The 72,089-nt window shown below is 40.8% G+C and overlaps 1 long non-coding RNA gene across 2 annotated transcripts; it reads right to left on the reverse strand.

Moving 5' to 3' along the window:
- Positions 1–14,522: 14,522 nt before the first annotated feature.
- Positions 14,523–46,658, reverse strand: LOC108943393 (uncharacterized). 2 transcript variants are annotated; one of them, XR_011414954.1, is made up of 3 exons: positions 46,453–46,658; positions 36,006–36,141; positions 14,523–14,692 (listed from the first exon to the last, which is right to left on the reverse strand). It is a non-coding gene; the product is annotated as an uncharacterized lncRNA (long non-coding RNA). The 2 variants fall into 2 exon arrangements; XR_001967303.3 differs by lacking the exon at positions 14,523–14,692 and adding an exon at positions 35,113–35,188 and having other exon boundaries at positions 46,453–46,657.
- Between the last annotated feature and the right edge of the window lie 25,431 nt (positions 46,659–72,089).

The raw sequence follows: 72,089 nt of genomic DNA on the forward strand, positions 1-72,089 counted from the left end.
CAATATACTCAATATAAATCGTAGGAATTAATTCCATATGAATTTACTAATTTTTCAGATTAAAGTCCGAAATTCATCTCAAAAATCATCAGTGGGGTCCACATCTTGAATCTCGAAAAAAATTACGAAATCCGAACACCCGTTCCGAGACGAGTCCAACCGTACAACCCAATCTTATTGGTTTCTATCCGTTGAAGATTTCTACCATTTTCAACCCAATCTTATTGGTTTCTACCCGTTGAACACCCGTTGAAGATTTCTACCATTTTCAACCCAATCTTTACCCATTTGAACTGTAAAAATCTTCCCACAAGTCTTATTGGTTTAAGCATATATAAATAATACTCTTACACAAAAGAATCATACTCCTGATCAACCATCTTCTCCCCAAATCCGAAATTGAAAAACTAGGGTATGAAATCTTACCTCTTAGATGAAGAACTTGAGATATTTTTTGTTGGATTTCAAGGCTTCAGCAAGATTTGATGAACAAGACACTTGAGATTATTCCTCTCTCTAGAACACTCTCACTTCTCTCTAAAAATATCAGATTTTAGCTAAAAGATGACTTAACCCCTCTCCCTACCCGGCCTTGGGGGTATTAAATGAGCTCCTATGTGTGCGGCCGTGCACCTGGGCAAGTGGCCGTGCATCCAGCCACGCACCTGGGCAAGTGGCTGCGCATCTGAGGCAGAAAGTCTCAAATATGCGCGGCCGCACATATTACACAAGTCCAGTAAAATGGGCATAATGTCTGTATACATATCCGAATGACAAACTGTTTGAAGCATTGGAAACTAGACTTGAAGATCTTTCATTAGATAGGTTTTCCATCACATAACTCCTTATATATATGTAGATATGATCGTCCATAGTGTGGTATTGTGATTACTCATTTGCAACTTTTAGTCTATTATGAAATTTTCCAACTTGGCATAGACTTAGGACTTTCCTTAGACTCCATATCACTTATAATATGCCTCGTACACTTATTATCATATCCAATAGGTGTCCATCATGTTAATAGTCCTCGAAATAGAAGTAGAGTCCGCCCCCAAACACATAACATAACTTATCTCTTCTTTCGCACATTTTAATTTCCCGAATTTTACTAACTCCCAAAATTTCCAAAAGTTTTGCCAAAGTTTCCTTTGTAACTGGGCCTATCCACCTGCCAGAAAATCCCATAAACCAATCCTAACAACACATACATAATCCAATCAACGTAACATAACATGAAAACAATACTAACAGTGGCTTCATAAGCAATATATTTCTAGAAAATAAACGACATTAACATCAACTATTCTGGTGATACGTAACTCATGGCAGGTAAGCTCCCAACATCTGCATAAAATACAAAAATTAATGTTTAAATTAAAGATGACATTTTTGGGTCATCATAACCCATCACAATTCACACTCCACATAGATATGAAATTGACAAATCGTCTAAAATAACTAACAAATTGTAAACTAAACTAAGAAAATTGAAGAATCCTAGAAATGATTTGAACATACCAGTGATGAAGTGGTGTTGAGGAGTGATCACAGATGCTCAATTAAGTGGCAGATGATTCAATTAGTTATGTGCAAGATTTTAGCCTTTGTTTTAATTTCTCAGAGATTGGAAAGTTTCAACAGTAGCATTAGGGCTACTGTTTATACTAAACGGGTTTTGCTAAGGGTTCAAGAGACGAGTGTGGCCGCAGAATTCCTTATGCGGTCCGCACTCTGTTACCTGTTGTTCAAATTCCCTTCGTTGATCTGTGGTCCGCATAATTAGCTCTGTGACCGCAGATGTTGGTGCGGTCTGCAGATTTTCTTATGCGGCCGCACTTTGGCCATTTCTCTGACAAAAAAATTTCAGAGAGTTTGCATTTTCCCATCTCAAATTGTGCGGTCGCAGTTGACTTCTGCTATAGCATTCAAAATTGTGCGGTCCGCACTTTTTCCACACTTAGCCAATTTTTCTCAGCACAGTTCTTGATAGAACACTCATTCCTACAACACACTTCAAAACCAGTTATCACAAAATAAGACCTATCTAAAGAAAAAGAAAAAAAAAGAGAAAGGAAAAGAAACATGGGTTGCCTCCCAAGAAGCGCTTGATTTAATGTCAAGGTACGACGCAAATTACTATTATTTGAAATGAATTACCGCCATGACATGGCCATCACCAATTTTTCCCAGATAATGCTTCACCCGGTAACCATTGACTCTAAATACCTCATCATTTTTATTCTTCAAGTCCAAAGCACCAAAGGGTGTCACACCCACAACCAAAAATGGGCCACTCCATTTAGACTTTAACTTTCCGGGAAACATCCGTAACTGCAAATTGAACAACAACACAAGATCACCCTATTTAAACTCTTTATTCCAAATGCACTTTTCATGAATATATTTCATCTTCTATTTGTATAAGGATGAAGTTGTGTATGCATAATACCAGAACTCATCCAACTTGTTCAAATGTGCCACCCTTAAGTTGGCGGCAACATCCCACTCAAGATTCAACTTCTTTAAAGCCCACATGGCTTTGTGCGCAAGTTGCACCGGAAGATGACAAGCATTTCCGAACACCAACCGGTATGGAGACATTCCGATAGGTGTTTTGTAAGCCGTCCTATAGGCGCATAAAGCATCATCAAGTTTCTTGGACCAATCCGTTCGGTTAACATACACTGTTTTGGACAAAATACTCTTTCTCTCCCGGTTGGAGACTTCCACTTGACCGCTTGCTTGTGGATGATAGGGTGTCGTGACTTTATGAGTGACACCATACTTGTTGAGTAAGGAGTCGAAAGCTTTGTTGCATAAATGTGATCCCCCATCACTTATGATAGCCCTTGGAGTACCAAATCTTGTGAAAATATTTTTCTTCAAAAACGCCACCACACTTCTCGCTTCATTGTTGGGTAGAGCAACGGCCTCAACCCATTTGGACACATAATCACCCGCGATCAAGATGTAGGTGTTTCCACAAGAACTCACAAAAGAACCCATGAAGTCAATACCCCACACATCGAAAATATCAATCTCCAAAATGGTGGTAAGGGGCATTTCACTTTTCTTTGAGATTCCACCAGCCCTTTGACATTCATCACAACGCTTGACTAGATCACTTGCATCCTTGTAAAGGGTGAGCCAATAGAAACCGCAACTTAGCACTTTGGCCACCGTTCTTGCTCCACCACCGTGACCACCATATGGCAAAGAATGACAAGCCACAAGAATTTCAAGTTGTTCCTCCTCCGGTACACATCTTCTAATCACTATATCCATACAAATCCAGAAAAGGTATGGTTCATCCTAATATTAGTCTTGACAATCCCGTTTGAACTTCTTCCTTTGGTTTGAAGAGAACTCATTCGGGATGATACCACTTATAAGGAAATTTTCTAGATCCGCGAACCATGGCACCTCTTTCATTGAAATAGCCAAGAGTTTCTCATCGGGGAAGGAGTCATTGATTTCAAGGCCATCATGTGGCCTCCCCTCCTTCTCCAAACGAGACAAGTGGTCTGCCACTTGGTTTTCACTTCCTTTACGATCTTGGATGTCAATATCAAACTCTTGCAATAAAAGCACCCATATCATAAACCGGGCTTTGGAATATTTCTTGCTCATAAGATAGCGAAGTGTCGCATGATCCGTGTGGACAATGACTTTTGCACCCATCAAGTACGGGCGGAACTTCTCCATACCAAAGACAATGGCAAGGCGATCTTTCTCCAGAATGGTGTAGCTGACATGGGCACTATTCATGGTTTTACAAGCATAGTAGACCAGATAAAAAATCTTGTTGATGCGTTGCCCCAAAATAGCCCCTACTGCTACATAACTTGCATCGCACATGAGCTCAAAATGAACACTCCAATTTGGAGCGGTAATAATGGGAGTAGTAGTCAACTTGAACTTTAGCAATTCATAGGCTTTCATGCAATCATCATTAAAGTGGAACTTAGCATCTTTCTCCAAAGGCTTGCACAAAGAGTTCATAACTTTAGAGAAATCCTTGATGAAACGCCAGTAAAATCCCGCGTGACCTAAAAAACTCCGCACGCCTTTCACTGAAGTTTGAGGTGGAAGTTTAAAAATCACCTCAATCATTGCCTTGCCGACTTCAATGCCATTCTTTGAGATCTTGTGGCCAAGGACAATTCCTTCCTCGACCATGAAATGACATTTCTCCCAATTGAGCACCAAGTTTGTTTCTTCATATCTTGCTAACACTTTATCCAAGTTTGCGAGACAATCATCAAAAGAATTCCTGACCATCGAAAATTCATCCATGTAGACTTCAAGGTAATCCTCCACCATGTCTTGAAGATCGCCATCATACACCTTTGAAAAGTCACTGGTGCATTGCACAACCGAAATGGCATCCGCTTGAAGGCAAAAGTACCATAAGGACATGTAAAAGTAGTCTTCTCTTGATCCTCCAGAGCAATAAGAATTTGGTTGTACCTGGAATACCCATCAAGAAAACAATAGAAAGCACGACCGGCCAATCTATCAAGAATTTGATCTAGGAAGGAAAGTGGAAAATAGTCCTTCCTTATGACTTTGTTGAGCTTACGATATTCCATACACACTCTCCACCCGGTTACCGTTCTTGTAGGAATCAACTCATTCTTATCATTGTTGACCACCGTCATGCCCCCCTTCTTTAGGACACATTGAACCGGAGAAATCCACGAACTATCGGAAATGAGATAGACAACCCCAACATCCAACCACTTGATGATCTCCTTTTTGACAACTTCTTGCATGGCTTCGTTGAGTCTCCTTTGATGTTCAATAGATGGTTTGGCACCTTCCTCCAAGTTAATATTGTGCATGCAAAATGCCGGGCTTATCCCCCGAATATCCGCCAATGTCCATCCAATAGCCTTCTTCCTCTTTTGTAGCACCGCCTATGTAGAGTCTACATGCACACTAGTCAAACAAGAGGAAAGAATAACTAGTAAAGTAGTAGAAGGGCCAATAAATTCATACCGAAGATTTTGAGGAAATTGCTTCAACTCCAAGATAGGAGGCTCCTAGATCGAGGGCTTTGTTGGAGGAGTTGTCCTATTTTCAATATCCAAGGACATTTTACGGGACTCAAAAGTGTACGACCCCATTCCTTGCAACGAGATTACACATTCCATGAAGCCATCCATTTCGTCATCACCAAAGTTGAGCAAGACAACCTCAAATGTATCATCAACATTCATCACATCACTTGTTTCATATACAATCACATCGGTCAACAAGTCTACGAACTAACACACCTCTTTGCTATTGGGTTGCCCCATGGACTTACACACATGGAAAACCATTTTTTCATCACCAACCTGGAAGGTAAGTTCTTCGGCTTCAACATCAACTAGAGCTTTCCCCGTAGCAAGGAAAGGTCTACCAATAATAATCGGCACCTCATAATCAACCTCACAATCAAGAATGAAAAAATTTGCTAGAAGAATGAATTTATCAACACGAACCAATACATCTTCAATCACTCCCAATGGTATCTTCATGGTACGATCGGCCATTTGTAATCTCATAGATGTGGGTCTTGGTTGCTCAATTCTCAAAGTCTTAAAAAACGAATAGGGCATCAAATTAATACTAGCCCCAAGATCACAAAGAGCTTTTGCAAACTCGGCACTCCCAATGGTACAAGGAATCATGAAAGCGTCGGGATCCTACAACTTGGGAGCCATTGAATGCACAATTGCACTCACTTGATAAGTCATTTTTATAGTTTCAAAATTCATCGATTGCTTCCTTGTCACTAAATCCTTCATAAACTTTGCATAATCGGGCATTTTCTCCAAGGCTTCAACCAATGGCACATCGATAGATGGGCTCTTCATCATGTCAATAAACCTTTTGAATTGATTCTTGCCATTGTTCTTGGCAAGCCTTTGAGGATATGGAGGAGGAGGCCTAGGCATTGGTGCCCTAGCCTTTTGCACTACCTGTTCCAGTATGTCAACAATGTGATCCCTAGATGGGTTCACTTCCTCTTGAGCTTCCTCCACATTGTCATTAATATCAATCTGCACTTCCACATTTGCTTTCACCACATTGTCCGGAATCTCATCTTCTTGAACCACTTGCTCATCATCCACAAGTTTCCGTTGATTCAAGGTGGGTGCATCCCACATTTTCCACTCCTTGTAGTAACGTCCATGGCATGTCCCATGTTGTTTCCACCCTTAGGGTTCACCACCGTGTCACTTGGTAGTGCCCCCTTAGGACGAGTATTTAGGGCTTGAGAGATTTGCCCTATTTGGACTTCCAAGTTTCGGATAGATGTATTGTGAGAGGCAAGTTGGGCATCAGAGTCGATACTTTTCTCCATCATTTGCTTAAACATGTTCACAATTCGTCCCATCTCATTGTTGGAAGAATTTGGACCATGCGAAGGATAATGAGGCAGGTTTCTCGGTTGTTAATACATCGGGGGCCTTTGAATACCCGACCCCCGATTGACTTGATTATTGTTCCATACCCCTTGGTTGTTGCCTCCCCAATATCCTTGAATATTGCCACTCCAATTGTCTTGGTTATTACCAGCACTCTAATTTCCTTGATTATTGTTACTATTCTAATTCCCTTGATTATTGCCACCATTCCAATTATAGTTGTTAGAATTCCAATTCCCTCGATTATCTTGAGGTTGCCATTGTTGTTGATTCGGGCTTTGAGAGTTGTTTCTTTGCCCTTGAAAGTTGTTTACATATTGCACTTCCTCATCTTGATCAAACCCACTATCTTTTTGCACATAATTATCCACTTGGTCTTGCACTTGTGGACTTTTGGGCCTTCTCTTGTTCACCATCATACTAACTCCCTCAATGGTATTGACTTGCTTAGGATTTTGAACTTGTTGAAGTTGAGCTTTGGCTAATTGATTCATTGTGGTGGTCAACTCGGCAATGACTTGCCCATGATCATGCAATTCTTTATGTAGTTGAATCACATTCGGATCACCTTGAGGAACATTTGCTCTACTTTTCCATGCCGAAGAAGTATCCGCCATTTCATCTAAAATCTCACAAGCTTCCGCATACGGCATTGTCATGAAATTTCCACCAGGAATTTGATTAACGACGCACTGATTGGTAGTGTTGATCCCCCGATAGAAAGTCTGTTGAATCATAGCCTCCGTTATGTCATTATTTGGGCACTCTTAGACCATAGTTCGGTACCTCTCCCATATTTCATGTAACGACTCATTGGGCTCTTGTTTGAATGCTATAATCTCTTCTCTAAGAGTATCCATATGCCCTAGAGAAAAGAACTTGAAAATAAATTTCTCCGCCAATTCATCCTATGTATGGATGGAGTGATTTGGCAATCTTTCTAGTCAATCCAAGGCTTTCACCCGTAGAGAGAGGAAATAGCCTCAACATTAAAGCATCCTCGGAGATGTTTGTCTATTTACTCCCCCAAAAAGTGTCCACAAACCCCTTCAAGTGTTTGTATGCATTTGACTCGGTGCCCCGGTGAAGAATCCCCGTTGCTATAACAATGTGAGCAATACATGCGTGATTTGAAAGTTGCCCACCCTAATGCGGGGATGGACAATGGAACTTGCATAACCTTAATTCGGCAACACCCGGTGTGGAGCCGCTCTTGGTGGAGGTGGAGGTGGAACTAGGACATTATCTTGAGTGGCCCGACCCCTTCTATTTGCTTGAGGTTCAAGAGGAACCTCTTCAACTTGGTCATCTTCAACGTCCACATCCCCCAAAGGCATGTTTCCGAGTTGATCGTTGTTGTTTGATATTATGGTACCTATAATTGATTCACACAAATCAGTAATAAGGAAGGAAAAGAAGACAATTCACACACAAAACCAAATATATAGCTAAATCCATTTTTAGCTCCCCTGGCAACGACGCCAAAAATTGATCTCGTCCAAGTTCACACCTCAATTAAAGGTTATGAAATTGTCGATTGCAATAGTAATACCAAACAAGGAGTCGGGGTCGAATTGCACAGGGAGCTATACGTGGGATTTAGGAGTGTAAATTGCAGTGTATGAGTGTGAACTATCACAAATTACACTTACACAAATTGATGCATGTTCTATGTCTATTCTAATTTAAGATTGCAAGATTAAGTAATGAAACTAAGAAATTGTTTTTGTTGTTGTAAAAGGCCTAGGGCTATGAACTTCACCTAGGTGTTTGCCTAACGGGTTGTAAACTTTAAAGCTTGTTTTATTGGTCGGGGTGTATTATAGCTATCAACACTTGAGTACCCACTCAATACCTCTCGGTCAGAGAGTGACTTTGCCCATTTTGGCTTTCTCAAGTCCAAATGGGTGTTGAACAAAACAGTTGATACAAAGCTCAAGTCAAGTTTTACTATCTCTAGATTCAACCCTTTAATTGGGACTATCAATCTCTTGATTCACCCCAATTTCTTGTTAGCCAAGTTTTCCTAGACTAAGTCTCTCTTTCTCAAGTAGAGACCAAGTCAAATAGGTATGAACTAATGTTTGCAACCATTAATTCTACAATTAAATGCAAGAACAAGGGTAAATAATAAACGCCCAACAATAAACAAAAAATAAATCAAACACCCATTAAGTTTACACTCTAGGGTTGGGTCACAACCCTAGTGAAAATCTAGATACTCATGCTTAAGAAAGAAAAAATAGAGGAAGAAATGATAATTAAAAAAAAGAAATCTATGTTCAAAAAACTCAAAATGGCAAAAACTACTAAATAGAGTAAAGAAAAACGGCTACTGTAGCCGCTGATGTCAAAAACTTAAATTAAAAAAGTGAAACTCTATACAGAGCTAGAATTTTCGGACAAAAATGCCCTTCCGGAGGTTCTACGGCCGCACAATTCCATGTGCGGTCCGCACTTTTTTTTTCAACCCGACAGGGTTGGAATCTTGCGGCCGCACAATTCTGAACCGCAGACGCATCTCTCTCTGTCTGCGGTCCGCATATTTTTGAGGGTGGCCGCACATGGATCTTTTGCGGACCGCACAAATGCAACTGCAGCCGCGTAGCTGATCTTCTGCGGTCCACACTTCCGTTGAACTTGATATGCAGGTTCTCTGAACTTTTACTCTTGCCTAGCTTCTGCGGCCACACATCTCAGGTGCGGACCACACTTCTCCCAGGTCTCTGATAAGTTCTTCTGCACAATCTGCGGCCGCAAATGATGTTCTGCGGTCCGTACTTTAAGATTTTGTGTATCTTTTTGTCCTTGAATTTAGATCACTCCTTTATGAGTTGGATTTCTTCTTGGAGTCTTATTTTCCAATATTCCTGCAATTAAGCATATTTTATCAGTTTTCGGGAACACAATTAAACGCTTTTGGACTAAAACCAAAGCTAAAAGGCGCTAATAAATAGTCAAAATCCCCACTTATCACCCTTCCGCCACAAAGTTTATACTGCGGTTTCATCTTAGCCGCCATAACAGTAGCTCAAAACCGCCGTAATATGCATTGTTTAATGTGGCCTTTTGTAAGATGTTAATTTTGGCGTTTACAAACCACCGTTATTGCTATCAAAATTTTAAGAGATTACAATTCATAGTATGGCCTTTTCATTGTTTATTGTGGTAGTTTTGAGCCGCTAATTTTGCAACCAAAAAGTACCATTTTTTTCTAATTTAATACTACGACACTTAAAACTCCATAATTGTAATATTTTAAATTATTCACGATTATGTAATTTCACATTTTGGTCCTTCCTATTGCACCCCTATGCAATTTAACACCCTTCATGATAATTGTAACACAAATTATAAAGAATTCAATAAGTATTTATCATATAAAATATATGTAACGATCAGGCTGGCTGTTTTGAGTATTATAGCCGCGTTCTCCCATTTACTACTTATTTTATACTCAATTGTCGTTATGTGACTTGTCGGGGTAGTTGGTTCAGTTCCGGGGATGTTTCAGAATGAGTTGAGACACTTAGTCTCGAGGTTTGAAGCTTAAGTTGAAAAGGTTGACCGGATGTTGACTTATGTGTAAATGGCTCCATAATGGAGTTTTGATGGTTCTGATACCTCCGTTGGGTGATTTTGGACTTAGAAGTGTGTTCGGATAGTGATTTGGAGGTTTATAGTTGATTTAGGCTTGAAATGGCGAAAGCTGGAAAATTATAAGTTTTGGAAATTGATAAGTTTGACCGAGAGTGGACTTTGTGGTTATCGGAATCGGATTTTCCAGGAGTTGAAATAGGTCTGTTGTGCCATTTATGACTTGTGTGCAAAATTTGAGGTCAATTGGACGTGATTTGATAGGTTTCGGCATCGATTGTAGAAGTTGGAATTTCTTAATTTTCATTAGGCTTGAATTGAGGTGTGATTCTTGTTTTTGATGTTGGTTGATGTGATTTGAGGCCTCACTAAGTTTGTATCGTGTTTTAGGACTTGTTGGTATGTTTGGTTGAGGTCACAGGGCCCTCCGGTGGAGTTTGGATGGTTAACGGATCGAAGTTTGGTATTGAAGGATTGCTGAAGTGCACTAGGTCTGGTGCGATCGTACCTGCGATGAATTTGGTTGTAGGTGCGCGACCGTAAAAGCGAAGGAGTCATCACAGGAGCGGATTTGGGTGAGTTGGGGAGTTGCGTAGGTGCAAAGGGAATTTTCGCACTTGTGAGTTCACAGATGCGGAAAGAGCATCGCAGAAGCGAAAGGAGGCCCGATGAGGCAGGTCCGTAGAAGCGGAAGTCTTCTCACAGAAGCGAGGCTGCAGGTGCGCAAGGCCAGTGTCTTGTGTAACTCCGCCAATGCGGAGATTTGAACGCAAAAGTGGAACTGCATGTGCGGTTAAATGATTCGCAGAAGCAAAAAGGGCTGGACAGTGTTTAAAACTCGAGGGTTTGTGATTTTAATCATTTTGGACATTTCAAGCTCAGATTAAGGCGATTTGTGAGAGGCTTTTCGAGGGGTTTCTTGAGTTAAGTCACTCTTTTATTAGATTCTGAGATATGAGCCCAGGAGATAACTTTTGAGTTGACTTTTTGACTTTGATTAAGAATCTAGCATTTTCATGTGGAATTGATTCCAATAGCTTGAGTTAATCAATAGCTTGACTTTGATTATGAATCTAGCTTTTCGAGAGGTTTCTTGACGTAAGTCACTCTTGATCATTTTTATTCAATAATATTGTTTCCCCATTGAATTTCCCACCTAGATTGTGTGTTTTTGAGGTGGAATTTTGGGAGTTCTAGGCTAGGGATTGGAGAGATAAATTAGGGGATTTGAGAGACAATTTGGTGTCGGAATTTGGTAAATTTGGTATGGTTGGATTCGTGAATGAATGAGCTTTCGGATTTTTTTAGCTTTTATTAGATTCTGAGATGTGGGCCCAGGAGATGACTTTTGAGTTGACTTTTTGACTTTGATTAAGAATCTTGCATTTTGATGTGGAATAGATTCCAATAGCTTGAGTTAATTGTATCGAATTGTTTGTGGCTAGATTCGAGGCAAGGGCTTGCTAGCGGAGTGATTCGATTAGCTTGAGGTAAGTATCGTATTTAAGCTCGATTAAGGCACCAGCTGCCTGAATTGTTGTGATAGCCATGTGCTTTTGGGTGCGCACATGCATGAGGATGAGCCCATGTGCTAGCACCGGGACTATATATTCATGTTTGGGTTGTGCCCGGGCTCTTATAAGCCTAGAAATGACTGTTAAGCTTTAAGCTTTGATATCTCACATGTTGTAATAGTTTATGTCATCTAATTGAGCCATGATGAGGCTACTTAGAGGTTTAAGCCTTGAATGAACTTGATAAATGTTTTTCATTGATGAAATTGTCAGTTTGAGCTACGATAGCACACTTTGCACATGCCTACACTTTAGCATGTCATTTACACCAGTTCAAAGACATGAGAATCTTATTTCATTCATCATATACATGTATACTTGCTTTATTGCTTCTGTATGATATGTTTGGACAAGGGCCTGCGGCTATGCCGGGAGGATTATGTTATTGGCACGTGAGTTGTCCGTGTGGATCCATGTATTTATATTATTGGCACGTGAGTTGTCCATGCAACACGTGAGTTGTCCGTTTGGATCCATATATTGATAATATTGACACGTGAGTTTTCCATGTCGCACGTTAGTTGTCCGTGCAGGTTCTTTTGTTAGCACATGAGTTGTCCATGCAGTGTGTGGAACTTGTATTTTCTTGAACATTTATCTCATTTACTTGTTTCCTTCCTCTACATGCCATAATACTGTTTGAGCAGGGTATTTGAGAAACAGTGTACATGCATACACGGATATTCTTCTCACAAAGCCTTATGAGTTAGTTTTAAATATTGTGTTGTGCTGGTCCAGAAAGGAAGAATTACACTGAAATAACTAGTATCCTCAATGATATAATCTTCTCTTATCTTGCCTAGTTTATTTGCTATACTTATTGAGTTGGTAGTAATCACACTACACCTTGCACCTCATGTGCAGATCCAGGTATTTCCGGGCACGGTGGTTGTTGATCGTGGAGTTTTACTTGTTTGAAGATTATCGAGGTAGCTGCGTTAGCGTCCGCAGACCTTGACTCTCCTCCCCTATCTCTGACTTTTTGATTTTTCTTTTCTATTTTGGTAGACAGTGTATTAGACTGTATTACTGTATAGATGCTCATGTACCCAGTGACACCCAGGTTTTGGGAAAAATTTTTGTATGAGTTTAGGCGTTTCCATCCACTTTTATGAGATTTTCACTTTGTTAAACCTGTTTTAGTATATTTGTAAATTGAAAGTATTGGTATGTGTGAGTTGTCGGCTTGCCTGGTATCATGATAGGCGCCATCACAGGCTTTGGCCTAGATATTAACTTTTTGCACTAGCTTTGCCCAGGTGGTTTCAGTTCCGGCTGCAGCAGCCACTTCTCAGGTCGAGGGATGTACTCAGACTCCCGTCGCTCGTACTCCAGAATAAGTAGTACAGAGACTTCAGACACTGGGGGTACTACCAGCCTAGTCGGTTGCAGTTGGTTAGTGCTCAGGCCCAGGGGGGTCCTGTTATGAGTGATAAGGAGCAGAAAAGACTAGAGAGGTTTGGGAGGCTCCAGCCTCCATCATTCAGTGGGGCTGAGCCAAAGGATGCTCAGGACTTCTTGGATAGATGCTAGCTGATTCTTCACATGACGGGTATTCTAGAGACCACTGAGGTCTCATTTACTACTTTTCAGTTGACTGGGGCAACTTTCAAATGGTGGGAGACCTATGAGAGGAGCAGGCCAGTCAGTGCGGCACCTCATTCATGGCATGCATTATCCGTTCTCTTATTGGAGAAGTTTGTGCCACAGAACCGCAAGGAGGAGCGACGCAGGCAGTTCGAGCAGCTATATCAGGAGGGCATGTCAGTGACCCCGTGTGAGTGAAGTTTTCAGAGTTGGCTCGTCACGCAGTTTGGTTGGTGTCACACCCCTTTTCTACCCCCAAAAAGATAATGTATGTTATGAACTATTGTGGGTTAAAGAGTTTTTCTAATTAAAGTGACAAACTTGAGTAGGGATTATTTTATTTATAGAGTCGCCACTTGGAATTGAATTTCTGGGTGTTCCAAGTCACCTTTTATTTGAATCCTAGTCAAAGGAAGGTTTGACTCTATAATTATTGGTCTGCGAAAATAAAGTCCGGGAAAGGAATTATGTAGACCGGGGAGAAGGTTAAGGCATTTCCCGAGTCCCGTGGTTCTAGCACGGTCGCTTTTATTGACTAAAATTGGCTTGAATTAATTTTTGGATAACTTGTGCTTTATTTGATTTTTCATGCGTTTCTTATGTCCACTACTATTTATTATAAACATTGAAGAAAAGATTTGAATAATATTAAATTTTTCTAACCGCACCACGCAAGCTAATGCGCGACCGAGACAAATTTTATTAATTTTATCATAATAGTGCAACGCAAGCGAATCCGCAGTCATGACAAGAATTATTACTATGTTATTATTGTTTTTGAAAAATTAATAGTGTATGTCTAAATGAAATGGCTTTGTGGTTATTGCGATTACTAATTTAAAAAATGAGACTAGTGCTAGAAAAATATTAACTTATGTTGCTTAAAACTAGTAAGATGTGGGCTTGTGATGACATTGAAATGAGGCAGCCCACTATTGGGCTGATGGAGCCAATAGGGTCATGTCCAAGACGAAATCCAAGAGGCCCATATGCTCTTGGACTTCAAATCTGCACATATGTCCTTTTAGAGCCACATTACATATCTGGCCCTATCTTGCTATTTGCAATCCATAGCCAACTATTTACAAAAATAAGTTTACAGAGAGTATCTTTCTATTCACAGCTTAACTACCTTACAAAAATAAACCTTTGCAAAAAATAAGCAAGATTATTGGGACTCTAAAAATAAAAAATAAAAATTAAAAACAAAGTTTATCTTGGCAACAACAAAGGGACAAACATAGCTACATGGGTTCAAAATTTAATATATACTCCTTTCATACAACCAAGCAACTGAGGTCCCAGTGAAATTATATCTAATGCTTTAGCAAAAAAATAAAAATAAAGATGCTTGACACAGTTTAATTATCTAACATATAGTCATAATATTACCAAACATTCAAGATCATATAAAAATGAATTACAATAGAAGGATGAAGCTACCAATATTTCCTAGCATCATTATCTTTCATTCCAACTCGATTTTAGGAGTTTACATGGTCCGAAAATTACCTTGACTAAAAAAAGAAGAACAAATACAGGAAAGTCAGCTCTTTCCAAAATCAAGAAGCGGATAGCAAAACAATTAAACGGGCAGCAACACAGCAAAAGACAATGACAACCAGCACATTTCAAACCCAAGCAAATGAACCAGAAATATCCAGCAAAATAGTTAAAACCAGCAATTATGTAACTCCAGAAGAAGCTTTCAAGACTACAATCTTTTTCTAAAAAAAATATTTTGCTCTTAAGAATCAACTCAACTCACAATATTTAGCTACTAAAGAATGCCTTAGCTGCTGGTTTTTCTCTCCCTTGTTTTTGTGTGTTCAGATCTCTACTGCTATGAAGATGTATATTTTATATATGAGAAACAACCAGCTATTTTATGATTAAAAATTAGTCTTTTTTGATAGATTTTTCAACAGAATCTGCATTTAAATTCAAAAGGCAAGACTTTTTTGTTCAATCTTGTCCAAAAGAGAGTATTTCAACTAAAATCTGCTCTTCACTATTCAAAGACAGACTTTTGTTCAAAAACTGTCCAAAAGTCCATATTTTCTTACCAAACAAATGACTTTTGAGTTTTGTACTCAAAACATCTCTGAAGAAGTAAATAAGCAACCAAACAAGTACCCTATATTGTCAAGTATTCCTTCACTAGCTCACTTTTATCAATACAAAACTATTATACTACTTCAACAAGTGCAAAAACATAAAATTTAGTATTTCAAACGTCAAAATCTAATGTTAAAATAATTAATAAGAGTCAAAATAAAATCTGAAAAAATAAAAAAAACAGCCATGAAAAAAAATCCTTTAGAGATTATACAAGCAAAAAGAAAATCCTTTAGAGATGCAAACTAAAATAAACAAATAAAAAGTAAAAATATTTTAGTACTTTTTAATTAAACTCACATAAAAAATGCGCAAATAAATTCAAAGAAAAATAACTAAAAATAGCTAAAATCATCCAAAAGTTATTATATATATATATATATATATATTGGAAAAAGCGTGCAAATATTAGGTATTCACAGCTGCCCCTCTTTGCTCAAGAACATGAAAAGTTTTCATGCAAAGATGGTGAATGCTATGATTAACTCTTGCTTGCCTATGACTCTAATGAGAGAATTTTGAAAAAGGTGACTGAACCTTGCATCCGAAGTTGCCTACATATCCTTGGCTATAAAGGAATTAGGTCTGTGTAGTTATGGGAAAATTTGGTAGCTGGGACTACCTGACACTAGAGTTAAGATTGTTGTTGCTGTTGTCATTGCTGCTACTGTTATTGTTATCGTTACTTGCCGCTTACATCAAAAGGAAAAGAGACGAGAACTACATATGTCTGCAAACTAAGATTACATAATTCCTATCTATGTGTCTTCTGGAGTCAAATCTTGAGCTTGACTTGCTTTCTTGTTTTGACCTTAGACTGGATCTTGATGCTCTTTGAAGAAATAATTATGACTCTATCTCAATTGCTTGCTTTCCTGATCCGAAATTGAGAAGATGAATCTTGAGACGCCGAGTTGCTAACATTTATCAAAGCTAAACTCAACTATCTTGTGATCGAAAGACTTATTTTTTCTGATGAGAAACTGAAACTATAAGCTTTAATCGTCACTTGTGCTATATGTCGGAGCCTACAAAGCCATCAAAGATGAACAAAATGAATAAAATTTTTCTGCCCCAGTCTGGCACTAGGGAAATTTTGTGAGTTATTAGAGAAATCTATAAACTATCTAACTTATTGAAAGGAAGACAAATACAAGAGTTTAACCTAGCTATGTGAGGATATGCAACCACGGGCTAGTACCCCGTGTACCAAAAGGAAATGTAACCAGGGTTTGGTACCCTGTATTACTGAAGGGAATGTAACCAGGGGTTGCTAAACTGTATTACTGAAAAGGAGCGCAGCCAGGGGTTGGCACACTGTATCACTAAGAAGGAACGTAACCAAGGGTTGGCACCCTATATCACTAGGAAGGAATGTAACCAGGGTTGGCACCCTGTATTACTGAGAAGGAATGTAACCAGGGATTGGTACCCTGTATTACTGGAAGGAAGTGGAACCAGGGGTTGGCGCCCTGTATTACTGGAAGGAAGTGGAACCAGGGGTTGGCACCCTGTATTATTGATAAAGTGTTGAATCCCTCTAGGTGAAAAGGTTCTACCTGAGTTAAGCTACGCAAAACATCCTAAGCGAAGAGTACTTTTACTCGGAACTATTAGTTGGATCCCCCTAGGCAAAATGGTTCTACCTGAGTTAAGCTACGTAAAACACCCTGAGCGAAGAGTACTTCTACCCAGAACTATGAGTTGGATCCCCCAAGGCGAAATGGTTCTACATGAGTTAAGCTACGTAAAATAACCTGAACAAAGAGTACTTCTACCCGGAACTATGAGCTGGATCCCCCAAGGCAGAATGGTTCTACCTTAGTTAAGCTACGTAAAACAACCTAAGCGAAGAGTGCTTCTACCCCAAACTATGAGCTGGATCCCCCTAGGCGAAATGGTTCTACCTGAGTTAAGTTGCATAAAACAACCTGAGTGAAGAGTACTTCTACCCGGAACTACAAGCTGGATCCCCCTAGGCAAAACGGTTCTACCTGAGTTAAGCTACGTAAAACACCCTGAGCGAAGAGTACTTCTACCCGGAACTATGAGTTGGATCCCCCTAGGTAAAGAGGTTCTACCTGGATTAAGCTACGTAAAACATCCTGAGCGAAGAGTACTTCTACCCGAAATTATGAGCTGGATCCACCTAGGCGAAAAGGTTCTACCTGGGTTAAGCTACGTAAAATAACCTGAGCGAAGAGTACTTCTACCAGTAAATATGAGATGGATCCCCCTAGGCGAAATGGTTCTACCTGGGTTAAGCTACGTAAAATATCCTGAGCGAAAAGTACTTCTACCCGAAAGTATGAGCTGGATCTCCCTAGGCGAAAAGGTTCTACTTGGGTTAAGCTACATAAAATATCCTGAGCGAAGAGTACTTCTACCCGAACTATGAGCTGGATCACCCTAGGTGAAAAGGTTCTACCTGGGTTAAGCTACTTAAAACATCCTGAGCAAAGAGTACTTCTACCCGGAACTATGAGTTGGATCCCCCTAGGTAAAAAGGTTCTACTTGGGTTAAGCTACGAAAATGATCTGTATGAATAATAGTGATGCATGCTGAAAATAAAAGAAAATGGAGATTTTGCGGAAACTTACCTTTGGTGACATTCGTCCTTTAAGAATCGTCATTCTACACTGCTTTTTTCCTGATTCAAAACAAAGAAAAATTATGAGTTTTAAAAGTGGTGGTCGGTTTGTGGCCTTGATGTCTTTTGAAGGTTGTCTTTGTGCCCATTCGACTTGCTTTTGACAAGGAGGCCAACAAGAGTATTTTTGGTAGGAACCTTTGTATTACACGAATCCTTAAGATATGTCGATTATAACAACTGAGTGCATGTTGCTCCCTGGACCGTGGTATCTTGAACATTCTAGCCAGAATTTGCTTTGTGCAACTGAAGCGCTGGTAGCAGATTTTGAAAATCCTTTCTTGCTTGTTTTGATGAGAACTGACTCAAAAGCAAAAAGACAAAGTTATGCACAAATAGAAGGACCAAATTTTTAACAAGAGACACAACTTTTATGGGAAAGGAAGGAAAGAAGGGGCTTATGTGAGTGTGGTAGCAAGCCTTAGTGATCATGACATGCATTTTGGACATAACGACCTGATCTTTCAAACCAATCTAACCTTTCCTCTTGTCATTCCTTCGAGCTTTGAAACCGAGCATCTTTGTGCCAATTATTTTGCATTAGACTCATGACTCACCTTCGGCTTATGGTGCCCCGAGGGGTTTTCACCAACAAGTCTATTTAATTTATTTATCTCTACTTACCGTCGCCTTAAAGTGCCCATGAAAGTTTTCACTAGTAAGGCTCTCTCTCTTCTTTTCTTTTTTCTTTTTTTTTCTTTTCTTTTTATTTTTTTTATTTTTGTGTGAGCAACTTGATAGTGTTCTATGTCGCGTGACAATTGTTGCTCATTGTATGCTTCTTTTGGCATTCTTGATGGTTTATCAGGAGGTCTTTATTTAGAAGGCTTTTGGATATGGTAAGGAAGAAAGGATGGTACGAAGGCTCAAAATAGACTTAATATGATGGGTTTGTAAACTTACAACTCTTGGAATAGACTCTTTTAACAAAAACTAAAACAAACTCATGCCCCAGTTTTAGATAATGGATTTATTTTTGGTTGGAGTGAACCTAGTATAGAGCTGCATACGTATCCTTTAAAGGAATCAAGTCAAACATAGTTTAAAATATCTGACCTAACTATTTCTTTTTTCATCTTTCTTTCTTTTTCTTTTTCTTTCTTTTTTTTTTTTTTTTGCAAAATGCGCCAGCTCTTATGTTCTAGGGGCATGGACTTTAGACTATTTGTTTTTTAGATTTTTGACTCTAGACTTGGTTCTAAGAGAGGGGGTCAAAGATTATAATATAGGCTCAAAAGGGGTAACAAGTGGTATAAAGTGTTTGGGTAGTAGAAAAAAGGGTCTCCTAGCCCCGAGAACACCAAACATATTATCTTTTCACAATCATGACATTGATAAACATGTTGTCTTCTGGGTCTTCTCTTGCGTAAAGCTGTATGAGCAATAATTTCCTCGCATGGAATGACCCTAGTCAATTTTGGTGACCTTTCTTTCTTTATATGGAAGTGTGCATTTCAATAGTGATTGATTCGTTTCAAATTATCTGTATTGCACTTTCTTTTGAAAAACACTTTCTATCTTTTAGTGCTAAACAGACTTCAACCCATCTGATCATCCTTAAGTCCGATCTTCACAACAATTCAAAGGTATAGATCCTTAACCTCCATTGGTATGACTGCTTTGGTTCCATGTATATTTGGCTTATGCTTATTCTCAAATTGTTTCAACTCTTTATTCATCTTCAAATGTGTCTCTTTCTTTTAGTTATCAAATTCAAGACTTGATCAATTTTCTAAAATCTGGCCAAAAATTCCGCATGCATATCATGTCACTAGAACTAGCAAGAAAAGAACTATTGTCACGACCCAAACTAACTCCTGTCATGATGGCACCTATCATGGAAGTAGGCAAGCCGACTCATTTCTAAAACAAACCGATGATTTCATTTCAAATACAATTTCAATGTTATTTAACATAAAAACCTTCGTAAAGGAGTTCAAATCAAAATAAAACTACGGATGGAAAAGCCCGACATCGGGGTGTCACTAGTCATGAGCATCTACTACAATCTGTCTAACAATATCAAGGCTAACTCAGCCTGAAAAATAGCTAAATACGACTAGAGGAAGATAAGAGGGAGAAAAGCAGGGGCTGCGATCGCCAAATAGCTACCTTGCTATCTCCAAGAAAATCTGCAACCAGAACAATCAATAACCGCTACCGTGTCCAGCTACACCTGAATCTGCACACAAAGTGCAGGGAGTAACTTGAGTACGCCAACTAAGTAAGTAACAACAATAAATAAAGACTGAGCAGTGGTGACGAGCAATAAAGCATACAACATTCATATCAGGAAAACTCAGTAAAATACCACATGCTTTTAAAATCAGGATTTGAATCAAAACATCTCGTTTAAACGCAGTTCGAGTAAAAATTATTTAACGATATTTTTCAACAATTTTCAAATAGAGGAAAAATGCAAAGGTGAGAAAAATGGAGAAATCATAAATAGCCCCTCGGGCAAAACATCCCTCATATACAGCCCCTCGGGCAAACCTCACAGTCACTCGTGCCACTCGGGCATACCTCACAATCACTCTTGACACTCGGGCATACCTCACAATCACTCTTGCCACCCGGGCATACCTCACAATCACTCTTGCCACCCGGGCATACCTCACAATCACTCATGCCTCCCAGTCACTTAGCACTCGGCACTCGCACTCAATAAGTACCTGCGCTCACTGGGGGTGTGTACAGACTCCGGAGGGGCTCCTTCAGCCCAAGCACTATAATCTGCACGGACAACTCACGTGCTATAATAATAAAGTATGCTGCAGGCAGGCAACCCCAATCCACACTCATCCTCACAAATCAGGCCCTCGGCCTCCCTCAGTCTTAAACCTCTCAAGCCACTCGGGCATTTCAGTAAAATAGGGCATTCGGCCCTAAACATTTATATGCATCAAAATAGAGTCATAAAACTGAGTTACACGGTAAACAAGTATAAACATGACCGAGTATGGATTTTCAATCGAAAACAATGAGAGGATTGTAAGAAAAAGCCCCTAAGGGTCAAAATAGCACTAGCGCAAGGCCCGTACATGCCATGCAACCCAATTTATAGAAACTCTTTCTAAAACATATAAGTATCATATAGTTTCAACAAACTATGCAACTTTACAGTTGCTACGAGATGGACCAAGTCACAATCCCCAATAGTGCACGCCCACACGCCCGTTACCTAGCATGTGCGTCACTAAAATTAGTGGAATGATAAAAAATTCGGGGTTTCGTACCCTCAGGACTAGATTTACAATTATTACTTACCTCAAACAGGTCAAATCTCTACCCCGCAATGCTCTTGCCTCTGGACTGGGCCTCCAAATGCTCCAAATCTATTTACAATCAGTACAATACCATCAATACGCGCTAATGGAATGAATTCCACAAGAAAAGCTACCAAATAGAACCAAAACCCGAAATTGGCTCAAACCCGGCCCCCGGTCCCATGTCTTGAAATCCGACAAAATTTACAAAACTAGAAAGATCATTCACTCACAAGTCTAACCATGTCAAATTCATTAAAATCCGACATCGTTTGGTCCTTCAAATCCTTAAATTACTCTCCAAAAGTTCCAAACCCTAACCCCTCATTTCCACTAATTACAATGATTAAACAACGGAAAATCACCATATATACAAGTATTTGGGCTCAAGTAACTTACCTCAACGAAATCCCCTTGATTCCCTCTTCAAATCTCTCCCAAAAGCTCCAAATACCGAATAGAAATGGTGAAGAATGCACCAAAATTCGCGAAGTGTGCAATAAGTACCCTCTGCCCAGGCTCCTCGCACCTACGGCCATTTTCTCGCACCCGTGCGACCGCACCTGCGGTCCAAGGAGTTGTACCTATGCAACTCACTTACGCACCTAGACTCCGCATCTGCGGCAAACCCATCTCACCTGCGCAACCGCACCTGCGGTCCAAGGAGATGCACCTACGCAACTCACTTATGCGCCTAGACTCTGCATCTGCGGCTAAGCCATTGCACCTGCGAAGGCGCACCTATGCGTTTTCTCCGCTTCTGCGAAGCCTGCCCAGCATTTCCCTTTTTCGCATCTGTGCCCCAGGTTTCGCACCTGCGGGCTTGCAGATGCGACCTCCAACTCGCACCTGCGCATATTGCCTAGCCCAGCGTTGCCCGCACCTGCGCACTCCCCACGCGCACCTGCGAGGCTTTCTTCCGCAGGTGCAAAAATAGCAGTAGCAGCAGCTCTAGCTGCATTTTCCAACTTTGACAAATTTGTTAACCACCCGGAATCACCCCGAGGCCCTCGAGACCTCACCCAAAAATGCCAACAAGTCATATATCAACATACCAACTTAGTCGAACCTTCGAATCACTCAAAACAACATCAAATCATCAAATTACCCTTGGATTCAAGCCTAAGAACTTTTAAATTTTCAAATTCGGCAACTGATGCCAAAACCAACAAAACCACATCCGAATGACCTCAAAATTTGCACACATATAACAAATGACACTACAAACCTACTCAAACTTCCGGAATTCCATTCTGAACCCGATATCAAATTTTCCACTGCCGACCGAAATCTCCAAATTTCCAATTTCGCCAATTCAAGCCTAATTCTACCACGGACCTCCAAATCACATTCCACACTCCTAAGTCCAAAATCACATAACGGAGATAACAAAACCATCAGAATTCAAATCCGAGATCGTTTACACATAGGTCAATATCCGATTGACTTTTCCAACTTAAGTTTCTACTTAAGACACTAAGTGTCTCAATTCACTCTGAAACCACTCCGGTCCCGAACCAACTAACCCGATATAACATAATATAGCTGAATAACTCAAAAAGAAGTAGAAATAGGGAAAACGGGGCTATAACTCTATAAATGACCGGCCGGGTCATTACATCCTCCCCCTCTTAAACATCCGTTCGTCCTTGAACGAGTCTAGAAACATACCTGGAGTCTCGAATAGGCGTGGATATCTTCTCCGCATCTCCCGCTTGGTCTCCCAGGTGGCCTCCTCCACAGGCTAACCTCTCCATTGCACCTTCACTGAAGCTATATCCTTTGACTTCAACCTTCAAACCTGCCGATCCAAAATAGCCACCGGCTCCACATCATAAGTCATATCACCCTCCAAATGAATCGTTCCGAAATCCAAAACATGGGACGGATCACCAATATACTTCCGGAGCATGGAAACATGAAACACTGGATGCACACTCGACAAGCTGGGTGGTAAGGCAAGCTTATAAGCCACCTCCCCTATCCTCTGAAGTACCTCAAAAGGCCCAATGAACCGGGGGCTCAACTTGCCCCTCTTCCCAAACCTCATAACACCCTTCAAGGGTGATACCTTCAGAAAAACCTTCTCCCCAACCATAAAAGAAACATCACGGACCTTCCTATCCGCGTAGCTTTTCTGCCTAAACTATGCCATGCGAAGCCGCTCCTGAATTAATTTCACCTTATCTAATGCGTCCTGGACCAAGTCTGTACCTAAGAGTCTAACCTCACCTGGCTCAAACCATCCAACCGGAGATCTACACCTCCTCCCATATAAAGCCTCATACGGAGCCATCTGAATACTTGACTGATAACTGTTGTTATATGCAAACTCTGTGAGTGGCAGAAACTGGTCCCATGAACCCCCAAAGTCAATGACATAAGAACGCAACATGTCCTCCAATATCTGAATAGTGCGCTCGGACTGCCCGTACATATGAGGGTGAAAAGCTATGCTTAACTCAACCTGAGTACCCAAATCTCGCTGCACGGCCCTCCAAAACTGCGATGTGGACTGAGTACCCCTATGTGAAATGATGGAAACTGGGACACCATGCAGGCGAACGATATCTTGGATGTAAATCTCAGCCAACCTCTCTGATGAGTAAGTAGTACCAACTGGAATGAAATGCGCGAACTTGGTCAGCCGATCCACAATAACCCAAATAGCATCGAACTTTCTCAAAGTCCGTGGGAGCCCAACTACAAAGTTCATGGTGATCCGCTCCCACTTCCACTGTGGGATCTCTAATCACTGAAGAAAGCCACCCGGTCTCTGATGCTCATACTTAACCTGCTGACAGTTGAGGCACCGAGCCACAAACCCAACTATATCCTTCTTCATCTGCCTCGACCAATAGTGCTGCCTCAAATCCTGGTACATCTTCGCGGCACCCGGATAGATGAAATACCGCGAGCTGTGGGCCTCCTCAGGAATCAACTCTCGAAGCGCATCTACATTAGGCACACATATCTGTCCCTACATTTTTAACATGTCGTCATCACCAATAGTCACATCCCTAGCATCACCTCTCCGAACCCTGTCCTGAAGAACGAGCAAGTGGGGGTCATCATACTGACGCTCCCTGATACAGTCATAAAGAGAAGACCTAGAGACCACACAAGCTAGTACCCGACTAGGCTCCAAAATATCCAATCTGACAAGCTGGCCCGCTAAGGCCTAAACATCCAAGGCCAAAGGTCTCTCTACTGCTGGAAGATATGCTAAACTCCCCAAACTCTCTGCCCGGCGACTCAAAGCATCGGCCACCACATTGGCCTTCCCCGGATGGTACAAAATAGTGATATCATAGTCCTTAAGAAGCTTCAACCATCTCCACTGATGCAAATTAAGATCCTTCTACTTTAACATATACTGCAGACTCCGGTGATCAGTATAGATCTCACAATGAACCCCATAAAAATAATGACGCCAAATCTTCAAGGTGTGAACAATGGCTGCTAACTCAAGATCATGGACAGGATAGTTCTTCTTATGGGTCTTCAACTGGCGCAAGGCACAGGCAATCACCCTACCCTCCTGCATCAAAACACAACCAATGCCTATCCTCGAGGCATCACAATACACGGTGTAAGAACCAGAAGCTGATGGCAGAACTAACACTGGAGTTGTGGTCAAAGCAGTCTTGAGCTTCTAAAAGCTCTCCTCACACTCATCCGACCACCTTGATGGAGCACCCTTTTGGGTCAATTTGGTCAAGGGCGATGCAATAGATGAAAATTCCACCACAAAGTGATGGTAGTAACTTGCCAAACCAAGAAAGCTCCTAATCTCCGTGGCTGAGGACGGTCTGGGCCAACTCTACAGCGTCTCTATCTTCTTCGGATCCACCTGAATACCCTCACTGGACACTACGTGCCCCAAGAATGCTACTGAACTGAGGAAAAAATCACATTTGGAGAACTTTGCATAAAGCTTCTCCTCACTCTATCCCTGTAATACAATATTAAAATGCTGAGCATGTTCCTCCTGGCTGCGTGAGCACACCAGGATGTCATCAATGAATACAACAACTAATGAGTCCAAATAGGGCTAGAATACACTATTCATCAAATGCATGAATGTTGTTGGGGCATTGGTCAGCCCAAAAGACATCACCAAGAACTCATAATGGCCATATCGGGTCTTGAAAGTTGTCTTAAGAATATCTGAATCCCGAATCTTTAGCTAGAGATAACCGGACCTCAAATCGATCTTGGAGAACACCCTCGCTCCCTGAAGCTGGTCGAATAAATTGTCAATACGAGATAATGGATACTTGTTCTTTACTGTGACCTTGTTCAACTGCCTGTAATCAATACACATTCTCATGGAACCATCATTATTCTTCACAAATAGAACCGGTGCACCCCAAGGTGACACACTAGGCCTAATAAACCCCTTATCCAGGAGTTCCTGAAGCTGTTCTTTCAATTCCTTCAACTCCACCGGTGCCATACGATACGGTGGAATACAAATGGGCTGAGTGCCCGACACCAAATCAATACCAAAGTCAATATCCCTGTCAGGCGGCATGCCCGGCAGGTCTGCAGGAAACACATCTAGAAAATCACGTACCACCGGAACATAATCAATGATAGGAGTATCTGCACTAACATCCCTCACAAAAGCCAAATAAGATAGGCAACCCTTCTCAACTATGCGTTGAGCCTTCAAATAAGAAATCACCCTACTTGGTACATAATCTACAGAACCGCTCCACTCAACCCTCGAAATTCCCGGCATTGTCAACGTCACCATCTTAGCATGACAATCTAAAACATCATGACATGGGGATAACCAATCCATACCCAATATCACATCAAAGTTGACCATACTAAGCAGCAAAAGGTCCACTTGGGTCTCCAGACCCCCAATAGTAACCACACATGATTGATATATACGGTCCATAATAATAGTATCGCCCACAAGAGTAGATACATGAACAGAAGAAATTAGAGACTCACGGGGCATATCCAAAAAATGGGAGAAATACGAGGAAACATATGAATACGTGGAACTAGGGTCAAATAATACTAAGGCATCTCTATGACAAACTGAGACAATAGCTGTAATCACAGCATCTAAAGCAATAGCATCTGGTCTGGCAGGGAGAGCATAGAAACGGGCTTGACTATCCCCTGATCTGCCTCCCCCTCTAGGGCGACCCCTAGCTGACTGACCTCCACCCCTAGCTAACTGGGCGGGTCGTGAGGTAACTGGTGCTGTAGTTGGACGCTGACTCCTCTGCTAAGATAGACCTCCATGACGACGAGGACACTGCCTCCACATATTCCCAAGCTCCCCACACTCAAAACAACTCCTTAGTGCTGGTGGCGAAAACTGAAGCGAACCCCTAGCACCGGGATAACTGGTAAAAGAACCTGGCATGGAAGAGCCCTGAACAAGTGGAGCACGGGACGAACTCTGAACTGGAAGGGCACTAAGTGATGAGTGGCCCTGATGAGAACTGTGAGAACTATGGCCATATGATGCACCACGGTGAAATGGCCGAGCTGACTGAGCCTGTCTGAAATAACGACCTTTACCGTGCTGGAGATGACCCCCAAAAGGAGCACCGCTGAATCCACCCTGACCACGAGGCCTCTTGGCCTCTCTCTCAACCCTCTCCTGACCGCGAACCATCTCAATCTACCGAGTAATGTCAACAACCTCATCAAATGTAGCACCCGAAACCCGTTCCATGGTCATGAGCAATTATAGCTGATAAGTGGGGCCATCAATAAACGTCATGATCCTCTCTCTGTCAATGGGAACCAAATAGATAGCATGACGGGCCAACTCAGAGAATCGCATCTCATACTGTGTCACAGATATATCACCCTGGCAAAGCAGCTCAAACTATCTGCGCAGCTCTTCTCTGCGGGATCGAAGCATGAACTTCTCCAAAAAGACCACGGAGAACTGCTGCCAAGTATAGGGTGCTACGCCATCAGGCCTATGCCTATCGTAAGTTTCCCATCATCTGAGTGCAGCCCCAGAAAACTGAAAGGTAGTGAATAAGACCCCACAAGTCACCAGAATACCAGCAGTACGGAGTATCCTCTGACACCTGTCCAAAACGTCCTGAGTATCTTCTCTCTCTGTGTGACTGAAAGGTGGTGGCTGGAGTCTTCCAAACCTCTCCAACCTACGCTGATCATCCTCACGCATAGAAGGAACCACATAATCCTGAGCAACTACAACTGACTGGGCTGGTGGTGCCTCCGGTGTCTGAAGTCCCTGAACAACCTGCTCAGGTGTGCGAGCGACGGGAGTTTGAGTGCCTCCCCTGGCCTGAGAAGTGGCTGAGGCCGTCGAAATAGAGACCGCCTGAGCAAGGCCAGTACACACTGTCAGAATCTAAGTTAGGGCTTCCTGAACGCCTGGAATCACAATAGGCACAGGTGGTGCCCGAGCTGGTGCATCAACAACCGGAACATGGTCCTGATCTGGGACAACCGGTGGGTCTGCAGGTACTGCCCAGCTGCTGTACGGGCAGCACCTCTGCCCCTACCACAGCCTCTACCGCGACCTCGGTCGCTCGCGACCTTGGATGGTGGTACTGTTGGCTGGCCCTCCTGACCGGTAGCACGATTCCTCACCATCTGTGAGAGAATGAAACAACTGATGTTTAGTTACTAGAATCAACAGATTCGCACGACAAGAATTCAAGAATGTGGAGTTTCCTAAAGGTTCTACAGCCTCTCGAAGATAAGTACAGACGTCTCTGTACCGATCCATAAGACTCTACTAAACCCGCTCATGACTCGTGAGACCTACATAACCTAGGCTCTGATACTAATCTGTCGCGACCCAAACTAACCCCTGTAGTGATGACGTCTATCGTGAAACTAGGCAAGCCGACTCATTTCCAAAACAAACCGATGTTTTCATTTCAAAGATAATTTCAATGTTATTTAACATAAAAACCTTCATAAAGGAGTTCAAATCAAAATAAAAGTGCAGAAGGAAAACCCCGACATCGGGGTGTCACTAGTCATGAGCATCTACTACAATCTGTCTAACAATATCAAGGCTAACTCAGCTTGGAAAATAGCTAAATACAACTAGAGGAAGATAAGATGGAGAAGAGCAGGGGCTGCGATCGCCAAACAGCTACCGTGTCCAGCTACGCCTGAATCTACACACAAAGTTCAGGGAGTAACTTGAGTACGCCAACTAAGTAAGTAACAACAATAAATAAAGACTGAGCAGTGGTGACGAGCAATAAAGCATACAACATTCATAGCAGGAAAACTCAGTAAAATACCACATGCTTTTAAAATCAGGATTTGAATCAAAACATCTCGTTTAAACCCAGTTCCAGTAAAAATCATTTAAAGATATTTTTCAACAGTTTTCAAACAGAGGAAAAATGCAAAGGTGAGCAAAATGGTAAAATCATAAACAGCCCCTCGGGCAAAACATCACTCATATACAGCCCCTCGGGCAAACCTCACAGTCACTCGTGCCACTTGGGCATACCTCACAATCACTCTTGCCACTCGGGCATACCTCACAATCACTCTTGCCACTTGGGAATACCTCACAATCACTCATGCCTCCCAGTCACTCAGCACTTGGCACTCGCACTCAGTAGGTACCTGCGCTCACTGGGGGTGTGTACAGACCCGGGAGGGGCTCCTTCAGCCCAAGCGCTATAATCTGCACAGACAACTCACGTGCTAAACGGAAAACTCACGTGCTATAATAATAAAGTATGCTGCAGGTGGGCAGCCCCAATCCACACTCATCCTCACAAATCAGGCCCTCGGCCTCACTCAGTAATAAGCCTCTCAAGCCACTCTGGCATTTCAGTAAAATAGGGCATTCGGTCCAAAATATTTATATGCATCAAAATAGAGTCATAAAACTAAGTTATGCGGTAAACATGTATAAACATGACTGAGCATGGATTTTCAATCGAAAACAATGATAGGATGGTAATAAAAATCCCCTAAGGGTCCAAACAGCACTGGCGCAAGGCCCGAACATGGCATTCAGCCCAATTTACAGAAACTCTTTCTAAAACATATAAGTATCATATAGTTTCAACAAAATATGCAACTTTACAGTTGCTACGATACAGACCAAGTCAGAATCCCCAACAATGCACGCCCACATGCCAGTCACCTAGCATGTGCGTCACTAAAAATAGTGGAATGATACAAAATCCGGGGTTTCGTACCCTCATGACTAGATTTACAATCGTTACTTACCTCAAACCGGTCAAATCTGTACCCCGCAATGCTCTTGCCCCTGGACTCGGCCTTCAAATGCTCTGAATCTATTCACAATCAGTACAATACCATCAATACGCGCTAATGGAATGAATTTCACAACAAATGCTACAAAATTAGACCAAAATCCGAAATTGGCTCAAACCCGGCCCCCGGGCCCATGTCTCGAAATTCGACAAAATTTACAAAACTATAAAGCTCATCCACTCACGAGTCTAACCATACCAAATTCATCAAAATCCGACATTCATTGGTCCTTCAAATCCTTAAATTACTCTCCACAAATTCCAAGCCCTAACCACTCATTTTCATTAATTATAATGATTAAACAATGGAAAATCACCATATATACAAGTATTAGGGCTCAAGTAACTTACCTCAACGAAATACCCTTGATTCCCTCTTCAAATCTCTCCCAAAAGTTCCAAAAACCGAATAGAAATGGTGAAGAATGCACCAAAATTCGCGAAGTGTGCAATAAGTACCCTCTGCCCAGGCTCCTCGCACCTGCGGCCATTTTTTCACACCCGTGCGACCGCACCTGTGGTCCAAGGAGCCGTACCTATGCAACTCACTTACGCACCTAGACTCTGCATCTACGTCAAACCCATCGCACCTGCGAAGGCGCACTTGCACATTTCCTCCGCTTATGCGAAGCCTGCCCAACATTTCCCTTCTCCGGATCTGCGCCCTAGGTTTCGCCCCTGCGGGCTCGCAGATGAGACCTCCAACTCGCACCTGTGCATCTTGTGTAGCCCAGTGTTGCTCGCACCTGCGCACTCCCCACACGCACCAACGGCCTCGCACCTGTGAGGCTTTCTTCCGCAGGTGCGAATATAGCAGCAGCAGCAGCTCCAGCTGCATTTTCCAACTTCGACAAATTTGTTACCCACTCGGAATCACCCTGAGGCCCTCGGGACCTCAACCAAAAATTCCAACAAGTCATATATCAACATACCAACTTAGGCGAACCTTCGAATCACTCAAAACAACATAAATCATCAAATTAACCTCGTATTCAAGCCTAAGAACTTCTAAATTTCCAAATTCGGCAACAGATGCTGAAACCAACCAAACCACGTCCGAATGACCTCAAATTTTGTACACACATCAAAAATGACACTACGAACCTACTTGATCTTCCGGAATTCCATTCCGACCCCGATATCAAATTTTCCACTGCCTACCGAAATCTACAAATTTCCAATTTCGCCAATTCAAGCCTAATTCTACCACAGACCTCCAAATCACATTCCGGACGCACTCCTAAGTCCAAAATCACCTAACGGAGCTAATGGAACCATCAGAATTCAAATCCGAGATCGTTTACACATAGGTCAACATCCGGTTGACTTTTCCAACTTAAGTTTCTACTTAAGAGACTAAGTGTCTCAATTCACTCTGAAACCACTACGGTCCCAAACCAACTAACCCGATATAACATAATATAGCTGAATAACACAAAAAAGGTAGAAATGGGGAAAACAGGGCTATAACTCTCGAAATGACCAGGCGGGTCGTTACATCCTCCCCCTCTTAAACATCCGGTCGTCCTCGAACAGGTCTAAAACATACCTGGAGTCTCGAATAGGCGTGGATATATTATCCGCATCTCCCGCTCGGTCTCCCAGGTGGCCTCCTCCACAAGCTAACCTCTCCATTGTACCTTCACTGAAGCTATATCCTTTGACCTCAACCTTCGAACCTGTCGATCCAAAATAGCCATCGGCTCCACATCATAAGTCATATCACCCTCCAACTGAACCGTGCTGAAATCCAAAACATGGGACGAATATCTAATATACTTTCGGAGCATGGAAACATAAAACACTAGATGCACACTCGACAAGCTGGGTGGCAAGGCAATCTTATAAGCCACCTCCCCTATCCTTTGAAGTACCTCAAAAGGCCCAATGAACCGGGGGCTCAACTTGCCCCTCTTCCCAAATCTCATAACACCTTTCATGGGTGATACCTTCAGCACAACCTTCTCCCCAACCATAAAAGACACATCACGGACCTTCCTATCCGTGTAGCTCTTCTTCCTAGACTGCGCCGTGCGAAGCCGCTCCTAAATCAATTTCACCTTATCTAATGTGTACTGGACCAAGTCTATACCTAAGAGCCTAGCCTCACCTGGCTCAAACCATCCAACCGGAGATCTACACCTCCTCCCATATAAAGCCTGGTATAGAGCTATCTGAATACTCGACTGATAACTACTGTTATATGCAAACTCCGCGAGTGGCAGAAACTGGTCCCATGAACCCCCAAAGTCAATGACACAAGCACGCAACATGTCCTCCAATATCTAAATAGTGCGCTCGGACTGACCGTCCGTCTGAGGGTGAAAAGTTATCCTCAACTCAACCTGAGTACCCAACTCTCACTGCACGGCCCTCCAAAACTGCGATGTGAACTGAGTACCCCTATCTGAAATGATGGAAACTGGGACACCATGCAGGTGAACGATCTCTCGTATGTAAATCTCAGCCAACCGCTCTGATGAGTAAGTAGTTTCTACTTAAGAGACTAAGTGTCTCAATTCACTCTGAAACCACTCCTGTCCCAAACCAACTAACCTGATATAACATAATATAGTTGAATAACACAAAAAGAAGTAGAAATGGGGAAAACGGGGCTATAACTCTCGAAACGACCGGCCGGGTCATTACAACTATGCACAAAATGGACACAACATGACTGATTTTATTTTATTGAATAAAGAATAGAAGGGTATGATAACATAAAAAGAAGAAGAAAAGATGACAAAATAAGCTACCATGACTCCTCCTCGGCTGCAAAAGGAGTGACTTTTCAGTTACTAAGCGACATCTTATCCAGGGACTTGCACATCAACATTACAATGGCATTAACTAATTTTGATTGCTTTGGAATCAGCATTCAAATTTTAACTTTTTGATCAAACCGTTCCCAATATTGGCTATCGGATTTCAGGACTGGCGGTATGGGAAATTTCATAGTAATAGATTTGCCAAAAAACTTGGAAGAACTCATCTCCCTATCATCACATATCGTCTCACACAAAGCATGCCATATTGCCCAAACCTGGTAAAAGTACCAACATTTGCCTCTTTTTTTTCACTATCAAACTGTGTACTTGCCTTTTCATGACCTTAGTCGAATCAACAATAGCGGTTCTTATTCCCTTGGTTGAGAAGATGATAGAGTGATCCTGGATTGTTTTCGTGATTCACCATTGGAAACCAACAAACTGACCACTTTTAACTAGCTTTTATTCCAAAATAATAAGCATGTTAGAATAAACACTCTTCTTCTCTTGTTTTCTCTCTTTTTTTTCAAAATCATTCGATCATGCCTGATGTGGGTTGCCTACGTATCATGTGGGAACATGAATCAGATCTTTGATAGTTCAGGCCTTCAGGGAGATCAGGAATAAAGTAAATAAACTAAACTCCCTTTTTTTTGGATTTGGAATTTTGTTTTTAATCTCTGAAAGAAAGACTTATAAAGAAAATATTTTTGGATTTCAATTTTCTATGATAATTTTTTAAAAGAAAGACTTCTAAAGAATAAAGAGAATACTTTTTTTTTGAATTTTGATTTTTATTTTATTTTTATTTTTTCTTAGAAAGACTTCTAAAGAAGAATAAAAAATATATTTTTGGATTTTGATTCAATTTTCTTTTTTGAATGAAGGACTTCTAAAAAGAAAGAAAATATTTTTGGTTTTTTTTTTTTTTTATTTGGGATTTTCTAAGAAAAGTTTTCTAAAGAAAGAATTACAGGAAAATATGTTTGGATTTTTGAAAATTGAGGGCCAGAACCGATGAGGTTTGCCTACGTATTTCACATACGGTGAGAATCAGACCAGCGTACTTCGGTAAAAATCGACTATGTTCTCTTTTGATTTATCCTAAAGTCGGTCAACATGCAAGCCTCCCAATTAATGCAACAGATAGCACATAACATGAACATATTGGTCTCAACAAGGTACCTATCCTAAAACATAATCCAACCCTATGTGCCGAGCGTTGTTAAGCTAAATGCACATGATACAAATAAAGCGAACCTACTACGAATATCCGGCATGAGATTTGTTCTTCTAGGTTTAAATCCTGGTAGAGAAGGTGTCTAGACCTGACTTACTTGGTTGGAAAACCCAAGCCGAGGAGCGTTAGTGTGCCTGCCGTAGAACTGTTCCGGCTTTACTGGTGGTTCTCCCCGCCTAAACATGTGTGATTAAATTCTTCACTGGGAGCAAGTCTATGCACTGACTTTATCTCAGACGAAAAATGTTTGTAGAGCTGGTCAGCACACACAACACTATTACTTATTAGAAGACTCGAATGGGGTGCGAGAGAAGACAATTTATATATACAATTCAAACAATATTAAAGCAGTAAATGAGCAAAAATTAGCACATTAGGATCACATACACAGTAATATCAAAAAATAATAAAGGCAAAAATTAGCACATTAGGCTGTCACACCCCTTTTCTACCCTCAAAAGATAATGTATGTTATGAACTGTTGTGGGTTAAAGAGTTTTTTCAATTAAAGTGACAAACTTGAGTAGGGATTATTTTATTTACAGAGTCGTCACTTGGAATTAAGTTTTTGGGTGTTCCAAGTCGCCTTTTATTTGAATCCCTAGTCAAAAGAAGGATTGACTCTATTATTATTGATTTGCGAAAACAAGATCCGGGTAAGGAATTCTGTTGACCGGGGAGAAGGTGTAAGGCATTCCCTGAGTCCCGTGGTTCTAGCACAGTCGCTTTTATTGACTAAAATTAGCTTGAATTAATTTTTGGATAACTTGTGCTTTATTTGATTTTTCATGCTTTTCCTATGTCTGCTACTCTTTATTAAAAAAAATTAAAGAAAAGATTTGAATAATATTAAATTGTCCTAACTGCACCACGCAAGCGAATGCGCGACCGAGACGAATTTTATTAATTTTTTCATAACAGTGCTACGCAAGCGAATCCGCAATCATGACAAGAATTATTACTACATTATTATTTTTTTGGAAATTAATAGTGTATGGCTAAATGAAATGGCTTTGCGGTTATTACGAATACTAATTTAAAACATGAGACTAGTGCTAGAAAATTATTAACTTATGTTGCTTAAAACTAGAAAGATATGGGCTTGTGATGATATTGAAATAAGACGCCCCACTGTTGGGATGATGGAGCCAATAGGCTCATGTCCGAGACAAAATCCAAGAGGCCCATATGCTCTTGGACTTCAAATCTGCAGATATGGCCTTTTAGAACCACATTACAGATCTTGCCCTATCTTGCTATTTGCAATCCATAACCAACTATTTACAAAAATAAGTTTACAGAGAGTATCTTTCTATTCACAGCTTAACTACCTTACTAAAATAAAACTTTGAAAAAAATAAGCAAGATTATTGGGACTCTAAAAATAAAAATTAGCTTGGCAATAACAAAGGGACAAACATAGCTACATGGGTTCAAATTTTAATATATAGTCCTTTCATACAACCAAGCAACTGAGGACCCAGTGGAATTATGTCTAACACTTTAGCAAAAAATAAATAAATAAAGTTGCTTGACACAGTTTAATTATGTAATATATAGTCATAACATTATTCAACATTCAAGAGCATATAAAAATGAATTACAGTAGAAGGATGAAGCTGCTAATATTTTCCAGCATCATTATCTTTCATTCCAACTCAATTTTAGGAGTTTACATGGTCCGAAAATTACCTGGACAACAGAAAGAAGAACAAATACAGCAAAGTCAACACTTTCCAAAGTCAAGAATCGGACAACAAAATAATTAAAGGGGTAGCAACACAGCAAAAGACAATGACAACCAGCACATTTCAAACCCAAGAAAATGAACGAGAAATGCCCAGCAAAACAGTTGAAACCAACAATTATGTAACTCCAGAAGAAGCTTTCAAAACTACTATCTTTTTTCTAAAAAAATGTTTACACGTAATAATCAACTCACAAAGACTCACAATTTTTAGTTACTAACGAATGCTTTAGCTGCTGATTTTTCTCTCCTTTTTTTTGTGTGTCCAGATCTCTATTGCTATGAAAATGTATGTTTTATATATGAGAAACAACCAGCTATTTCATGATTAAAAATTAGTCTTTTTTGATAGATTTTTCAACAAAATCTGCACTTAAATTCAAAATGCTAGATTTTTTTATTCAATCTTGTCCAAAACAAAGTATTTCAACTAAAATCTGCTCTTCACTATTCAAAGACAAACGTTTGTTCAAAACCTGTCCAAAAGTCCATATTTTCTTACCAAACAAATGACTTTTGAGTTTTGTACTCTAAAAATCTCTGAAGTAGTAAAAAATCAACCAAACAAGTACCATATACTGTCAAGTATTCCTTCACTACCTCACTTTTATCAATACAAAACTATTATACCACTTCAACAAGTGCAAAAACATAAAATTTAGCATTTCAAACTTTAAAAGCTAATGCTAAAATATTTAATAAGAGACAAAATAAAAATAAAATAAAACATCAGCCACGAAAAAAAAAGAATAGTATTTTTACCATTACACAATTCAAGTGGCCGAAACAGTGGTGGTATACAAAACGAGGGCATTCGGGGAGGTCGCCAGAATTTGGCCGGATTTTGGTCGGCGAATTTTCGGGGTGGAATTGACATAAATAGGTAGGTCTTGAGGAGCTCTATTGTCACGACCCAATTTTCCCTCCATGTGATGTTGTAACGGCACCTAGTCTTTACAACTAGGTAAGCCTAAAATTTTGCGGAATAATGAAATAAAAATAAAAATTTAACCAACTATTCAAAAATACACAAAAAATCCCAAAACCCAGAACATCGTGAATCACAAACTAAAGAAGGAAAGATCTAGTGTCTCTATACATCAGAGTCTAACAAATGAAAAATACAGAAGATAATGGACATGGGAAAGAGTAGAAGGGGACTCCTAGGTCTGCGGATGCAACAGATATACCTTGAAGTCTCTAAAACTATCCCGGCTCACTAATAGTGCTGCTGATAAGGTGCACCTGGATATGCACACGAAAAACATGTGCAGAGAGTAGCATGAGTACACCATAATCGGTACCTAGTAAGTGCCAAGCCTAACCTCGGTCGAGTAGTGACGAGGTCGGTTCAGGGCCCTACTGGTAAATATATAATAAAATGATGTAGAGTGTAATACCGCAATAAAATAATGGTTGAAATTTAACAACAATGAAATCATAGAAGGTAACAGCTCAGTACACAGAAATACAACAGGGGATCTCCCGAGATACAGTCTCGTAGTCCCAAACGTAAATGAGCAAGTGGATCTCCCGGAATACCGTTCCGTAGTCCCAAAGTAAATGTGCAGGGGGATCTCCCGAAATACCGTTCCGTAGTCCCAAGTAAATATGCAGCACAGGGGGATCTCCCGGAATACCGTTCCGTAGTCCCAAAGTAAATATGCAGTACAGGAGGATCTCCCGGAATACCGTTCCATAGTCCCAAAGTAAATATGCAACGCGAATTATAGAAATACAAATACATCATAAAATACTTACAATTTTAGACTAAGTACCAGTCAGGGAAGAAGCAGAAAAATCACTAAGCACACTGCATATAATTCACATAAACAATTAAGACACGTAGACATGTTGTATTAGACTAAACATGATAGCTACACATATTGGAATTACTCAATTAAGAATGAAAATAGGTTAGTACTCATTAAAATGGATAACTCAAAATAATAGGAAAACATGTTGCTGCTCGGTAAGAAAATCGGGTTTTACCACAACTAGCTCGTGTACGTACTCATCACCTCACGTACACGGCGCTCACATAACACAATAATTCCAAATCTTAAGGGGATTTCCCCCACACAAAGATAGGCAAGCCACTTACCTCGAGTCAAGCTCAATCAATCCGTAAGAATGCCCTTTCCACGAATATCCGGCTCTGAATGGCCCAAATCTAGCCAAAAGCAATTACATATCATAATTACAACAATAATAGACACATCTAATTAACGAAATCAACATTTAAATCAAAATTCCGAAATTAACTCAAAATTCGCCCATTGGGCCCATGTCTCAGAATTGGGTAAAAATCATAAAATACAAAATCCCATTAACTCACGAGTCTAACCATATAAAAATTACTAAAATCTGACACCAAATGGTCCGCCAAATCCACAAATCAAACTTCCAAATCCCTAGCCTCCAATTCCCATTTCCATCTTAAATACACACTAACTTGGTGGGAAAATACATGGGGAAGCAAGATTATTGATCAAAAATAAGCACAAGGGACTTACCTCAAGAAATTGCTCGAAAATGGTCTCAAGAATTGCCTTAAACCGAGTTGCAAAGTTCAAAAATGACAAAAATCGCGAAGCCCTTCGGTTTTAACCACTGCCCAGGTATTTCCGCACATGCGGAGCCTGGGCTCGCACCTGCGGATGCACTTGTGCAGAAATTATGCACATCTACGCAATTCACTTAACCCTCTGCCTTTGCACCTGCGATGAAAGGGCCGCATCTGCGTGTGCGCGCCTGCGTAATTCCCTTCCGCTTCTGTGGACCTTGCTCACCTGCGAAGACCCCTAACGCATATGCGGGCATCGCAGATGCGGAAAACACCTCGCACCTGCGACCCCTAGCACTTCTCCATTTTCTCGCTTATGCGCCAACAAAAGTGAGCTCTGAAACACCTCGCACCTGCGACCCCTGGCACTCCTCCATCCTCGCAGGTGCGATTACCGTAGAACCAGCAAAAGCACCAGATTTTCCTAAGTCCAATTTCATTCCGTTAAGCATCTGAAATACACCCAAGGCCACTGGGACCTCAGCCAAACCTACCAATCAATCCAATAACACCATACGAACTTAGTCGAGCTCTCAAATCACATCAAACAACGCTAAAATAACGAATCACCCTCAAATTCAAACTTAAAGAACTTGAAACTTCAAAATTCTACAACTGATGCCGAAACATATCAAATCACGTCCGATGACCTCAAATTTTGCGCAAAAGTCATAATCAACATTATGAACCTACTCAAACTTTCGGAATCGAAAAACGACCCCGATATCAAAAATTCCACTACCTACCCAAAACTCCAAAAATTTGACTTTTGCCATTTCAAGCCTAAATGAGCTACGGACCTCCAAAACACAATCTGGACATGCCCCTAAACCCAAAATCACCTAACGGAGATAGCGGAACCGACGAAATTCCATTCCAGAGTCGTCTTCACATAGTTCTATCTACAGTCCAAATCCTAAGGCTTAAGCTCTCATTTAGGGACTAAGTGTCCCAAAACGGTCCAAAACTAAAACCCAATCATCCCGGCAAGTCACAATAGCAGAAATAGATATGGGGAAAGCAGTTAATAGGGATTCAGGGCTCTAACTCTCAAAATGACCGGTCGGGTCGTTAAATCCTCCCCCTCTTAAACCAATCGTTCATCCTCGAACGAGCATAGAGACATATCTGAAGTGGTAAAAAGATGAGGATAACGGCTGCGCATATCCTGCTCGATCTCCCAAGTCGCCTCCTCGACCGGCTGTCCCCTCCAATGAACCTTCACGGAAGCAATGTTCTTTGATCTTAGCTTTCTGACATGCATGTCTAAAATAGCCACTAGCTCCTCAACATAAGATAGATCCTTGTCCAATTGAACTGAGCTGAAATTCAACACATGGGACGGATCGCCGTGATACTTTCGGAGCATAGCAACATGGAATATCGAATGAACTCCTGCTAGACTGGGAGGCAAGGCAAGATCATAAGCAACCTCCTCAACTCGACGCAACAACTCTAATGGACCAATGAACCTTGGGCTCAGCTTGCCCTTCTTTCCAAACCTCATAACGCCCTTCATAGGCGAAACCCGGAGCAAGATTTACTGTCCAACCATGAATACCACATCGCGAACCTTCCAGTCCGCATAACTCTTCTGTCTGGACTGGGCTGTGCGAAGTCTATCCTGAATCACCTTTACTTTTTCTAAGGCATCCTGAACCAAGTCCGTACCCAATAATCTAGCCTCACCGGGTTCAAACCAACCCACTGGGACCGACACCGCCTACTGTACAGAGCCTCATACGGTGCCATCTGAATGCTAGACTGATAACTGTTATTATAAGCAAACTCCGTAAGTGGCAAGAACTGGTCCCAAGCACCCCCAAAATCTATCACACACGCACGAAGCATATCTTCTAATATCTGAATAGTACGCTTTGACTGCCCGTCTATCTGAGGGTGAAATGTTGTGCTCAACTCAACCCTAGTACCCAACTCATGCTTTACAACTCTCTAGAACCGTGATGTACACTGCGTACCCCGGTCAGAGATAATAGATGCCGGTACGCCATGAAGCCTAACGATCTCACAGATGTAGATTTGAGCTAGCTGCTCGGAAGAATAGGTAGTTATCACAGGAATGAAATGAGCCGACTTGGTCAACCTATCCACAATCACCCAAACTGCATCAAACTTCCGATGAGTATGTGGGAGACCAAAAACGAGCTCCATAGTAATCTACTACCATTTCCACTCCGGAATCTCTATCTTCTGAAGCAACCCACCCGGTTACTGATGCTCATACTTCACCTGCTGGCAATTTAGACATTTAGCCACATACTCTACTATGTCTTTCTTCATCCTCCTCCACCAATAATGCTGTCTCAGGTCCTTATAAATCTTTGCGTCACCCGGATGAATGGAGTACCCCGAGCTGTGAGTCTCCTGAAGAATCAATTCACGCAAACCATCTACATTAGGAACACATAGCCTGCCCTGCATCCTAGATGCACCATCATCTCCAATAGTGACCTCCTTAGCATCACCATGCTGGACCGTGTCCTTAAGGACAAGCAAATGGGGGTCATCATACTGATACGATCATAAAGAGAAGACTAAGATACCACACAAGCCAATACTCGACTCGGCTCAGAAATATCCAATATCACAAACTGGTTGGCTAAGGCCTGAACATCCAACGCCAATGGTCTCTCTACTGCTGATAGATATGCTAAACTCCCCAAACTCTCTGCCCGGTGACTCAAAGCATCGGCCACCACATTGGCCTTCCCAGGGTGGTATAAAATAGTGATATCATAATCCTTAAGCAGCTCCAACCACCTCCGCTGACATAAGTTAAGATCTTTTTGCTTAAACAAATGCTGTAAACTCCGATGATTGGTGTAAATCTCACAAGGAACACTGTAAAAATAATGCCTCCATATCTTCAAGGCATGAACAATAGCTGCTAACTCAAGGTCGTGGACAAGATAGTTCTTTTCGTGCAACTTGAGTTGACTGGACGCATAGGCAATTGCCCTACCGTCCTACATCAACACCGCACCGAGACCAATGCGCGATGCATCACAATATACAGTATAAGACCCCGAACATGTAGGTAATACCAATATTGGGGCTGTAGTCAAAGATGTCTTGAGCTTCTGAAAGCTCTCCTCACATTCCTCTGTCCTCCTGAACGGAGCACCCTTCTGGGTCAGCCTGGTCATAGGTGCTGCAATAGATGACAATCCCTCTACAAAGCGACGGTAATACCCTGCCAAACCAAGAAAACTTCGGATCTCTGTAGCTGAGGATGGCTTAGGCCAACTCTGCACTGCTTCAATCTTCTTCAGATCTACCTTGATCCCATCATAAGACACTATGTGGCCCAAGAATGCCACTGAATCAAGCCAGAATTCACACTTAGAAAATTTTTCATACAACATCTTCTCCCTCAAAGACTGAAGCACGGTCCTTAGGTGATGCTCATGATCTTCCCAAGACCGGGAATATACCAGGATGTCATCAATAAATACAATGAAGAAGGAATTAAGATAAGACTAAAACACACTGTGCATCAAATGCATAAAGGCTGTTGGGGCATTGGTCAGCCCAAATGACATGACAAGAAACTCATAGTGACCATATCTGGTCCTGAAATTAGTCTTCGGGATATCCGGCTCCCGAATCTTCAACTGATGATAACCTGAACGTAAGTCAATCTTGGAAAACAATCTGGCACCCTGTAAATGGCGGGTACCTGTTCTTCACTGTGACTTTGTTCAACTGGCGGTAATCAATACACATCCGCATAGAACCATCCTTCTTCTTCACAAATAAGACAGGAGTTTCCTAAGGTGACACACTAGGCCGAATAAAGCCTTTATCAAGCAATTCTTGTAACTGGTCTTTCAACTCCTTCAATTCAGGAGGATCCATATGATATTGAAGAATAGAGATATGTTGAGTGCCCGACAACAAATCAATGCCAAAATCAATATCTCAGTAAGGCGGCATGTAAGGAAGATCAGCTGGAAACACATCTAGAAAGTCCCTCACTACTGGAACTGACTCAACTGTAGGGGTATCAATACTGACATCTCTCACATAAGCTAGATACGTGTCACACCTCTTCTCAACCATTCGTTGAGCTTTAAAAAAAAGAAATAACTCTGCTGGGAGTATGCTCTAAGGTACCTCTCCACTCTAATCGCGGTAAAACTTGCATAGCCAGCGTCACGGTTTTAGTGTGACAATTAAGAATAGCATAATGGGGCGACAACCAGTCCATGCCCAAAATAATATCAAAGTCCACCATGCTGAGCAATAATAAATCAGCTCTGGTCTCAAAACCACCAAGAGCAATCAAACACGACCGATACATGCAGTCCACAATAAGAGAATCTCCTACAGGAGTAGATACATAAATAGGGGAACTCAAAGAATCCCAAGATACGCCCAAATATAGGGCAAAATAAGAGGACACATAAGAATATGTAGAGCCTGGGTCAAATAATACTGACGCATCTCTATGACAGACTGGAACAATACCTGTAATGATAGAATCAGAAGCAACTGCCTCTATACGAGCAGGAAGTGCATAATATCTGGCCTGGCCTCCCCCTCTAGGGCGACCTCTACCTCCCGGACCTCCACCTCGAGCTGGTTGAGCACGTAGGGTGGTAGCTGATGCTGTAATCATAGCCCGAGGACCTAGTGGAGCACACTGTGGCTGAAAAGTCTGTGGAGGTGCACCCCTCCTAATCCTGGGGCAATCCCTCACCACGTGGCGAGTGTCGCCACACTCAAAACAAGCTCTGGGAGGACGTGGCTGCTGTGACTGGCTCAGTCCAGGTCTGCTAGACTGGCCGCTAGGAACACCTCGTGCAGGAGGCACACTAGATACTGGCGGTGCATAATAAGGCTCCTGGGGTCTAGAATGAGCTGGAACACCGTTGGAGGCTGCAAGAGCTGAATGAACGGGGCGACTCACATAACCCCTACCATGGCGAGCTGCTAGGGTACGAGCTCTAGAATAATAACAGCCTCTCGAGACCTCTTGGCCTCCCTCTCCTCTCTATCCCGTCAAACATGCCCTCGAACATCCTGGCAATACCCATAACCTACTGATAAGAAATATCCATCTCCAATTCCCTAGCCATACTACTCTAGATGCTGGGATGGAGACCCTCAATAAATCGTCGAACACTCTCTCAAACTGTGGCAACTAAGGCCGGTGCATGTCGAGCCAAATCACTTAAGCAAACTGCATACTCTCACACAGTCATAGCACCCTGGCACAGCTGCTCAAACTCCGCGCGCCATGAGTCCTTGAGGCTCTGAGGAACATACTCTCTCAAAATCATGTCTGAGAACCGAGTCTATGTAAGTGAAGCAGCCTCAGCCGGACTACTCAACTCATAAGCATGCCACCACTGATAGGCTGCTCCTCTAAGCTGGAATGTGGTAAAAGAGACCCTGCTCATCTTCACTACGTCCATAGTACGGAGAATACGATGACACTCCTCCAAAAAACCCTGAGCATCATCTGTAGCAAATCCGCTTAAAGTAGGTGGGTGGTACTTCTTTTACCTCTCAAGTCTGAGCTGCTCCGCCTCAGAAGTTGTTTCCCTAACCTCGAGCTGAGCTGGAGCTATCGCCTACATTGGTAAAATCTCTGGAACCTGGTCGACCTGAACCCGCTGCTCTGGAGTACCGGTGATGGGAGTCTGTACTTCTCCCCCGACCTGAGATGTGGCAGGAGCAAGTGGAATCAATCCAGCTTGAGCTAAGGTGTTGAACATGCTAAGAAACTGGGCTAGAGTCTCCTGGAGGGCTGGTGAAGCAACAGGTATCTCAGGTGTCTGCCCTCCAGCTTGAGCTACTGGGGGCTCCTCTGTAGCAGATCGTGCGGGTGCTCTGGCTACACCACGTGGACGTCCTCGGCCTCTACCTCGGCCCTGGCCTCTCATAGCTCTAGCAGGCGGTGCGGGTGCCTATTCATTAGATTCGCTTGTACGTGTCCTCACCATCTGTGAGAGAATAGAATACATAAATTTAGAATCTCTGAAGCCAACAAATTTTTGCACGATTCCATAGCTTCCCGAAGATAAGTATAGACATCTCCGTACTGATCCGCGAGACTCTAATAAACCAGTTTGTGACTCACGACACCTACGAACCTAGAGCTCTCATACCAACTTGTCACGACCCATTTTCCTCTCCGTGTGACGTCGTGACAGTACCTATTCTCTACAACTAGTTAAGCCTAACATTTTGTGGAATAATGAAATAAAAATAAAAATCTAACAAATTATTAAAAAATACATAACAAAACCCAAAATTCGGAACATCGTGAATCACAAACTACAGAAGGAAAGATCTAGTGTCTCTATACATCAAAGTCTAACAATGAAAAATATAGAAGATGCAACTGTCTCTATACATCAGAGTGCGGTTGATAAGGTGCACCTGGATCTGCATACGAAAAACATGTGCAAAAAGTAGCATGAGTACACCACAATCGGTACCCAGTAAGTGCCAAGACTAACCTCGGTCGAGTAGTGACGAGGTCGGGTCAGGGCCCTACTGGTAAATATATAATAAAACAATATAGAGTGTAATACCGCAATAAAATAAAGGTTGAAATTTAACAACAATGAAATTATAAAAGGTAACAGCTCAGTACATAGAAACACAACAGGGGATCTCCCGAGATGCCGTCTCGTAGTCCCAAATGTAAATGAGCAGGGGGATCTCCCGGAATACTGTTCCGTAGTGCCAATGTAAATGTACATGGGGGTCTCCCGGAATACCGTTCCGTAGTCCCAAAGTAAATATGTAGTACAGGGGGATCTCCCGAAATACCGTTCCGTAGTCCCAAAGTAAATATGCAGTGCGAATTATAAAAATTCAACTACATCAAGAAATTCTTACAAATTTAGACTAAGTACCTATCAGGGAAGAAGCAGGAAAATCACTAAGCATGCTGCACATAATTCACATAAACAATCAAGACACGTAGACATGTTGTATTAGACTAAATTAAGAATGAAAATTTGTTAGTACTCATTAAAATGGTATAACTCAAAATAACAGGAAAACATGTTATTGCTCGGTAAGAAAATAGGGTTTTACCACAACTAGCCCATGTACGTACTCGTCACCTCACGTACACGGCGCTCACATGACACAATAATTCCAAATCTTAAGGGGATTTCCCCCACACAAAGTTAGGCAAGCCACTTACCTCGAGTCAAGCTCAATCAATCCGTAAGAATGCCCTTTCCACGAATATCCGGCTCTGAATGGCCCAAATCTAGCCAAAAGCAATTACATATCATAATTACAACAATAATAGACTCATCTAATTAACGAAATCAACATTTTAACGAAAATTCCGAAATTAACTCAAAATTTGCCCGTGGGGCCCACGTCTCATAATCGGGTAAAAATCATAAAATACAAAAGCCCGTTCACTCACGAGTCTAACAATATCAAAGTTACTAAAATCCAACACCAAATAGTCCTCCAAATCCACAAATCAAACTTCCAAATCTCTAGCCTCCAATTCCCAATTTTTACCTTAAATACACACTAACTAGGTGGGAAAATACATGGGGAAGCAGGATTATTTATAAAAAATAAGCACAAGGGACATATCTCAAGAAATCTCTCGAAAATGCCCTCAAATATCGCCCTAAACCGAGTTGCAAAGTCCACAAATGACAAAAATCGCGAAGCCCTTCGGTTTTAACCATTGCCCAGGTATTTCTACACCTGCGGAGTCTGGGCTCGCACCTGCGGGTGCGCTTGTGCAAAAATTGTGCGAATCTGCGCGTGCGCGCCTGCAGAATTCCCTTCCGCTTCTGCGCACCTTGCGCACCTCCGAAGACCCCTAACGCATATGCGGGCATTGCAGATGTGGAAAACACCTCGCACCTGCAACCCCTGACACTCCTCCATTTTCCCGCTTTTGTGCCAATTTGCTCGCACACGCGGGCAGCCTTGCGCAGGTGTGATTACAGCAGAACCAGCAAAAGCACCAGATTTTCCTAAGTCCAGTATTTCGTTAAGCATCCGAAACATACCCGAGGCCCCCAAGACCTCAACCAAACATACCAATCAATCCTATAACATCATACGAACCTAGTCAAGCTCTCAAATCACATTAAACATCGCTAAAATAACGATTCACCCTCCAATTCAAACTTAAAGAACTTGAAACTTCAAAATTCTACAATCGATGCCGAAACATATCAAATCACATCCGATTGACCTCAACTTTTGCGCACACATTATAATCAACATTACAGACCTACTCCAACTTCTGGAATCGGAAAACGACCCCGATATTAAAAATTCCACTACCGGCCCAAAACTCCAAAAATTCGACTTTCGCCATTTCAAGCCTAAATGAGCTACGGACCTCCAAAACACAATCCGGACACGTCCCTAAACCCAAAATTACCTAACGGAGCTAACAGAACCGATGGAATTCCATTTCGGAGTCGTCTTCATACAGTTCTGACTACTATCTATTTCCTAAGGCTTAAGCTCTCATATAGGGACTATGTGTCCCAAAACACCCCGACACTCAAAACTAATCATCCCGGCAAGTAACAATTGCAGAAATAGATACGGGGAGAGCAGCTAATAGTGGTTCGGGTCTCTAACTCTCAAAACAACTGACTGGGTCGTTACATCTATCTATTGATGTAGGTTTTGTGGGGTGGTAGTGGCCGGAGCTTCAAGAATTTGGGAAAAAAAGTGGTGGCTAAAATTTCGTAGATCTAAGATTCAAAGATTTTGGGGGGGTTTTGAAGGATTTGGTTTCGAGATATGGAAAGAGGAGGTTGTAGAGATTACATGTTATGAATTTGGAGGTGTTTGGAGGTGGTCCACTGTCGGTGTGCGATTTGTGGCGGCGGCTGAGGGGCGGCGGCTAGAGAGAGAAGAGAGAGGAAGAAGAAAGGAATTATGGAGGAAATAGGGGCAAAATTTCAGCATTTCTACGTCTTAAATACCTAATTGGGAGATTGATTGTGGACCATTGGATGAGAGAGAGATGAATGGATGAGATTTAATCTTGATTCACTTAATGAAACGGCATAGTTTTATCATTGAGCTACGCCGTTTTGGACCAAGTCTTGGCCAGCCATTTTGGACTGGGTATGACCGAATTGGGCACAAAATTTGGGCCAATTTTGGCTTAATTTTAACTAAAATACACGAGCCCAATCCCTTGTATCTCTAATGAAATTATACAAGAAAAAAGAAAATCCTATAAAGATGCAAACTAAAATATACAAATAAAAAGTTAACATATGTTAGTACTTTTTAATTAAACTCACATAAAAAAAGCGCAAATAAATTCAAAGAAATTAGGTATTCACAGTTGGTTCCCACTGAGAGGGAAAGGATTAGGAGGTTCATTTATGTCCTCACCTATTAGTAGCCAAGTGTAGTTGTATGTGATATCGGGCTAAGTGTGGGGTGTTGGGGGTGGGTTTACCTAACCCAAATCTTGTCTTTAATATTCACATGCTATAACCATGCCACCCACTCCATGTATCTTGTACTATGTATGTTGTAGCACTTTGTTAGAATTAGCTAGTGTAGTATATTAGTTGTAGAGAATAGGACCATTTGTTACTTGCTTGCAGTAAGGCTAAGTCACTTCGCATGATCGACTGTTTGATTTGTGTGGCATAGTTAGTGCATTATAATTGTGCGGCATGGGGAAGTCTTGAGTACCCATCGCCTTGTGGTGCAACACTTGTGCATTTTAACCAATATTGTAGGTATATTACATAGAGCCTTCGATTTTAAGTGTGGGGTCATCTTTGACTCTCACGATATCCGTCGACGAATTTCTTGACTCATTCTCTCATTCATTATTATTTGTGTTGTAGGGTGATATGGCTCGTGATAGTGCGAACATGGGTAAAGGAGTGGCGAAATCCTCAACCACTGTTCTCACTCCTAAAAAGTGCAAGCAAAGGCAAAGGTCATCTCGGGAAGCTAAAGGGAAATAGGTTGCCGACGGATCGAAGAAGGCACCATCGAGACCAAGGCCTCATTTGGATCTTGTTCGTGAGGATGCCATACAATGGCATAATAACTTTGTGCCATATGGGTGGTATGTCTCTGAAATGGGAATTAATGTGGAAACTCTGGAACAGAACTTCTTGGACATGCTTGCCCGGTTAAGAGAAATGAAGATGGATAAGTTTCTAGAGTGCCCGGGCCATGCAAATTTGAGAATCCTTGTTGTAGTCTACATCTAAGCTAAGCCAGGCGGTATAGAATGAGAGGGACGAAAACTTCAACAGGTATCTCTATAGCTACCTAAATGTGATCATGAGCAGGTTGGGCGTGTCAGACGAGGAGCGTATGCATCTACGTATTGATATGTCCAGTTCTTCCAAAGAGATGTTGGGAATTTCACTTGGCAGTTCTGTTCACCCGTCAGAGGATGAGAACACCCACAAAGGCTCAGACACTAAGGATGATCTTGATGCTGACATCATGGGGCCCTTGGCTTTGCTGCCCCTGAGAGCGGATGATGAGGATGAGCCCGGAGCTGCTGCTGGTGGGTATTCTGACGAGGTAGAATCCGACTAGCAGGGAGCACTTCTTTCCTCCTTACTTTGCTTTAAATTCTTACATGCATCGGGGACTATGCATATGCTAAGTGTGGGGTGGGGGAACTACTTTATGTAATGTAAATTGTATAAATCTATTTTTTTATTTTATTAGTTTTTCTTTTAGGAACCCGTAGTAGACATAGTCTAATTTAAAAAAAATTAAATACAAAAATAGAAAAAAAAATTGAAAAAGTTCAGACGTTTCTCGATGATGGATCTTTTGGACAATTTTTTTGAGGGATTAAAGTCCGATTAAAAATACCAAAAAGATCTTTTTTTAAGGATAGTTAGGTAGTATCCACTGCTTTTTATTTTGGTGTCGGTTCTTTTCCAAGGGTGTAGCTCGAACTGGGTACTTTGTTTTTTTTAGGAGTAGGATATGAAAAAAATTGAGTTGCTCTGAGGTAACTATTGACATGTTCGGTGCTGGCACATTACGCGAGGGCATGCGCTCTGTCTTCCCGTACATAAATAAATAGCCTACTCTGTGATGGCTTTTCTCAGCTGTTTGACTTGTATGTCACCTAGTGCAATATTGCTTATATTTTCTCATTTATATGTGCTTGCTTGACTTGAGAGTTGAACAGAACCGTCTTGATTGTGTCATGTGCAATGTGTGTGTAAGGATTTGTGTTATTTTGTGCTATCATGTGTAGTGTAGAAATTTTCCCGTGTGTTAATCGAACCGAAATCATTAAGTTGTGCTAGTATAGGAGATGACGTGGGCAGTTCTTTGCTTGATAATAGATGTGCTTGTCACTTAAAATAAAAGTTTTTTGTTGCTATCCCCTTTGAGCCTATGGACCTTTTCCATGGTACCCACATTACAAGTCGTACCCCTATTTTGTTCTGAATTTGAGATTGTTGAACCTTTACCTCCGAAGGCACATATTCGCTAAAAGAAGTAAGGTGAGAGATTGGTAAGTAGCTTTCGCGTGGAACCGTGGAAGGTCCCTTAAGGTGCACTAAAGTTGTGAAAAACGTTCACTAGCTGATGAACCTTAATGTTTGGCGTGTGTGTAGAAAAAAAATAGAAATAGAAAAAATTGCAAGAAAAGGAAAACATAATTCAAATAATGTAGAAAAACACACATCTCCTAATCTTAATAATTTGTGCTAGTGGGAATATAGAAATGCTTAATTGAGAAAAAAAGGGCTATGTTGTATATGGTTGTGGCAAGTGGATTGGTTGAGAAGAAGATGTGCTCGATGTTTGAGTTTTGTGTATTAAAGTTCTTAGGAGGGTCAGTCACTATTCCTAAAAGTATCCTACCTGTCTCTTAACCTACATTACAACCCATTAAGTCCTAATTGATCCTAGACTTTGCTAGTAGAGATGTACACTAGGAGCAAGCTTATGGTACGACCACGGGATGCACATGAATTCTTTGTGAGAGTATGAAATATTTGTTCAAATTTTGTGATGTCCTTAAATTATGTTGAAAGTCATACTTGAATGTGTGGACTATTATATATTCAATCTTCTGTTTGTTGGTGAGGGCACATGATCTCATGACGGATTGGTGATGTCGTGAATTTCTCTTGATTGGTGAGTGCACGAGTTGAGAGTGCTTAGTGGTAACGAGTCAGCTCTTGAGGTAGGTTGGTTATGGATAGGTTGTTTGAGTTGGTTCAATTAAATTGTTTATACTTGGACATGTTTAAAACGGGAAGAATATGAAATTTGTATGTTCATGCTTTATTGCCGGTATCGATCACAGTCAAGAGTAGAGTGTATGATTAAAAATTGAAGTGCTCCTCTCTAGTTGAGATGTGTACATTGTTGGGGTGTAGTTGATAGTCCCATTGATCAAGGGCGAGCAAGAGTCTAAGTGTGGGGTGTTGATAATCGGCTTAAAGTATGTATATTTATATGCATATTGCCTCATATTTTACTCATGTCTAGTAGATTTCGGATGTGTAATGTAATGATTTGTACTAATTTGTATCCTACATCCAGGTGCGTGAATTGAAGCGAAAAAGGGAAGAAAATGGAAAAAGTCACAAAGTAGCGCCACAGGCAGCGTGGGGCGCTACCTATGGCGCAAAAGTCAAAATGTTAAAAAGTCTAGCATCAGGGCTAGCGCTCCACGCTATCCAGGGCGCTGGTGACATTAACATTCTTCTAGTTCGCCCGGGACAAGGTTATTTGGGCACAAGACCCCCCTCCCCCCAACGCGTATAAAAGCATGACTAAGCCTATTTTGAGATAGGATATGCCACTTTGAGGGAAAAATTTACACGAGGAACATCTGGGAGCGAGGATATCTCAGTTTTCTTCATCTTATCTTAGTATTCTCAATTTTTCGACAATTGTGAATTTGTTTTTATATTATCATGAGTGGCTAAAACCCATAGTTCGAGGGCTGTGATTTAGCCATGAATATTGTTGCTTGATGTTGACTTAACCTTGATTACAAATTACTAATATATGATTGTTTCTTCAATTATGTGATTAATTGCTTAATTGTCTGGCCAACAGTTTGGTTCTATTTACTATCTATGTTATACTTGGGAAAGCTATGTCTAGATTAGAGAAGAATTGAAGAGGGCATGATCTTAACTCTGAGTGGGGGGCGGATTTGAGGGGATTTGTGATTAGGATAGGAATATACCTAGTCACCATGATTAATTAAGAATCGTAATCTTAATACATTATTAATAGATTAATTTTATAGGAATATATGTGTTAATCTATTTAGAATAGGCAAGTAGTAATTTGGGAGAATACTACGAGAGTAATTATTCGATTAATTAGCAACCATGAGTGAATTGTATGAAAGGGAGAGTTAATTAGAATACAATAGGATTGGTGAATCGTTCACAACCTTGGAATATTCGTCTGTACTAAATACACAACAACTATTTTGCTGCTTGATTAATTAGCTACTTGTTAGAATTATTGCTTAGTATAATCACACTTTGAACTCTGATTGAATCGACTGAATAATAATCTTGGTAAAATTAGTGGGTAGTTAACACAAGTCTCTGTGGGTTCGACACTCGATTTATCACTTTATTACTTGTACGATCACGTATACTTGCGTGTGCGTTTGGGAGCAACACACACATACACACACAGATATATATATATATATATATATATATATATATATATATATATATATATATATATATATATATAATAGGGGGTACTATATGGTTATCCATGAGCTTTAACAAATTATATAACTGTTAATAGGGGGTGTTATATGTTTATCCTTAAGCTTTAACAAATTCTACATCATTCTATGGCACTATCTGGAGGTTTCAATTATCTTACACAATTTCAAAATTCCGGTGGCATTCTATGTCTCCCTATGGGGAATAGGAAATATCATACAAAATGCATAATCATTTATATCTCAGTATCTTTTTCACTTTTCTACGTATTGAGTACAAGTGGACAGCTTGGTGATCTTCTTGCCTTGCCAATAGGAAAAAAAAGTCTTTGCTTTCAGCAATATATAATTTATACTCTTTGTTCCCAATACAGATTGCAACTGCTGATCACATCTTCTGTGTATTATTACAACAAGAAATATTTTTACTGGCCACACTTTAAAATAATGTCTAATACATTTTCAACTAGAATACCCAGAGCAAGTTGGTTCTAAGAGTTAGGAGACTTTGTGTGTAAAAAGATAAAAGTTTAAGCATTTGCGACCAATATATTGTCTAGGGCTTTAAGGATGTTATTTAAGGTGGATGCAACAGAGTATATGTTATCTATTTATGGCCCTCTCAAAGAATTAAGCTCCCCTGAAAAAGTGGAAGCTTCTTGACATGACAAATAATGACAGATACATGATCAAGACAATGAATAAGGCAGAAGTAAAGGTGAGATCGTCTCTAACTTCTTCCATAATATAGATGCTTAATTGCAATGAAATAAGGTTCAAAGTTGTGGTCGACTACATGCAAGTGATTAAACAATTTACATACTTTAGTATTTAACTTATGTTATGTTATGTATGTATAAAAGTGTTGGATCTAATACAGTATTTGTTTTCAAATGTGCAAATATATATATTTTTTCTCCCTGTTACATAGTTTATGAGCATTTCACAATCTTAAAATTTGGAGTGAAATTTTCAATGCTTTTGTTGGAATATAATGCTCTTATACACGTCTATTTCATTATCGGGACATGTAAAATAGTAGAGCCAATATGCAAATGGATGCGATGAATTAATTTCCATCATTTCGGATCAGAGTTGTTAAACATTAAGGCTAGTGTTCGAGCCACAATAGCTAGAGCCAGGGGCGAAGCTACATTATCCGAAGGGTATTCAACCGACCACCCTTAATCGAAAATTACACTATATATTGATAAAATATTAGATCTTAGAGTTGTATAATATATAACGAACACTCTTTTTGGGGAATTATTTTCACTTCTTTCAAGTTTTGAACACCCTTACAAAAAATTCTAGTTTCACCTCTGGTTGGAGCCTGGAGGCGGCAGGATAGAGAAAGAAGAAAAACTAAGGGAAAGTGAAGAGTTTACTCAACAAAACTAAAGGGGAGCAGAAAATTTGAATAGCAGTGAAATGGCAGACCTAAGGTCACGTATACGAACAAAGCTACTCTTATGTAAACATGAGAAGGGGCAGTAGTAATTTGACTGAGGCAAAGGCAGCATTGAGCCGCTAGTTTTGCAACCAAAAACTACAATTTATTTCTAATTTAATATTACGGCAGTTTAAAATTTCATAATTGTAATATTTTTAATTGTTCACGATTCTATAATTTCACATTTTGATCCTTTCTATGGCACCCCTATGCAATTAAACACCCTTCATAATAATTGTAACACAAAATATAAAGAATTAAATAAGCAAAGTATGCATCATATAAAATATATGTAACGACCCGGCCGTTCGTTTTGAGTGTTGTTGCCATGTTCCCCTATTTTACTGCTTATTTTATGCTTAATTATCGTTATGTGACTTGCCGAGATAGTTGGTTTGGCTCCAGAGATGTTTCGAAATGAGTTGAGACACTTAGTCTCAAGGTTGGAAGCTTAAGTTGAAAAGGTTGACCGGATATTGACTTATGTGTAAATGGCTCCGTAATAGAGTTTTGATGGTTCTGATAGCCCCGTTGAGTGATTTTGGACTTAGGAGTGTGTCCGGATAGTTATTTGGAGGTCCGTAGTTGATTTAGGCTTGAAATGTCAAAAGTTGAAAAATTAGAAGTTTTGGAAATTGAGAAGTTTGACCGATGGTATAATTTGTGGTTACCAGGCTAAGATTTTGGTTCTGGGAGTTTGAATAGGCCAGTTGTGCCATTTATAACATGCGTACAGAATTTGAGGTTAATTGGACGTGATTTGATAGGTTTCGACATCGATTGTTAAAGTTGTAATTTCTTAGTTTTCGTTAGGCTTAAATTGAAGTGCGATTCGTATTTTTTATGTTGGTTGATGTGATTTGAGGCCTCGACTAAGTTTGTATCATGTTTTTGGACTTGTTGGTATGTTTGGTTGAGGTCGCCGGGGCCTCGGGTGCAGTTTGGATGGTTAATGGATCAAAGTTTGGAATTGAAGGATTGCTGAAGTGCACCAGGTCTGGTGCGATTGCACCTACGATGAATTTGGTCGTAGGTGCGCGACCGCAGAAGCGAAGGAACCATCACATGAGCGAATTTGGGTGAGTTGGGGAGTTGTGCAGGTGCGAAGGGAATTTCCGCACCTGTGAGTTCGCAGATGCGGAAGGAGCATCGCAGAAGCGAAAGGAGGCCTGGTGAGGCAGGTTCGTGGAAGCGAAAGTCTTCTAGTAGAAGCGAGGCTGCAGGTATGCAAGGCCGATATCTAGTGTAACTCCGCAGATACAGAGCTTTGACCATAAAAACATAACTGCATGTGCGGTTAAATGATCCGTAGAAACGAAAAGGGCTGGGCAATATTTAAAACTCGAGGGTTTCGTGATTTTAATCATTTTGGACATTTCATGCTCATACTAACACAATTTTTGAGAGGATGTTCGAGGAGTTTCTTGATAATATTGTTTCCCCATTGAATTCCCCACTTAGATTGTGTGTTTTTGAGGTTGAATTTTGGGAGTTCTAGGCTAAGGATTGGAGAGATAAATTTGGGAATTTGAGTGACGATTTGGTGTCAGAATTTAGTAAATTTGGTATGGTTGGACTCGTGGTTGAATGTGCTTTCAAATTTTGTAACGTTTTTTGGATTCCAAGACGTGGGACCGAATGTTGACTTTTGAGTTGTCTTTTCGCCTTTGATTAAAAATTTAGCATTTTCATATGAAACTAATTCCAATAGCTTGAGTTGATTGTATCGAATTATTTGTGGCTAGATTCAAGGCGTTTGGATGCTTATTTGCGAGGTAAGGACTTGCTAGCGGAGTGATTCGATTAGCTTGAGGTAAGTATCGTATTTAAACTCGGTTAAAGCACCAGTTGCCTGAATTGTTGTGATAGCCACGTGCTTTTGGGTGAGCACATGTATGGGGTTGAGCCCATGTGCGAGCACCAGGACTATATATTCATGTTTGGGTTATCGCTCGAGTTCTTATAAGCCTAGAAATGACTGTTAAGTTTTAAGCTTTGATATATCACTTGTTGCAATAATTTATGTGATCTAATTGAGATATGATGAGGCTACTTAGAGGTTTAACGCTTGAACGAACATGATAAATGCTTTTCATTGATGAAATTGCCGGTTTGAGATACGATAGCACACTATGCACATGCCTACACTTTAGCATGTCATTTACACCAGTCCAGAGACATGAGGATCTTATTTCATTCATCATATACATGTATACTTGCTTTATTGCTTATGTATGATATGTTTGGGCTGGGGCCTGCGGCTATGCCGGGCCGATTATGGTATTGGCACGTGATTTATCCGTGTGGATCCATGCATTGATATTATTGGCATGTGATTTGTCTGTGCAGCACGTGAGTTGTTTGTGCGCATCCATATATTTATAATATTGACACTAAGTTATCCATGTCGCACGTGAGTTATCCGTGCAAGTTCTGTAGTTAGCACGTGAGTTGTCTGTGCAGTGTGTGGAACTTGTATTTTCTTGATCATTTATCTGATTTACTTGTTCCTTCCTCTACATGCCATAATACTATTTGAATAGGGTATTTGAGAAATAGTGCACATGCACACACATATATTTTTCCCACGAAGCCTTATGAGTTAATTTTAAATATTGTTTTGTGATGGTCCAATAAGGCAGAATTACACTAAAATAACTAGTATTCTAAAAAATTTAAGCTTTTCTTACCTTGCCTTGTTATTTGCGATACTTATTAATTTAGTTGTACTCACACTACACCCTGCACCTCGTGTGCAGATCCAGGATTTTTCGGGCACGATGGTTGTTGATCGTGAAGTTTTACCTGTTAGGAGATTATCGAGGTTGCTGCTATGGCGTCCGTAGATCTTGAATCTCCTCCCATATCTCCCAGTTTTTGATTATTCTGTTCTACTTTCTTAGACAGTGTATTAGGCTGTCTTACTATATAGATGTTCATGTACTCAATGACACCCAGATTTTGGGAAAAACTTTTGTATGAGTTGAGGCGTTTCCATCCAGTTTTATGAGATTTTCGCTTATTTAAACCTGGTTTAGTATATTTTTAAATTGAAAGTGTTGGTATTTGTGAGTTGTCGTCTTTCCTAGTATCATGATAGGCGACATCATAGGCTTTGGCCCAGATATTGATTGTTTGCATTAGCCTTGCCCAAGCGGTTTTAGTTGCGGCCGCCGCAATCACTTCTCAGGCCGAGGGAGGTACTCATACTCCCACCGCCCGCACTCTAGAGTAGGTGGTGTAGGGACTTCAGACATCGGAGGTACTACCAGCCCAAGCAGTTGCAGTTGCTCAGGACCAGGTGGGTCTGGTTAAGTGTGATTAGGTGCAGAAGAGGCTAGAGAGGTTTGGGAGGCTCGAGCCTCCATTATTAAGTAGGGCTAAGTCAGAGGATGCTCAAGACTTCTTTGATAGGTGCCAATGGATTCTTCGCATGACGGGTATTCTAGAGACCAGTGCGGTGTCATTTACTACTTTTCAGTTGATTGGAGAATCTTTCATATGGTGGGAGACCTATGAGAGGAGCAGGCCAGTCGGTGCAGCACCACTTTCATGGCATGCGTTTTTCGTTCTCTTATTAGAGAAGTTTGTGCCACAGACCCATAGGGAGGAGCTGTTCAGGCAGTTCGAGCAGCTACGTTAGGGCGGCATAGTTGTGACCCAGTATGAGATGAGGTTTTCAGAGTTGGCTCATCACACAGAGGGAGAGGATTAGGAGGTTCATTGATGGTCTCACCTATCAGTTGCATTTTGTTATGACTCGTGAGAGTGTATCAGGTTCTAGGTTCGATGAGGTTGTTGATATTGCTCAGCGGCTAGAGTTGGTTCGTAGTCAGGAGCATAAGGAGAGGGAGGCTAAGAGGCCTAGTGGTTCGGGTGGTTTCAACGGTTTTTATTCTGGGGTCATCCCCACCATAGCAGGGGTCGTCCTTAGAGGCCCGCTCAGATGGCTCGTCAAGGTCATCGTGGTACATCAGTTAGCCACGGTTCTTATAGTGCTCGATTAGGTCAGTCATCATTTAGTGCATTACCAGCGCAAAGTTCTCACCATGCCTCGTCTGCTCAGGTTTCTATAGGCAGTTCCTCGGGTTATCAAGAGAAGTAGCTCCGTCATAGGAAGGGTTATTTTGAGTGCGAAGACTTGAGTCATCTTAAGAGGGATTGCCCTAGATTGTAGAGTGGTGTTGCACAATAGAGTTCTCTATCAAATAATACTAGAACCAGCAGTTACACCATGCGCTCAGCTAGCTCGGGGTGGGGACCAGGCAGTTAGAGGTCTCCCTAGAGGGGGAGGTCGATCAGGTGGTGGTCAGATTCATTTCTATGCTATTCCTACAGGCCAAATATCGTTGCTTTAGATGCAATGATCATAGGTATTGTATCAGTGTGCCACAGTGATGCTTCCACATTATTTGACCCTGGTTCTACTTATTCCTGTGTATCATCCTATTTTACTCGTTATTTGGATATGCCCTTTGAGTCTTTAGTTTCACCTGTTCATATATCTATGCCAGTGGGTGATACTATTGTTGTGGACCGTGTATATCATTCATGTATAGTGACTATTGGGGGATTGGAGACTAGAGTTGATATGTTATTGCTAAGTATGATTGACTTCAACGGTATTTTGGATATGGAATGGATGTCTCCATGTCATGTTATTCTGGATTGTCATGCTAAGATTGTGACGTTGGCCATGTTGGGGTTGCCAAGAATCGAGTGGAGAGGTTCTCTAGATTATGTTCCTAGCAGGGTGATTTCTTATCTGAAGGCCCAACGAATGGTTGGGAAGGGGTGTCTGTCATATTTGACCTTTGTAAGGGATGTTGGTTCTGATACCCCTACTATTGATTATGTACCGGTAGTACGAGACTTTCCGGATGTGTTTCCTGTACACCTGCCAGGCATGCCACCCGACAGGGATATTGATTTTGGTATTGACTTGGTTTCAGACACTCAGCCCTTTTCTATTCCTCTGTATCATACTACACCAGCAGAGTTGAAGGGATTGAAAGAGTAGCTTCATGAACTTATTGATAAGGATTTATTAGGCCTAGTGTGTCGCTTTGGGGCGCACCGGTTCAATTTGTGAACAAGAAGGTTGGTACTATGCGGATGTGCATCGACTATAGGCAGTTGAACAAAGTTACAAACAAGAACAAGTATCCTTTTCCGTGCATTGATGATCTATTTGACTAGCTTCAGGGAGCGAGGGTGTTCTCTAAGATCAATTTGAGGTCTGGGTAGCACCAGTTGAAGATTGGGACTCAGATATTCTAATGACGGCATTCAGGACCCGCTATGGTCACTACGAGTTCCTTGTGATGTCTTTTGGGTTGACCAACATTCATGCATCTGATGAACACTGTATTTCAGTCATATCTTGATTCGTTTGTTATAGTATTCATTGATGATATCCTGGTGTACTCACGTAGTTAGGAGGAGCATGCCCAACATTTTAGGGTTGTACTACATCGGTTGAGGGCGAGAAACTTTATGCCAAGTTCTCCAAGTGTGAGTTTTGGCTTAGTTCGGTGGCGTTCTTGGGGCACGTGGTGTCCAGTAAGGGGATTAAGGTTGATCCAAAGAAGATAGAGGCGGTTCAGAGTTGGCCAATACCGTCATCAGCTACTATGATTCAGAGCTTTCTCGGCATGGCCGGATGTTATTGTTTATTTGAAAAGGATTTCTCGTCCATTGCAGCGCTTTTGACCAGATTGACCTAGAAGTGCTCCATACAGGTGGTCGGATGAGTGTGAGGAGAGCTTTTAGAAGCTCAAGACTGCCTTGACCACAACTCCAGTTCTAGTTTTTCTTTCACTGTTAGGCTCTTATACCGTGTATTGTGATGCTTCTCGGATTAGACTTGGGTGTGTCTTTTTACATCCGGTACTTTTGTACATTGGATTTTTCGTTAGATAATTGACATAGGTTTAGGGACAAGACTATTTTTGAGGTTATAGGTATTTATGCTATTTATAATAAGTGATAAGTTAAGTCGTTAAGGTTAGAGGGTAAACGAATAAAAGAAAATGTGTTTCGTCGAAGTTTCTCATTTTGGGATGAAAAAACGTCCAAGCTATAATACCCCATATTTATGGACTAGTGCAATATAATATACCATGTGACCATGATAGTAAAGTATATTCTAGTATGTTGAAAGTGATTAGTATTTAAGTGAAATGAGATTTAGAAGTTAATTATGCGTTTAATTAATTATATGAAAAATTAGTTTAAGTGTTTGGATAATGTTAAGGAGACAACATGTCCTTGTAGGTCCCACAAGGGGGGATGACCTTTATTATTATTAGTAAAGGATAAATATTGCTAGCAGTAGAACTAGATAAATATTAGGTATAATAAAAGGGGTGGGTACGTGTACAAATTAGGTGAGGTTATGGAATGGGTGTCTAATTTTAGTAGGTGACTAGTGCAAGTATATACCCATGTGTCTTCATCTAAATTATCTACACATGGTAGCATCATATGTAGATAATATAAGCAGCAACATTACATGAAAGATATCAACTTACTTAGATAATACAAGGACACAATATGCTCCCATAGTAGAAACAATTCATTTGAAAATAACTCCATTGTTGGTGGAAACAATATTGATCACGTTGGGAGCAATTCTTTGGGGGAACCAAGCATTGGCAGCAAGTATATTTCCATAATTCTGCAGCAACTTTACTTCCCAAACTAATCTTAAGAACACCAAAGAGATTTCTAGTGTTTAAAGAGGTAGAGCAGGCCGGTTCCAGATTATATAAGGTCAAGACTCTAATCAAGTTGTGGAATAGGGTTGCTACAAAGCTTAAAGAGGTATGTTAAGGCTATCCCTTCTTTATTTTTTGCATGATCCATATGATACAAACGAAATGAGCAAATGCACAACTTTCATAAATGTCTCTATTCATAGAAGCAATACGGGTGTCTATGTTCTTGAATTCCCATGTGTCTTATTATTATATCTTCTATTCATGGGTCTCAGAAAAATGCGTAATTGATAAAGTTAATCCGAAGACATATCGAAAAATCTTATTAACTTACTTCTTATGCATTTCATTCATTTATACATATACATTGACCCATGACCAGATGGCATTATATTCGCGTATATTATATGTATATGGGATATTGGAAAAGGTTACGGCATTGTATATGCACCACCACCTGATCAGTTGGTATACATTGATGATTTCGCCCACAGAGGCCGAGATGATATGATGTGATGCCCTCAGAGGCTTGATGATGTTATGTTTGCATATACATATGCATGATATGACATTTATACGCATATGCATGACATTATAGATATTTCATGATTTACAAAGCTATCCAGATTTACATGTTGAGTCCTTTATTTCATGTCCTGTATATACTGATTTACGTGTCTTACGTACTCGGTACATTATTCAAACTGATGTCCTTTTATTGTGGACGCTACATTCATACATGCAGGTATAGATAATCAGTTTGACGACCCCTCATAGTAGACGAGGTTAGCATTCAGTGGAGGATCGGTAAGACTGCATTTCTTTAGGATTGCGGTTGAGCCTGTAAGTCTTATTGTTAGAGTTTTGCTACACACTTATGGGTAGGCCGGTTCTCTATCCGGACCATGTTTTGATGTTAAATACTCTTAGAGGCTTTGTAGACACAGGTTCATCATGTACAGTATGTCAGAGGCCTTGACGGCCCATATGTATTCATGTTTTAAGAACAATTGTTCATTGATACAATGTTTCCCACTTATAGTTATACATTACGAGTTGTGGCCATGTTAGCCCATGATGGTTACAGAAAGAATGGGTTTAGCCAACTCGACCTATGCATGTTCTAGTTTTGGTCGAACGATCATGAGTTACAGAGTGGTTCGCCCGTGCCAGTAAGGCACCGGGTTCCAGCCATGCCTCCCCAGGTTTGGGGTGTGACAGTCTTGATGTAGGAAGGTAGAGTGATTGCTTATGCTTCACGCCAGTTAAAACCCCATGAGAAGAACTACCGTGTTCATGATTTGGAGTTGGCAACCATGCATTGAAGATTTGGAGGCATTATCTCTATGGTGTGTCTTGTGAGGTATTTATAGGTCATCTGAGTCTCCAGCACTTGTTCAAAAAAAAGGATCTAAATTTGAGACAATGGAGATGGTTAGAACTATGAAAGGACTATGATATTACTATTTTGTATCATCCCGGGAAGGCCAGTGTGGTGGCTGATGCCTTAGGTAGAAAGGCGGTGAGTATGGGTAGCCTTGCATTTATTCATGTTGGTGAGAGATCGCTTGTAGCTGAGGATAAGGCTTTGGCCAAATAGTTCATGAGATTAGATGTTTTGGATCCCAGTCGGGTTCTAGCTTGTGTGGTTTCTTAGTCTTCCTCATATGATCGCATCAAAGTGCGCCAGTATGATGATCCTTATTCGCTTGTCCTTAAGGACACGGTTCAGCACGATGATGCCAATGATGTTACTATTAAGGATGATGGTGTGTTGAGGATACAGGGTCGTATTTCTGTGCCTAATGTAGATGGGCTACGTGACTTGATCCTTGAGGAGGCCAACAGTTCACGGTATTCCATTTATTTGGGTGCCGCAAAAATGTATGAGGACTTGAGGCAGCACTATTGGTAGAGAAGGATGAAGAAGGATATAGTAGGGTTTGTAGCTCGGTTCCTAAACTCTAAACAGGTGAAGTATGTGCATTAGAGACCGGTCGGATTGCTTCAGAGGCTTGAGACTCCCGAGTGGAAATGGGAGCGTATTACCATGGATTTTGTAGTTGGGCTCCCACGAACTTCGAGAATGTTTTATGCTATTTGGCTGATTGTGGATCGGTTGACCAAATCCGCGCATTTCATTCCAGTTAGGACTACTTATTCTTTGGAATGGTTAGCTGAGATCTATATCCGTGAGATTGTTCGCCTTCACAGTGTTTCAGTGTCCATCATTTCAAATCAGGGCACATAGTTTACATTGCGGTTTTGGAGAGTAGTGCAACGAGAGTTGGGCACACAGGTTGAGTTAAGTACAACATAGATATGCTATGTGCTTGTGTCATAGATTTCGAGGGTTCCGGGGATTAATTTCTACCACTTGCGGACTTTGCTTACAACAACAACTACCAATCGAGCATTTAGATGGCTCCGTATGAGGCTTTGTATGGGAGATGGTGTCGGTCTCTGATAGGGTGGTTTGAGCCAGGGCGAGGCTAGGCTATTGTGTACTGACTTAGTTCAAGATGCTTTGCACAATGTTAAATTGATTCAGGATCAGCTTCTCAAGGCGCACTCTAGACAGAAGAGTTATGCCGACCGAAAGGTTTGCGATATTGCTTACATGGTGGGGGAGAAGGTACTACTCCAGGTTTCACCCATGAAGGGTGTTATGATGTTCTGGAAGAAGGGCAAGTTGAGCCCTCGGTATATCTGGCCATTTGAGGTGCTTTAGAGGATTGGAGAGGTGGCTTACAAGCTTGCCTTGCCGCCTAGTTTGTTGAGTGTTCATCAACTGTTTTATGTTTCTATACTTCGAAAGTATGTCGGCGATCCGTATCATGTTTTGGACTTCAGCACATTTATGTTAGATGGTGATTTGACTTATGATGTGGAGCTAGTGGGCATTTTGGATCAGCAGGTTCGAAAGTTGAGGTCAAAGAACATAGCTTCAGTGAAGGTGCAGTAGAGAGGTCAGCCAAATGAGGAGGCTACTTCGGAGACCGATCAGGATATGCGAAGCAGATATCCACGCCTATTTGAGACTCCAAGTATGATTCTAGACCCATTCGAGAATGAACGTTTGGTTAAGAAGGGGAGGATGTAATGACCCAGACAGTTATTTTGAGTGATATAGCCATGTTCCCCATTTACTGCTTATTTTATGCTCAATTGTCGTTATATGACTTACCGGTGTAGTTGGTTCGGTTCCGAGGATATTTCAGAATAAGTTCAGACACTTAGTCTCAAGGATGTATGCTTAAGTTAAAAAGTTTAACCGAATGTTGACTTTTATGTAAATGGCTCCGGAATAGAGTTTTGATGGTTCTGATAGCTCCGTTGGGTGATTTTGGACTTAGGAGTGTGTCTGTATAGTGATTTGAAGTTCTGTAGTTGATTTAGTCTTGAAATGGAGAAAGTTAGAAAATTAAAAATTTTGGAAATTGATAAGTTTGACCGAGAGTTGACTTTGTGGTTACCGGGCTCGGATTTTGGTTCCGGGAGTTAGAATAGGTCACTTGTGCCATTTATGTCTCATGTGCAAAATTTGAGGTCAATCAGACGTGATTTGATAAGTTTCGGCATCGATTTTAGAAGTCGAAATTTCTTAGTTTTTGTTAGGCTTGAATTGAGATACAATTGATATTTTTGATGTTGGTTGATCTGATTTGAGGCCTCGGCTAAGTTCGTATTATGTTTTAGAACTTGTATGTATGTTTGGTTTAGGTCCCGGGGGCCTCCGGTGGAGTTTGGATGGTTGACGGATCGAGGTTTGGAATTGAAGGATTGCTGAAGTGCATCGGGTCTGGTGCGATCGCACATGCGATGAATTTAGTCATAGATGCACGATCATAGAAGCGAAGGAGTCATCGCGGGAGCGAATTTGGGTGAGCTGGGGAGTTGCGCTGGTGCGAAGGGAATTTTCGCACCTGCGAGTTCGCAGAAGCAAAAGGAGACCTAGTGAGGCAGGTCGTAGGTGCAGACTAGTGGTCGTAGGTGCGCAAGGCCGGTGTCCAGTGTATCTTCGCTGATGCGGATCTTTGACCGCAAAAGCAAAATCGCTTGTGCGGTTAAATGATCCGCATAAGGGAAAAGGGCTGGTAAAGTGTTTAAAACTCGAGGGTTTCATGATTTTAATCATTTTGGACATTTCAAGCTCAGACTAAGATGATTATTTAGAGGATTTTTGAAGGGGTTTTGAGTTAAGTCACTCTCGATCATTTTTATTCAATAATATCATTTCCCCATTGAATTTCCCACCTAGATTGTGTGTTTTTGAAGTGCAATTTTGGGATTTCTAGGCTATGGATTGGAGAGTTAAATTTGGGGATTTGAGTGACGATTTAGTGTCGGAATTTGGTAAATTTGATATGGTTGGACTCATGGTTGAATGGGCATTTGGATATTATAACTTTTATTGGATTCCAAGACTTTTGAGTTGACTTTTTGATTTTGAGTTGATTTTTTGACTTTGATTAAGAATTTAGCATTTTCTTATGGAATTGATTCCAATAGCTTGAGTTAATTGTATCGAATTATTTGTGGCTAGATTCGAGGCGTTTGGATGCCGATTCCCGAGGCAAGGGCTTGCTAGCGGAGTGATTCGATTAGCTTGAGGTAAGTAACGTTTTTAAACTCGGTTAAGGCACCAGTTGCCTGAATTGTTGTGATAGCCACGTGCTTTTGGGTGAGCACATGTATGGGGATGAGCCTATGTACGAGCACCAGGACTATATATTCATGTTTGGGTTGTGCTCGGGCTCTTATAAGCCTAGAAATGACTGTTAAGCTTTAAGCTTTGATATCTCACATGTTGTAATAATTTATGTGATCTAATTGAGCCATGATGTGGCTACTTAGAGGTTTAACCCCTGAAAGAACTTAATAAACGTTTTTCATTGATGAAATTGTCAGTTTGAGCTAAGATAACACACTTTTCACACATGTACACTTTAGCATGTCATTTACACCAGTCCAGGGACATGATAATCTTATTACATTCATCATATACTTGTATACTTGCTTTATTGCTTCTGTATGATATGTTTGGGCTAGGTCCTGCGGCTATGCCGAGCGGATTATGTTATTGACATGTGAGTTGTCAGTGCAGATCCATGTATTGATATTATTGGCACGTGAATTGTCTGTGCAACACGGGAGTTGTTTTTGCGGATCCAAATATTGATAATATTGACACGTGAGTTGTCCGTTCAGGTTTTATTGTTAGCACGTGAGTTGTTCGTGCAGTGTTTGGAACTTGTATTTTCTTGATCATTTATCTAATTTACTTGTTTCCTTCCTCTACATGCCATAATACTGTTTGAGCAGGGTATTTGAGAAATAGTGCACATGCACACACGGACATTCTTCTCACGAAACCTTATGAGTTAGTTTTAAATATTGTGTTGTCCTGGTTTAAAGATGTAGAATTACACTGAAATAACTAGTATCCTCAATAATTTAAGCTTCTCTTACCTTGCCTTATTTATTTTGCGATACTTATTGAGTTGGTTGTATCACACTACACCTTGCACCTCATGTCCAGATCCAGGCATTTCCGAGCACGGTGGTTGTTGATCGTGGAGTTTTACGTGTTCGGAGAATATCGAGGTAGCTACTTTGGCGTCCGCAGACCTTGACTCTCCTCCCATATCTCTTAGTTTTTTATTATTCTATTATACTTTCTTAGACTGTGTTACTATATAAATGCTCATGTACTCAGTGACACCCAAGTTTTGGGAAAAACCTTTGTATGAGTTGAGGCATTTTCATCCAGTTTTATGCGATTTTCACTTAGTTAAACTTGTTTTAGTATATTTTTAAATTGAAAGTGTTGGTATGTTTTAGTTATCAGATTGCCTAGTATCATGATAGGCGCCATCACGACAGGTTGAGCTTTTGGTCGTGACAATATAAGTATCCAAAAATTATATCATGATGTTTCAAAGAGTTATTCAACAAATGTACCTAAGACAAAACATAGTTGATGCTAACAATGATTACTAATGTTAATTCACTCTATCTCTATTGTTACTATTGGGAATAAACCCCCTACAGAAATAATGTTTACAGTAATAAAAGTGAAATAATAATGTAGCACCGAGATACGGTAATTAACAAGAATAAAAGAGTGACAACGACACCAAGAGTTTTACATGCAAAACCCTTTTGAATAAGGGTAAAAACCACGGCCCCGAGACGAGCAACTGATATCACTATAGCAAGGAATTTTACACTTTGTAGGTTCGAGTAAAATACTCCAAAGACCACTACAACACTGAAAAGAAATAACCCTCTTTTGATATTCCCACCTCACTACAATATCGCTCACTCTCTATTTTTCTCACAGACTATTTTCTTATACCTTGTCTGTGAAACCTTACTCATTCTTTCTCTCTTTGTTAGTGTGTAGAAATGAGAGCTAAAGCTCTCCTTTTATAGCCGAAGCCTCACTCTTTAAAGCTTACTATATTTGACAATTTGCACATATTTTTCCTTCTTTTTCTTCAATGTTGACAATTCAACAAAGTTGGCTACCAAACCAAAAAAATTCAACAAAGTTGGCTACCAAACAAAAGAAATTCAACAAAGTTGGCTACCAAACCAAAGGAATTCTCAGTCAAATATTTTCCTTAGGCATATGCCTATTACTTTGGCTTTTGAATGAGATGGACAAGTTCTTTGTATAGCTCGAACTTGTCTCTTGGTACCACCTTGGTCAACATATCATTAGGGTTTTCACTCGTGTGAATCTTTTTGACCTATAAAGATTCGTTCTCCACCTGCTCATGAATCCAATGATAGCACACATCTATATGCTTTGTTTTTGCATGGTACATGGAGTTCTTGCTCAAGTTTATTGCACTTTGACTGTCACAATAGATGACATACTCTTTTTGATGCAATTCTAGCTCATGAAGAAACCTTTTGATCCATACCATCTCCTTTCCAGCTTCTATAGCGGTAATGTACTCTGCTTCAGTTGTCGAAAGTGCAACACACTTCTGCAATTTAGACTGACATGATATAGCTCCTCCTAAAAAAGTAAATAGATATCTAGTAGTGGATTTTCTATTATCAGTATCACCGGCCGTATCAGCATCCGTGCATCCCTTCAAGATTGGATCAGATCCTCCAAAACACAAGTAATCTCCTACAATACCTCTTAGGTACCTTATTATCCACTTGACTGCTTTCCAATGTTCATTTCCAGGATTTTCAAGGAATCTTCTAACAACACCAAGTGCATGAGCAATATCAGATCTAGTGCATACCATTGCATACATCAAGCTTCTGACTGCTGAAGAATAAGGAACTCTAGCCATGTTCCCTTTCTGCTCCACTGTTGTAGGACACATATTCTTGCTCAACTTTAGATGACTAGCAAGAGGTGTGCTGACTGGCTTAGCATTCTTTATGTTGAAGCGTTCTAGTACACGTTCAATGTACTTCTCCTGAAACATCCACAACTTTCTACTTGTTCGCTCTCGAACTATCTTCATACCCATAATTTATTGTGTTGGGCACAAGTCCTTCATATCAAATGACTTGGACAAATCTCCCTTCAACTTTGCGATCAGCCCCTTGTCTTTTCCTATAATTAACATGTCATCCACATACAACAACTATATAATAAAGTTATTCTCATAAAAGCTTTTGAAGTATACACGTGGATCAGAATAGGTCTTTATGTATATTTGACATTTCATGAACGAGTCAAACTTCATGTACCACTGCCTTGGTGCCTGCTTCAATCCATAAAGACTCTTATTCAATTTTCACACCATGTGTTTCTTTCATGCTAATTCAAATCCTTCTGGCTGCTCTATATAAATCTCTTCTTCCAAATCTCCCTGAAGAAATGCAGTTTTCACATCCAACTACTCCATTTGAAGATCTAGGCTTGCTGCTAAGCTCAAAATTATTCGAATAGAAGTCATTTTGACAACAGGTGAGAAAATTTTGTCAAAATCAATACCTTTCTTCTGTTCGAAGCCTTTTGCCACCAATCCAGCTTTGTATCTGACCAGCTTGCCATTACCATCTTTCTTGAGTTTAAAGACTCATTTGCATTTGAGTGGTTTTTTTCCCTTTGGAAGTTCAATGAGATTCTAGGTGCCATTTTCTATATAGATTCCATTTCCTCTTGCATGGCTTTCATTCAATAGTTCTTTTATGGATGAGACAGCATCTCCTTAAGGCTTTTTGGCTCCCTTCATCACTGATGAGGGCATACTCTATGGAAGGGTACTTGCACGACTCTACCCTTGGCCTCTCTGATCTCCTCATATGTTTAGGTTGTTCTTCTTCCCGAGTGGGGTACTCCACTTACTCGACATCATCATCAAGTTTCTCCCTCTGCTCAATAACCTCACCAAGTTGCTCCCCCTACTCGGCAACCTCCCTGGTCCTACTTTCTACACTTGTGGGATTATTAGAAGTATAAGGAATAGTAACAAGGTTAGGAATTATACCATTCTTGGCATTCTCCAGCATATCATCAGCAGTTCTAACTTCACTTTCTTGGAAAACTACATCTCTGCTTCAGATGACCTTCTTCTTTACAGGATCCCACAATCTGTATCCGAACCATTCATCTCCATATCCAATGAATTTGCAGGGAATAGATTTATCATCTAGCTTTGATCTCTGCTCCTTTGGTACATCTGCAAAAGCTCTGCAACCGAACACCTTCAGATGCAAGTAGGACACCTCCTTGTTGGTCCAAACTCTCTCTGGGATGTTAAATGCCAATGGAACTGATGGACTCCTATTTATCAGGTAATAGGTTGTCTGAACTGCTTCACCCTAGAATGGCTTAGGCAATTTAGGCATTCTGAGCATGCTTCTCACCTTCTCCACAATAGTGCGGTTCATCCTTTCGTCTACGCCATTGTGTTGTGGGGTTCCAGGAACTGTCTTTTCATGTCTTATCCCATGGCTCGAATAGTACTCTTCAAATTCCCTTGAAGTGTACTCACCTCTATTGTCACTTCGGAGATGCTTTAGCTTTTGGCCAGTCTCCCTTTCCACCAGAGCATGAAAATTCTAAAAAACTTGAAACACCTGTTCTTTAGTTTTCAAAATATAAACCCATAATTTACGTGAAGCGTCATCAATAAAAGTAACAAAATGTTTGTTACCGCCCATCAATTCAATTTACATTGGACCACAAACATCAAAATATACCAAATCAAGTATATTCAATTTTCTTTTAGACAATGTCTAAAATGAGACTCTATGTTGCTTACCAAATAAACAATAGTCACAAGGTTTAACCGTTGTACCTTTGGCATAAGAAATGAGTGATTTCCTGGCAAGAATCTGCAATCCCTTCTCGCTCATATGACCCATCCTTTTGTGCCATAAATCTGCAGAAATCTCATCTTGTGCCACGTTCAATTCACCTTAGCATATTTTTGCATTTGTCCTGTACAACGTGCCACAAGCAACTCTCTTTGAAATCATCAATGATCCCTTGGTGAGTCTCCACTTTTGATTTACAAAATAGTTTTCGTATCCAATATGCATACGTCATTTGTCTTGATACAAATGTCACCAATCCCCCGAATCTTTGAGTAACTTGTGTTACCCATTCTCACAGTGCCGAATCACCTGCTACACATCTGCAAACAAGATCTCTTACCGGTGTGGCATGGTAAGATTCTACTACATCAACCACCCATTCTGCCTCTGGACCTGATAAGTGCATGCATTTCTCTTCCTCGTTCATAAATAGGACAACATTATCATTGTTTTGCACCATGGCGGATGTGTTGTCGACATTCTTCTGGCCACTAGTTTCACCTTTGCCCTTCCTTGGATTTGGTCAATCTCTTTTGAAGTGACCTGGTTGATCACAATTGTAGCAATTTTTGGCTCTTGATTTGTATCGGTTCTTAGACTTCCCACGAGCTCCGAACCTACCATAGTTGCTCGAACTTCTTTGATAACTCCTGCCTCTACCTTCTGTGATGAGAGCCTGTCCTTGATTTTCAGGCTTCTTTCTCATCTTCTCATTGAGTAAAAGAGCCGATGTGACATTTTTCAACTCAATGGTAGTCTTACCGTGTAGGATGGTTGTTGCCAGATTATCATACGAAGATGGCAACGAGTTCAACAGCAAGATGGATTTATCTTCTTCCTTGATTTTTACACCGAGATTGGCGAGTTGGGTGATTAGTCCATTAAACACATTTAAATGTGACAAAATATCCGTACCTTCACCCATGTGCAGGGTGTATAGGTGCTTCTTCAGGTACAATTTATTTGTTAGCGTTTTGGACATGTATAGGCTTTCCAACCTTGTCCAAATGCCATATGCGGTGTCTTCATCAATGATGTTATTTACCACATCATCTGATAAGTGCAACGTGATTGCACTAGCAGCCCTTTCATCCAAGTCATCCCAATCCTCAACTTTCATGGTATTAGGCTTTTTGGCATCAGCATCTAGTACCTTGTGTAATCCTTGTTGGATGAGCAGATCTCTCATCCTTCTTTTCCATGTTGAGAAACGGCTATCTCTGTTAAATTTTGCTACCTCGTACTTTACTCCGAACATTTTTGTTTTTCACCGAGTATAGTACTACCGACAGTGAATAGTATTTTTGTGAACGAGCAGAACCTATGCTCTGATACTAGTTGTTGGGAATAAACCCCCTATAGAAATAATATTCACAGTAACAAAAGCGGAATAATAACGTAGCACCGAGATACGGTAATTAACAAGAATAAAAGAGTGACAACTACACCAAGATTTTTACGTGAAAAACCCTTTTGAATAAAGGAAAATACTACGGCCCCGAGACGAGCAACTGATATCACTATAGCAAGTAAATGAATATTATGTACATCATAACTAATTATAGAATTCCATGATATACTAAAGGCTGCATATTTTATCCATGACAACTACAAATTTTATACTACTACTGCTGAACAACATTAACTTAAAAATATACTTCTAAACAGACATAAAGCTCAAGAGCTTAAAACAAACATTTTATCTAGCAAACACCCGAACCGATTCAAATCTTTGGTAAGAAATATAGTCAACTAATACTTACCCCAATATCCCTAGCCTCATCATTCACATAACTACCATCTTTCCTCTTATGAGTCTCAATCCACAATTTGCCTTGATCAATTTCATGTCACGACCCCAATTTTCCTCCGTAGGATGTCGTGATGGCACCTATTCTCTAATAATAGGTAAGCCTAACCCACTACCAGAATTTAACTAAGAATTTATAAAAACCTTCAAATGACTCAACAACTATCATATAACGAAACGCTGTAACTCAACAGAACACAACTCCCCTAAAATTTGGCGAATACAAGTCACAAACTCTACAAGAAAGTACTGAACATCCTTGTGCAAAAGTGTCTATAAAAGGGAAAGAAAATGAAATGGACTAGATAGAGGGTGACTACGAGGCCTGTATACGCCGGTAAGTGTACCTTGAAATCGCTGAATCTGATCTCAACTCATTGGTGCCTGGACTGGTAAGAGATACCTCGATCTGCACAAAACGATGTGCAGAAGTGTAGCATGATTACACCACAATGGTAGCCAATAAGTGCCAAGCCTAACCTCGGTAGAGTAGTGACGAGGTCAGTTTAAGGCCTTACTGGAATAAATAAGAAAACTAAACAAGTATATGACAGTGTAATAATGATAAACAATGGAAATGAAACAAAGAGAAATATCCCAGGAATAGCTACACTGAACTAAGGCAAATAAGGCATCATGGAAGAAAGCAAAGAATACTATGCCAAGGAAACAAAGCAACCAATACAACAAGTGATATAATAGAAAAGTATCAATAAGAATCACTACAGAGGTACCGCCTCGTAGTCTCATATCACAAACAAATCACAATATTTCCTTATATCACCGTGGGAGCCTTGCATTTAGTTTTGAAAATAATTTTTCCCAAAACAGATTCTCGCGCTTTAGCCCACCTCATCACACCATGTGGCTTCAAGTAGTTATCCTACTAGCAACATGCATATCAAGCCCACCTTATCTCACTGCATATGTTTCAACCCCGATCCTTATACCACCGCATGCGTATCAATGTCACAACGTACTACAAATCGCACCTCAAGTGCCCAATATCACAATTTTCTAAAAAAGTCAACAATAATGGTATTCCACAATAAATAGCATGTGGCTCAACCACAATATGCACAAGAGTTTCAACAATAACAACCGAAAGTGAATGACTCAACGAGAATGGTATTTCACAACCTTACAACTTTGCCTCAATGTGAATCACGGCCTTTATAACTCAATACCAACCTTAATAGTAAGATATTCCAAGAAATAATAAATTTCAAGTAAGGAACTCAACGGTTAAATAATGAAAAAGAATAGAGGAACAATAACTTTAAC

Source organism: Nicotiana tomentosiformis, chromosome 3 (assembly GCF_000390325.3).
Source record: "Nicotiana tomentosiformis chromosome 3, ASM39032v3, whole genome shotgun sequence".
In the NCBI taxonomy this organism is placed as follows: Eukaryota; Viridiplantae; Streptophyta; class Magnoliopsida; order Solanales; family Solanaceae; genus Nicotiana; species Nicotiana tomentosiformis.